Source organism: Carassius auratus, chromosome 47 (assembly GCF_003368295.1).
Source record: "Carassius auratus strain Wakin chromosome 47, ASM336829v1, whole genome shotgun sequence".
Classification (NCBI taxonomy): domain Eukaryota; kingdom Metazoa; phylum Chordata; class Actinopteri; order Cypriniformes; family Cyprinidae; genus Carassius; species Carassius auratus.
In genome coordinates this window covers 207,083-278,806 of record NC_039289.1, presented here as the reverse complement: position 1 = coordinate 278,806, position 71,724 = coordinate 207,083, and the positions used below count along the sequence as shown (strand labels likewise).

At 35.9% G+C, this 71,724-nt stretch overlaps 2 protein-coding genes and 2 gene segments (V, D, J or C); 1 reads left to right on the top strand and 3 right to left on the bottom strand.

Annotated features, from left to right (window-relative positions):
* Nucleotides 1-4,417: 4,417 nt before the first annotated feature.
* On the bottom strand, nucleotides 4,418-8,435 carry LOC113064521 (immunoglobulin lambda constant 1-like). The segment is given in 4 exon segments: nucleotides 4,418-4,426; nucleotides 4,490-4,569; nucleotides 7,863-8,111; nucleotides 8,363-8,435. Coding segments are annotated over 4 exon segments (396 nt in total).
* Nucleotides 8,436-27,263: 18,828 nt separating this feature from the next.
* On the bottom strand, nucleotides 27,264-36,830 carry LOC113064647 (major histocompatibility complex class I-related gene protein-like). The gene is made up of 6 exons (XM_026235470.1): nucleotides 36,695-36,830; nucleotides 36,024-36,290; nucleotides 32,299-32,577; nucleotides 31,810-32,100; nucleotides 29,111-29,220; nucleotides 27,264-27,832 (listed from the first exon to the last, which is right to left on the bottom strand). Exons 1-6 carry the CDS (start codon nucleotides 36,786-36,788, stop codon nucleotides 27,746-27,748), a joined length of 1,128 nt encoding a protein of 375 aa, XP_026091255.1. The 5' UTR covers nucleotides 36,789-36,830; the 3' UTR covers nucleotides 27,264-27,745.
* A 219-nt stretch (nucleotides 36,831-37,049) lies between these two features.
* On the top strand, nucleotides 37,050-46,813 carry LOC113064520 (class I histocompatibility antigen, F10 alpha chain-like). Its single transcript, XM_026235381.1, has 4 exons — nucleotides 37,050-37,095; nucleotides 37,605-37,871; nucleotides 45,756-46,100; nucleotides 46,671-46,813. The coding sequence occupies exons 1-4, from the start codon at nucleotides 37,050-37,052 to the stop codon at nucleotides 46,811-46,813; spliced, it is 801 nt and encodes a 266-aa protein (XP_026091166.1).
* A 6,658-nt stretch (nucleotides 46,814-53,471) lies between these two features.
* Nucleotides 53,472-56,889, bottom strand: LOC113064645 (immunoglobulin lambda constant 1-like). The segment is given in 3 exon segments: nucleotides 53,472-53,990; nucleotides 56,137-56,427; nucleotides 56,645-56,889. Coding segments are annotated over 3 exon segments (387 nt in total).
* Nucleotides 56,890-71,724: the final 14,835 nt, after the last annotated feature.

Sequence of the window (71,724 nt, the reverse complement as noted above, 5' to 3'; positions counted from 1 at the left end):
GGCCAAGAGGGTCAAATACACGTGAATTTTAACGCGGCAACTCAAGAATGTTGGGCACACAAGTACTGTGGCTCTTTTGCCCCCATGGCCAAGATGGCCAAGCCAACATCAAAGTTAGTTCACTAACTTTTAATTCTAGTTGATTCTATTCTTTTTAGAGACTTTTGAATAGCTAGCATTGAATATTTACCTTTTTTAAAATTCAGTGCTAAACTGAAGAAATAACCCTCATGGTAACAAAAACAGAAAATCTAGTTTTTAGCAAGCTAAAGGGGAAATAAATAGGAAAAACTGGGAAAAACAAAACAAAACATAAAAGACAGAGAAATAAGTCATCGCTAAACTATAACATCAGATTTGACTGCGTTCTCACAAAAGCTAAAAGCTATGTATGATATGTTTATTATACTTTTTCCTGATGTTTTAAAGGCTTTAAAAGAAGCTAGCAATCAACTACTTTCTTTTATCAGTGGAGGCTTTTTGGATAATGCTAAAGCTAAAATACATAGTGCTAAAGACTACGCTAAACCAAGAAACACCATCATGTTTACAAAAACAGAAAAGCTAGTTTTTTTTAAAGAGACTAACTACTAAATAAATTGAAATACAGAGATAAATCTTGGATAATGTCACATTATCTGAAGACAGAGAATGAAAAGTCAATGCTAAACTATGAATCAGAATCAGATTTAACCACACTCTTGGAAAAGCTAAAAGCTATGTTTAAATATTTATTTTAGTTTTTTTCAGATAGATTTGACATTTGTAGGCTTTGCAAGAAGCTAGCTTTTTTTATCTGTTGAGGACTTTTGGCTAATGCTAATGCTAAAAAACACCATGTGAAACTGTGCTAAAATCAATAAAAAAACACCATGCTAATAAAAACAGAAAATATAGCTTTTTAGCAAGCTAATAGGGAATTAAAGAGAAATGCCACATGTTAGACATTGCTAAATGAACAAACCATGTTCACACTAGCATAAAAAAACAAATTCAGACTTTGAAAGCTAACAGGCTAAAGAGGAAATAAAAAGAAATACTGAGATAAATCATGGGTAATGTCACAATATTTGAAGACAGAGAATAGAAAATGTCTCTGCTAAACTATAACGAGAAAGAGAAACGAGATTGTTAGCAAACTAGCTTTAAACTAGCTTTTTTTCTAGATTTCTGAGTTGAGGCATCAAAAGTAAAGTAACAAGCTATTTTATGAATGGTAACTGTAATATTAATACTGAAATATCATTAGTTATTAGTTACATTGCTAGTTACTGCAAAACGTAATATTATTATTGTAACTAGTCACTGCCCAACACTGGCCCTGATCTTCAGCTAATTTTATCGATATAATTATTGTCTGTTTATTGCTGTAAATGACAAATGTGAAGCAATTTTCTCTCCTTAAAGGTATGAAGAAAATAACGAATTCAATTACAGACGAATAACATTAACTTTTTAAGTGTAGTTTAAGTGAAGAGTATGGTGGAAACTTTGACGAATCTGAATCGAGCAGAACATCTTCCAGAAAGAACACACTTCCTGTTTGAAAGCTTTCGACCCTTGAAGCTGCGGTGACGTAGGCTACTAGACCAGCGGTGCAAAAACTTTTTTTGACTCGAGGGGCATACGCATAACAAATGAAGTTTTTTATTTTTTATTTTACATTTTATACAATATTTATACGTGGAAGTATACTTGGAACTGTTCTCCACCCATCTCTACTTTTTAATGAGCATAAAATAAGCATATATAATAAAGTAAAACATATGAATAGACAAAAGGAATGGAAAATCTAAAACAAGCAGAAATTATAGTGTCATTCATTAAAAACAACATTTATTATAGACGCCACGCCAAACCGAATTTACATAAAGCGAAAGTAAAACTAGAGGACTTGTGGAAATGCATCAATCCAAATTTTTTACTTTGTTGCTGTACATAAATGAACAGCTTTCAAATATAATTTCAGATGATAAAAAAAAGGATTTTATTATTCATAAAACAGCACAACCAACACCCAAATACATACTTTACTAAGCAAATAAATATATAGCTAGTCCCCACTATATTATACCAATCTCACATGCATCTTGTTGTCTTTCTCCCATCTATGGGTTACTGATGTGAAGTGTTTATAACAGGTGCTGGTCATATAAATAGAATATCATCAAAAAGTTGATTTATTTCACTAATTCCATTCAGAAAGTGGAACTTGTATATTATATATATAATATAATATAATATATAATATTATGTATATTATATTACTTGCATATTATTTTCTTTCATTTCACACAGACTGATATATTTCAAATGTTTATTTCTTTTATATTTTTATTTTGATGATTATAACTGACAACTAAGGAAAATCCCAAATTCAGTCTGTGGCACTGCTCAGGTGTTATGAGAGCCCAGGTTGCTCTGATAGTGGCCTTCAGCTCTTCTGCATTCTTGGGTCTGGCATATCGCATCTTCCTCTTCACAATACCCATAGATTTTCTATGGGGTTAAGGTCAGGAGAGTTTGCTGGCCAATTAAGATCAGGGATACCATGGTCCTTAAACCAGGTACTGGAAGCTTTGGCACTGTGTGCAGGAGCCAAGTCCTGTTGGGAAATGAAATCTGCATCTCCATAAAGTTGGTCAGCAGCGGGAAGCATGAAGTGCTCTAAAACTTCCTGGTATACGGCTGTGTTGACCTTGGACCTCAGGAAACACAGTGGACCAACACCAACAGATGACATGGCACCCCAAACCATCACTGACTGTGGAAACTTTACACTGGACCTCAAGCAACGTGGACTGTGTGCCTCTCCTCTCTTCCTCCAGACTCTGGGACCCTGATTTCCAAAGGAAATGCTAAATTTACTTTCATCAGAGAACATAACTGTGGACCACTCAGCAGCAGTCCAGTCCTGTTTGAAGCGAGACGCTTCTGATGCTGTCTGTTGTTCAAGAGTGGCTTGACACAAGGAATGCAAAGCTGAAACCCATGTCTTCAATATTGAACCTTTTCACAATATTCTAATTTTCTGAGATACTGAATTTGAGATTTTCCTAAGTTGTCAGTTATAATCATCAAAATTAAAAGAAATAAACATTTGAAATAAATCAGTCTGTGTGTAATGAATTATTATAATATAATTTTTGAATGGAATTAGTGAAATAAATCAACTTAATTATATGACTTTTAATTATATGACCAGCACCTGTATGTATATATATATATATATATATATATATATATATATATATATATATATATATATATATATATATAGTAGTCAACATTTGAAGTGGATCAAAACTTTTCATCACATTTACTAAATTTTTTTTTTGCCATTCTTTTGCATATTTTTCCTATTTTATTGAAGAAAAAAAGAGAACTGCATGTGCTATTAAAAGTTTTTGTTTATTTTTTCCCATTTAAGTAGCTGTCAAATGATTCTTATCCAGTGAACTGTATATGTACAAAAAAGGGTTCCTTTGATTCAAACTATATACAAATACCAGTGTTAAAAGACAGGATAACAAACAGTAGTACATTCAAAGCTCCCATTACACCTGATATTAATATAAGTTTAATAACCAGACAGTATCTGGGTGCTCTTTAGCTGACTGGCATTTGCACCTCATATCGATGTGTCTCCAGTCTGCTTTTATAGATGAAACGCCACACAGATGATATAAAGTGTTCTTTTTCTGTGTTTCTTTGGTCATGTGGTCATCTTGTTTGGGAAAACAGGTCCATGACATCCATACTCATGCATCTTTTATTGATTTAACATGTCTTGGTCACACACGCATGCTGGAAATCATCTGATCTCCACATCCTGAAGACTGATAACCTCACCAAAATCTGGGAGACTTGATTGGAGGAAACCCTTTAAAGACTCATCATTATCATTACTGTCTGAAATTCTTATTAACCAACTCTGTTTTATCTGCAAAGAAATGTAATAAATATTAGTTAAATTAAGATATTTTTAATTACACAAATTATGCTCTGAAATTACACAAACAGCAAATCCTGCAAATCTTTCTCTAATGTTGTTTGAACACAAACATTTAAATATATTGAAATACATATTTTTATAGATACAGAAAATAGTTTTAATCCAAATTAAATCAAATTAGGTCCAGTTTTTCCAAAATAAATGGTTAGATGAGACAGTTTTCATTTTGACTAAACTATTGTGGTCCATGTAAAGGAAATTACTGAAAACTGGATTCATTTCTCAACATTTGAAGATGTTTTGGAGTCAGTTTACACTAGCATTCAAAGGTTTATCACATGTGAATTTAACTGAATTTAAATCCACTTTACTGGAATTACAATCAAACACATTAAAATGTGTGTAAATCCAAATGTTTGAAAGCTTGAGTAATTGCTGAGGACATTCCCATTAATCCTACAACTAACGAAACTGGAAATAAGAGAGATGTAAACATATACTTACTCTCCAAACAATCAATGCAGTACAAATAACCAGGACTATGAGGACTACGAGGATGACAGTGAACACGTCTGTCAAACCCACAAGTATTGTGAAGTATTTTTTTGTAGGTCCTTAAACACATATAAAAAACACATAATAAATAAATAAATTAACCCCTTACTAGTAACCCCCCTTTTTTGGCATGGAGACAGAAATGACATACCCAAAATAAAAAGGTTTCTGCTCATGATTCTTTCTGACTAGATACATAATCAACCTTTGTTCACAAAGCTGACACTTTAAAGTTTACTGTTCAGGAATCAGAATCACTCAGAGTGTTATGATAATAGAGATATATAAGCTCAAACATAAAAACAAAAATAAAAATATTAAAAACATATGTTTTAAATGTATTTAAAAAATTGTTGATGTAGGATATGAGTTTGAAAACACAGTGTAGCTAAGGCCACAAGTCTTCCAAGACTTCATAAAAAATGTCATAATCGAATCTGTAAAACTGTGAATTTTATGAAATATTTTCTAAGGCCATGTCATGTGTGTTTTTAGAGAAGGCTAATCAGATTGATTTATGGCCCTTGTCATCTCTGTAAGATCTCACATGTAAACACTGATGTGTGTTTTATATGTGTGTTTGGCTGTGAAAACTGCCCGTTTCATGATTGTATTGTTCTCACCAAACGAGTCTTTCACACCTCCGCCAGGTATGACACATTATCCGCATTATTCTTTTATCATTATTCTTTTGTTTTTATTCCACCTTTATTAGCCTTGATTGTGGTTTTTCAGGCTTTACAAAGCAACAAAGCAGCGATCTCACTTCAGTCTCTCTTTGCATTTAGCCCTTATTTATCAAAAGTCTTCCTATAAAAATACAACAAAACATTTTCCTACGACCTTACGTGAATTATTGAGACAAAAATGCATTATGAAGAAGAAAAGCACCTGCTATTAGTAGCATTGTAGCTAACGTTAGCATCTAGCTACAGCAGACAATTTATGAAATTATTAATACACTTTTACTCAAAACTCACTTTAAACCCCGATCGAGTGTTTATAATAACTTCATTTAGCGATCAGGGATGGAATTTGGTCGTTTACTGTTGTAAAAATATATTATATGTAGCCTTTTTCATCGCTGCACAAGTTAGCATTTCCCATGTACATTTTCGATTTTTTTTTTTATAAAAACGCCCCAGATCTCAAGAAATTCTCATACCAAGCTTTACTATCGTAATCGCGGGGTTATTATTTGGATATTTCGTGTGTACAGAGGTGTTTCAGTGTTGTTTTGGCCAGATAACTACCAGGAAGTGTGCAGGAAGCATGTGACACGATGTGGCGGTGTCCATATATGACACTGTAAGATTGACACTTGCAAGGCCCAATCAGAGTCTGAGTCACACACCGCACGAGCTGTGACTACTGCACGCACACACAGATCGCTGGGAGAGGCTGTTTATCATCAGATCGCGTAAATCCGTGGAAAATGAATAGAAATGACGATTCTGTCTGAAGAAATATGAAGTAAACATCAGTAAATATATCCATATATCTCCGCAGATATGCATCTTTGTTCTAAAAATCCTTATTGACGCTGTTCAGTGAGTCTATGTGAACACAAATAAACCGCTGCTGACCTGACTGAATATGAGTGAGTGATTAATTTCTATTCAAAATGTGGCATAATACGGATTTATTATTTTGCACTTCTGACATAAATCACTAAATATCTGTCATTGCAACAATGTTTTATCAAAATATTGGTCAAATATCGAAACTAGAGTCTTTAAACTTTCAATTGATGCACAGTTTGTCCAGATGAAGTAAGACAATGATGTTTAATGTGCTGTGAAAGTGAAACAATAATAAACTGGGGCCGTCAGCGATGTTTGCACGTAAAGGGGTTAAAATACAAAATACACAGAAACAGCAAAATAAGGTTGGAACAACTTGGTGATAAAATATAAACCAATACTAATAATAAAAAGCTATTATTAGTTAGGTCCAGGGTTTTTATCATTAACAAAATAAAATAGTTGGAAATAAAGCTAAAATCAAATGAAATATAAATAGTTGATTAAAAAATGTAGATAACTAAATGAAATTTAGCTATGCTTCCTTAGTCTACTGCAATGAATAACAACAAACAAACAAAGCTATCATATGACTTTGGAAGACTTGAAATATGGACAATGTCATATGGACTAATTTCATAATGTGTCTAACTCTTTACTTAGTCACTTTTATTGTATGAAAGATCATACTAGACATTGTGCTGTATGTTGTCTTTATGTTCTGCAGATGAGAGTCGTGCAGGTTTGAACAACGAGAAATAATTATGACAGTGATCATTTTCACACTGCAAAAGATGATTGTGATTTTGACAGTAAAAGACTGTAAAAATGCAACAGTAGAAACCTTTAACAATATGTTTCCATACTATATACAGTGAATAAATGTAATTACATTTATTTTAATACATTTCATACATTTAAAATACTGTTAAAAATAAAAAATTTTGGAAGTGAAAAAGAAAAAGTAATTGTATAATTTAAAGTGAAAAAACCGTACGCATGAAACTTTATATATGATGTTTTTTGTTGAAATAGAGTTTTTAGTTTTTTTTCTTATAAGATGTGTACATTAGGGTTTAGTTTTGCACGTAATGTTGTTAAATTAGTGTTTATTGCATTATTTTTCATGTGTGTCACCGTGATGGTGATTAGTGTTTTGTGAATGACACTGTGTGCACCTTCTATATAAGTATTGTCCTCCTCAGTTTTTGGAAAAGCGGATTGTGAAGAGCTTTGGTTCATTATGTGACTTTCTCATCACACCAGTTTTTGGTTAATCAGTGCATTACAATGGTTTAAAACAGATATTAACACTTCAATATGTTTGTTTATTAACATTACATCAGTTAATGAAATACGGTATTTTATTGTGAATTTAAGTTAAGCTTGTAAAACCTAAAATATTGGTACCATCTTTTTTTACGATAAAGTTCTGGCTGCTGGTATATTACCATAAAAGTCACATAATTGTTTTTCTTTTTCTTTTTTTTTACAGTGCGGGTGAACTATACCCTTCTTCATATCTGATTTCGGTTTACAAAATCTATTTGATAAGTTTGTCCAGTGTGATCTTGCAGGGTAGGTTCAGCCGAAACGGATAATTCTGTCATCATTAACTCATCCTCGTGCTGTTCAAACCTCTAAGACTTTCATTCACCTTTAAAACACGGTATAAAACATACTGTATTGTAAATGAACGCTGAGAGATTTCTGTCCCTCCATTAAGATCAAATGACCTATTAGCCAAATGTGTTGAGGGTAGGATAAAATTCATAGCGAGTACTAAAAAACAACAACCATAACACTATACCGCACAATTAGTAACTTACCGTAGTTACTCTTGATCTCGTCCTCAGTCAGATTCCTCAGTATAGTCCCTGTCTCGTGCTCCACCACACAAACATACTGGTGCTTCTCCCATTCATCTGGAGTAACACGGAGGGAAACAGTCTTCTGGAAGGACCCATCTTCATTTGGTAGTAGCTCTCCAAGCTCCACATCCTCATCGTGCTCTTCTCCATTTCTTAACCAGGTGATATTCACTGCTGATGGGTAGAAATCTGTGGCATGACACACTACTGGAGAGAAGGGGTCCTTATGTAACAGAGACACTTCAGGAGCTGCAAAAGATTGAGATCAATGTGAGGAAAATACCTAATTCTCAGATACGTTTATTAACATTTATCCATATGATCAACTATGGACTACTATCGATCTACTATCAGACCAAATTAAACACATCTCGTGATTTTCTGTCTGTTCAACACATGGAAGTAGCTGAAGGAGTTGCTGACAGAGAAAGTCATAGTTTAAATGAATCAAATCTCACCTGAATTAACCAAAGGTATGCAGATGAAGAAAAGGAAGATTTTTAGATGAAAATCCATTGATTTGACACACAATTCTTTATGCAGTCATCGAAGAGCGCTGCTAAAACTCTGTAGGATTTGCAACACCTGAATCGTCAGGAAAAACTGGCTAGCATTTCTCTGTCAGCAAAGCTTTCAGCTACTTCCGTGTGTTGAACAGACAGAAGATCACGAAATGTTTTTAATCTGAAAATGCCGTGTTAGCTGATCTGAGTTGAAAAGCAGGTTATTGTTTTGGTGAAGCTTCACTGAAATCGTCTCATGCAGGCAGAGCTATCTAAAAGGCTAAATGAGACAAGCCTGAGAATTGCTCAATGTAAATGACTGAATCTACTGTATGCACATTTTAATGTAAATTAAAGAACAGACTTGCTTTCAAGGGGTGTCTATGTGCCACAGCTCCGTGAAAGATGATTTAAACTATAGTCAACATGAAACAAGAAATGGAAATTTTCTACAGTCAGCTGAACGGATCTAGGAATGGTAAGAAATGGTGTACATTTAAAGTATTATATATATATATATATATTACTGTCGTACTTAACCTGAAAGAGAAAACAGACCAAATATATGCAATCAACTTATTTACAAACATTTGCATTCCTGCATTAGCATACAGTTTCAACATTTAAGTGTAAAACACACTTGTACCTCTATAATTTCCTCTAAACCCCTCAGTCTAACACTCACGTCAGGTGAAGTCCAAGTAGAGCGTGGCTTTAGCGTTGACTGATGACTTGTTTTGCTCACACTGGCCTCAGGCGTCTGGAGTCGCTGCACTCAACAGACCTGCTAGCGAGCTAGCATGAGGCTAACCAGACAAATCCAGACTTGATTAATGACACGACAGAAGCAGAAGTGCATAAAGAGTTGCACGAGAGACAACAGAAATTGTTAGGAAACTAGCTTTAGCATGTAGCTCAGTTTGAAATAAATCTATTTTAGATACAGATATAACATCACTTTAGACAACTTTCCCTTCATTTAAGATCTTTAGCTATTTTCACATCCTGAAAACAAGTCTGTGTTATTCTGCTCATACACTGTGACTGAATCAGACATGGAAATGCTTGTTTTCATAATCTTTCATCAAATGTAATCACTTTCACTGACACTTTATTGAGTCTCTTCTCACCAGCTCAGCCGGGAAACTTACATGTTGGCCAAAGTAATATGTATTTATTGCTTTTTCATTTACTAAAAAGCCTTTTTTAGCTTTTGTTTTTGTGGTGCAGCAAAATGAGCCAAGAAAGACATGCAGTTTTATACAAAAGAATTAAAGGAAAAGCCATGTTTCTTGCACATGCCTGTTGCCTCATAAACCAGTTAGATAAGTTTTTTTTTTTAATCACTGTTCATACAAAAATAAATAAATAAGCTAACTGGGTAGGGAAAGTAATCATCAATAGTACTGTTGGTTAAATTTTTTACCAAACTTTAAAATGTCATATATATATATATATATATATATATATATATATATATATATATATATATATATATATATATATATATATATATATATATATAATATGTCATACATAAAAAGTTTATAAAAACCGCAACATTATACTGAAATCTTGAAAGAATTTCTGTAAATGACAAACGTAACGTGGTGTCCCCAAACTTCTGATGTTTGATTCAATCTAGTTTCACCACATGCTGGCCTGGATAATAATAAAGATGTTTGAGAAAAAACGACAAATGTGAAGCGATTTTCTGTCCTTAAAGGTATGAAGAAAATTACAAACTCCATTACGGACGAAAAACATGAACTCTTTAAGTGTGGTTTAAATGAAGACTTACCACAGGTAACTTACCAACGGCCCTAGCAACCATCATGGGGACCCTAGCAACCACCCTGGGTACCCTAGCAACCATCATGGTTACCCTAGCAATGGCCCTAGCAACCACCCAAAGTACCCTAGAAACCACCCCGATTACCCTAGCAACCAAATAGCAACGCCCTAGCAACCACCCTGATTACCCTAGCAAGCATATAGAAATACCCTAGCAACAGCCTAGAAACACATCAGCAACCGAGGGACAGAGTTTTGCCACTGCAAACACTACTCACATTTTCTTCAGGAAATGTACATTCTAGTTTTTAATAACATTTTTTAAATGTTCCACTAACAATGCAAGGATAACATTTTTATGCTACTGTTTTTAGAATGTTTATCGATGGCAGCAAGAACGTATTTGAAAACTCTGAGAGAGACTTTAGAAAATGTTACGAGAATGTTCCCTGTTAGCTGTATTATTCAACTATTAGACATGTTTCATCACACATGCATGCTGGGAATCATCAGATCTTCAACATCCTGAAGATTCCTGACTGGAAAGAAATCTGGAGCGAGTGCAGATGACTGGAGGAAACTCTTCAAATACGTTTGTTGATGTAAATCACGCTTTCAGAGGATGAAACTAGCTGATACCCACTTCTCATCTGCAAACAAATGTCATAAATATCAATTAAATGAGAATATTTTTAATTACACAATTTGTATGACCACTGAAACAGCATGTGGCCAATTCCAAACCTCAGATTTTTGCAATTACATGCTTAACTTGAATTATAAAAACAGCAAATCCTGCAAATTTATATCTCTAAAATGTTGCTTTAAGACAAACATTTGGCTTGGATTGTTTTTATAAATATAGCTTGTAAATATATTTTTGACATTTGAAGATGTTTTGGAGTCAGTTTAAACTAACATTCAAAAGTTTATCACATTTGAATTTAGATGGTGAAGATGAGGCTGTGCATATTGTACAGTAATTCAAAAATAATATTAATTTTCTACATTAGTGAAGCATTGGCTCTATATAATCCCACCTTACTGGATGTCAAAAATAAAAAAAACTTTAGTAATTGCTCATCCTACAACTAATGAAACCACTTGAATGAGAAATAAGAGCAGAAAAAAAGACATGACAGTCAGTGCATCACATCAACAAGTACTGTGAAGTATCTTTTGGTAGGTCCTTAAATATAAAATACAATTAAAACACACTTAATAAATAAATAAATAAATAAAAATACACAGAAACTGGAAAATAAGGTTAATACAACTTACTGATAATCAATACTGATAATAACAAGTTATTAATTATTTAGGTCCAGGGTCATTAACAAGATAAAATTGTTTATTGGAAATAAATATTAAATTAAATTAAATATAGATATTTGATTAAAAAAATGTAAACTAAATGAAAATTACCAGTGTTTTCTGCAATGAATAGCAACAAACAAACAAAACAAAACTATCACATAATTTTGGAAGACTTGAAATATGGCCCACAATTCATATGGGCTAATTTCATAATGTTTCTATCACTTTTTTATTCTAATTGTATGAAAGAAGATTACACTACACATTGTGCTGTATGATGTCTTTTATGCTACGCAGAAGAGAGTTGTGAAGGTTTGAATGACGAGAGGGCCAGTAAATGATGATGAGTGATCCTTTTCAGGTGAACCATACCCTTCTTCATATCTTATTTTGATTTCAAAAATCTATTTGATAAGTTTGCCCAGTGTGATCTTAGATTAGATTCAACTTTATTGTCACTGCACATGTAGGTACAAGGCAACGAAATGCAGTTAGTATATAACCAGAAGTTCAATAAGCAGTAAGTACAGAATATACAAGGTCTATATGTACAATAAATATACAGATAAGTATTATGGACATAATTTACAGATTTTAAATACTATTAGCATGATATACAGATGTACTGTGGTGTACTATGAACATACTATACAGATGGATTATGTAAAGGTGTACAGGGTGTCAGAGGGCAGAGTTCAGCAAGGAGACAGCTGTAGGGAAAAAGCTGTTCCTGAATCTTGTGGTCGTTTCCTCTGGATGTCCTCAAGAGCAGGAAGTGGTGTCCCTGTGATTCGTTGGGCAGTTTTCACCACCCTCTGCAGTGCCTTGCGGTCAGCCACTGAGCAGTTCCCATACCAGACTGTGTTGCAACTGGTCAGGATGCTCTCGATCGCACACCGGTAGAAGTTCACCAGGATGGCTGAAGACAGCTGGTTCTTCTTCAGTGTCCTGAGGAAGAAGAGGTGCTGGTGAGACTTCATGACCAGGCTGGAGGTGTTTGTTCCTCTGAGATGGTCGTTCCAGGAACTTGAAGCTGGAGACACGTTCAACAGCCATCCCGTTAATGTGGATGGGGTCATGCGTGCTTCCTTTCTTCTTCCTGAAGTCCACAATGAGCTCCTTGGTCTTATTGGTGTTAAGGAGCAGGTTATTGTCAGCGCACCATGTGGCCAGGTGCTGTACCTCTTCCCTGTAGGCAGTCTCATCGTTGTCACTGATGAGGCCAATCACCGTGGTGTCGTCTGCAAACTTAATGATGGAGTTGGATCCATGCACAGGCTTGCAGTCGTGGGTGTAAAGGGAGTAGAGGAATGGGCTCAGCACACAGCCCTGTGGTACGCCAGTGTTAAGTGTGATGGTGGTGGAGTGGGTGTGGCCTGACCGAACATGCTGAGGCCGGTTGGTCAGAAAATCCATAATCCAGTTGCAGAGGGAGGTGTTAATGTCCGGGTCTTCAAGTTTTGTGGTCAGCTTGGAGGGAATGATGAAGTTTAATGCTGAACTGAAGTCAACAAACAACATCCTAACATACGTTTTGTTATGGTCCAGGTGCGTGAGTGCAGAGTGCAGCACTGTGCATACTGCATCCTATGTGCTCCTATTTCTGCGGTAGGCAAATTGGTGTGGGTCCAGTGTGGGTGAGAGGCATTATTAACATTTATCCTTATGATAAACGTATTTAATTGTGCTAAGTTTTATTTTATTTTATTTTTTTAATGAAGAAATCCATGATAAAAGAAAGAGACGTTAATGACCTATTATGATAACAATAATTATAAAAAAAGATCTACTTGCACAAAGTGAAGTCCTCAAAAACAAGCTACCTCTTCTCTCGAAATCCACTTTCCTCGATTACTGCGCCACTGACAGGGACAGGGGCAGATTGAAGATGATTCAGAAGAGCCAGATGTTGATTCATCAATTGCCCTTTTGACAGTTGTCCAAGAACCCCCAGATATTGCTCTTCAGTACAATCCAGAAAAGATTTTGTTCATCCTTGAGAATTAAGTTGTCCTAACAAACCTGGGGTGCGTTTTCCAAAAGCATCGTTAGCCAACTATGGTTGCAAGTTCCGTCGTTACCAAAGTAGTTCAACAATTCGGTGTTTCCATAGTCTTCGGTTGAAACCATAGTTGAAACGAACATTCGCAAACTGCATCATAAACTTGTGTCATTGGAACGACAGCTTTCCACCTGTGGTTAGAGACATACTTTGTCGTTAGTTTGCTGTGTCAACGTCATTGATTGCGCCGGACCTGGGATGTGTTCTATCCAGAGTTATCGACCCTATGCGCTATTCCTTTAAAAGATTTTAACCATCCATTTTGAATGATTTGGAAGAAAGTTGTGGTGTCTAGATCTTACCTAATTCACCTTTAAATATTTTTTTTAAATCACAAATTCAGTTTGAAACTATATGGCAGCGTGGCCCTCATCTCCCTTCGAAGTGCCCTCTGAAGGCATTAATCATGCCGATTTGAACGCAGCCTTCATTTAGTTTGTGCGAAGAAAAGTTGAGTTTATCAAGTATTTTAAAACCTACATAAACGCATATTTCTCATATAACAATATTGGTAAAACATTATGTTAAACGTTTTCACTTATATTAAATGTTAACACTTAAATCACAGTATTTTAAATGAAAGTACCCAAATAAAGTAACACAAATGAACCTAAATAAGTAAGTGATTTTGTTGTTATTACAATTAGAATATAGAATATTCTCTACAAATGAGTGTGTGTGTGTGTGTATACACTCACACGCACACACACACACACACACACACACACACATACACAGTATATACACTGTTTGCAAAAGTATTTTTTTATGTTTGTTCATTTAAGTCTGTGGGGCAGGGGGCATATTGGCAAATAAACAGAATATTTAACAGATGTTGTCAGATTAAACAAATGGTTTAAACTGGAATGGTGGCCGGATTCTGCACAGGTGTCAGGACGTATGGGTGAAGAAGATATCCTCTGTCTCCAGCAGCCAGCTATAACCAAACAAATGATTGGCCAGCTGGATTTCTTCAGGAGTTTGGGGGGAAATCAGGATGTTCTTCATAAGCTGTAACAGCAAAGGTGTTACTGCGGTCACAGTTTTTCTCTACTGAAGATTTGCTGAGCCCCAGGCCATCACCCACCACCTCCATAAAACTTCCAACAGCATAATAATGCAGTGTAGCTAACAACTGAACTTATGGCGTTGTTTCTTCTTATTGCCCTCTGAAAATGTGAAGCCTGATGTTAGAGTCCAGACTGGAGAGGGCCTGATGTTGAAGGCCTGAACTTTGAAGGCAAAGGTTGATGGTTGATGCACATGTATTTATACCTCCAAGGATTCTTCAATTGCAACAGGCACCAGGATGGCCAAACTTTCTCTTCCTCTTCCTCTTCCTCTTTAGGGAGAGGAGGAACTTGGAAAATAAAACCAAATTACTGTATATGCTCATAGCTCCAGTCAACCATTAGATGGAAGAAGAAGAAGCTCGACGTCGCAAACCAACGTAGTTTGACCGATGGATCTGCGACACAGGTACCATGGTTTCGGGAAACAGTCGTGACTAGCTAGTTCTTTTCCATAACGATGCATCGTACTATGGTGGTTAATCAACGAGTCACATGATGATGGCAAACTTAAAGGTGTAGGGAACTTTTGTAAAAAAATATTTTTTACATATTTATTAAACCTGTCATTATGTCCTGACAGTAGAATATGAGACAGATAATCTGTGAAAAAATCAAGCTCCTCTGGCTCCTCCCAGTGTCCTATTGCCATTTGCAGAAAGTGATGCGCTCCCGGTAAAAAACAACCAATCAGAGCTGCGGTCCGTAACTTTGTTTGTGTTCAAAATGTAGAAAAATTAACATAATAAGCGAGTACACCATGAATCCATTTTCCAAACCGTGTTTTTAGCTTGTCCTGAATCACTAGGGTGCACCTATAATAAGTGTTTATATTCAGACTATTTTAGATTGCTTCGGGGATACCGCGGCGGAGTGACCCAGTACCTTTGTGATTCTTCATAGACATAAACAGAGAGAAGTAGTTCCGGCTATGATGTTCTTCCACAAGACGCAAGCAGTTCTGTTTATTAACCGCTAGAGCGTCAAAAGTTCCCTACCGCAGCTTTAAGCCAAGGGTGCTGGCTCTAAAGAATGACTTGCTGATTAATGCACAGTAATTTTATACAGTGTGCCTGTTTTGTGTTGTTTTCCTTGATGTCAGGCATCTGTGCAAGATTTCAACAAGAGTTCTCATAAAAAATGTTGCTCTGCCTAAAATATATACAAAAATAAAAATAGCAAATTCTTCTGTCACAGTTCAAAGAAATTTTGGAGACAGCAGATCACGAAAGCTTAATCCTGTTTTGTATTCATTAAGGTAGTATTTTAATTGATTTTCTTTGACCACATGTGCCTTTTTTGTTGTTTTAATGTCTCATGTTTTATAATAAAACTCTCTACTTTGTTTAATTATTTCAGATTTGCAATTTGTACTGTTAAGTTGTAAAATGTAGATATTTGAGTACAGGAAACAAGCAATCAGTTGCCACAAAATATGTAAGTAACATTACAACTACAATTTAAGTTACATAAATTATATAATTTAATTCAATAACACTTAAACTAAGTTTTGATAAATAAAAAATTTAGATTTATATATATGAGGGATATTTTAATTAAGTGGAGTAATTTAAGATGTCAGTACTCAAATCTTTGAGTTGACCTAAAATAAAGATGAACAAAACACTAAATATATATTTTGATTTAAATTAATGTTTATTTATAATTTACAGTTACTCAAAATAACTAGCTATATGCTTACTGATGATATTTAAGTTTGCAAACTTAAAAAAATAAAAAAATAGCAATCAGTTGCCTCAATTTTGTTTGAGTTAGTAGAACTTTTCTGGGCTTAAAGTGTGTCTATGGTTACATACTTGTTAGCCTGGATATTATTATAGCCATGGATGCAGTGAGGTTTTAACAAAGTGGCTATGAAATTAATCTCATCCGAGTAAACAAAATGTATGAAGAAAATGACGAAACCAAATACGGACATAAAAGAAAAAAAGAAAGAAAAATTGTATTCTGTAAGTGTAGTTTAGTATCATGAAAACCTAGGCAGATCTGAATCGAGCACAACATTTTCCTGAGGGGACACACTTCCTGTTTGAGACAGCTTTCGAAACTTAGAGCTGGGGTGACACAATAAACCAGGGGTGGGCAAACTTTTTTGACTATAGGGCCATATAGGATAGTGTGCGCATAGCAAATGATCGAAGTTTAGAATTTTTTTCTCCTAGACGTATTTTTTTGTGGAAGTATACATGGCACTGATCTTAGCCCACCTCTACCTCTTTTTTGTTTTATAATTTTTATTTTTTTATGAGTATAAAATAAGCTTATATAAGGGGAATATATATATATATATATATATATATATATATATATATATATATATATATATATATATATATATATATAAGAGGAATTATATTGTCATTCATTATAAACAATATTTATTATAAACGCCAAGCCAAAACGAATTTACATAAAGCGAAAGTGAAACTAGAGTCATGTGGAAATGCAACGATCCAAATGTGCGCATGTTACGCTCGACTTTTGCTTCATATAAATCGCTTTGGAATAGTGTTGACACAATACCAAAATTATTGTTTCGATACCGTTACCTAGTCAAGAATTGCGATTTCGATACTTTTTAGATACTTTTCCTGAAAAGGGAAAATACACTCTCAAATACAGAGATGTATAGTAACGAAGTAGAACTACTTCACTACTGTACTTAAGTACTAAAAGGCGGTATCTGTACTTTACTAGAGTATTATCTTTTTCTCCTACTTCCACTTTTACTTCGGTACATATTTTCGCTGAGTTTAATACTTTTACTCCGATATTTTTTTTATGTGCTGCATCGTTACTCGTTACAATTATAATAATGTTACGAATCATTCCATTACAAACCAATGCCAGAACTGTAGATGGCAGGTTTGATGAAGCTGGCACATCATTGAGCGAATCAAGCGAGACTGCGCGTGCTGACTGAACTGCTGTGAAGAGAGAACTGAAGATGAACACCGAGCTGAGCCAGATAATGACTCGTTCACGAGTCAAGAACCGGTTGCATCGGTTTTCGGATGACCAGTAACGTTAGTTCTTTCTGACAGTTCGATTCAATAAACCAGTTGAAGAAAACAGTTCACCGATTCTTTTGCGCTCGATGCAATGGCGTCATTGGCGTTGACTGCACATGGGCTCATAACATTAACACAGAATCAGTTCAGAAATCAATCACCAAAAGAATCAGTTCGGTTCAGACGCTCTGTGTTTCGGTTTGCTTCACGCTAAATCACACATGTGCAGTATCATCAGCTCCTCGGTTCACGAATCGGACGCGTCTGACAGAAACGGTTCTTGACTCGTGAACGAGTCATTATCTGGCTCGGCTCGGTGTTCATCTTCAGTTCTCTCTTCACAGCAGTTCAGTCAGTGTACTGTTTGAGTCAATGAATTACTCCGGGATATTGGTTTGTTTTAACTCAGAGGGAGTGTCAGAAACATTAAACAAGTTAACAGCTTAATTCATCTGTGGATTAATGCGCATTGGAGACGCGAACTGTTTAAAACGATTCAGTTCGATTTGGTGGACTGTTTCAAAAAGATCCTGTTACATCAAACGATTCGTTCGCGAACCAGATATCACAAAACTGCTTTGTTTTGAACTGTCTTACAACAGACACGGAAGAGAAGACAATGCTGAATAAAGTCGTAGTTTTTGCTCTTTTTGGACCAAAATGTATTTTCGATACTTCAAAAAATTCTAAATGACCCTCTGATGTCTTACGTGTTTGAAACAACATGAGGGTAAGTTATTAATGACATCATTTTGCAAATTGGGCTAACTAACCCTAGTAACCATTTTTTGTTTACAAGAAGTTACAGTCAAAGGAATTGTGATTGTCCTTTAGGTTAATCATTTGAAATAGTAAAAACAATATAGAAAAAGATTTTGGAAAAAAATCCAAGTCCAGGCACTCAATAGGATGCAAAAGTTAAAAAGCCTTTAATGGTTGGGCTAAAGCATTAAAACACCAACGCGTATCGGCCCATTGGCCTTCATCAGGGTGTTGGTAACAAACAGACAGAATCACGCAGTACTTATAGTTGCATTGGTTTCAGGTGTGCCACTCTGGCACTTGTAACACAATTTTTTGGCCACTAGAGGCAATAGTTCAGATAATGGCTAATACCAAAGATCAAACCATACAAATACAAGATAAAGGATCTCCAAGTGGAAGAAAAAAAAAAAAAAACGGGAGAGAGTAACACCAATACAAACATCTTGTGTACTCCACACAATTATATCCATAAAGTCAAATAAATGTGTAGAGGCTAGTTACCCATCTTACTTCTGGATTCATTGTCAAGATAGTTCCAAAGCAACAGGAGAAAAATATTATTATGGGCATTACAGTACATTAAAAGAACAGTCAACATTCACGGACAACAATACACTGTCCCTATTGAGACACAACTTTTACAAAAAAGGTGAGAGGTCAAAGTCTTCATTAAGACCTGGATGTGGAGTCCCTATATAGCAATATTGTACATAACGAGGGTTTAGAGGCTTTGAAACACTATCTCTCATCCAGACCTGAACATTTGATGCCTCCCAGTGACTTTATAGTGCAACTTACTGAGTGGACTTTAAAGAACAACATCTTTCTCTTTCAAGACATATTGTATAGACAAGAAAAGGGGACTGCAATGGGTGCTTGTTTTGCTCCCAACTATGCCAATCTGTTTCTAGGCTTATGGGAGGAGCGCTATATATTTTCCCACGTCAACCCTTTTAAAGATAAAATCTTGTGGTGGGGTAGATATATTGACGATGTGATTTTGATGTTCTCAGGTTCAGAAAAAGAACTTGTAGACTTCCATGTATATGTTAATAGCTTAAATGAGAACCTTAAATTTAGTTTGGATTATGATTTACACACTATCAACTTTCTTGATCTACGGATCTCAAAAGATAATGAGGGATTCCTACATACATCTATCTTCAGAAAGTCAACAGATCGTAATACCTTGCTGCATGCTAATAGTTTTCATCCCCCATGGCTTATTGATAACATACCCTTTGGACAGATCCAGAGACTAAGGCGTATATGTGATTCAGATCAGGATTTCCAGTATCAGTCTTTGGATATGCAGCGGCGTTTTCAACAAAGAGGTTACCAAACAAAAACTCTTGTTCAAGCTCATAATCGAGCCCAATCACTTGAAAGGAAGAGCTTGCTTCAGTCTAGACCCAATAGAGTATCAACACAGAAACCCTATTTTGTCACTCATTACAGCAAGGAGGCTGTCCAGATTAAACACATTATAAAGAAAAACTGGAACATTATTGAATGTGACCCGACTTTACGGGAAATATTCACGGAACCCCATGGAATCAGTTTTAGGAGGGCCCCCACACTTAAGGACAGGTTAGTAAGAAGTCACCTCCCTGCTCCTAAACGTGAAACTTGGCTTCGTCAACCCAAGGGTAACTTTCCTTGTGGTAATTGTAATTATTGTGAGAATATTGCTAAAACTGACAAATTTATGGATGTTTTTAGCAATAAGACTTACACTATTAACAGTTTTATAAATTGCAATTCTACCCATGTTGTTTATCGTTTAGAGTGTACTTGTGGCTGTTTTTATAGGCCTTACTAAAAGGAGACTAAGAGACAGGGTAGCTGAACATAGATATGCCATTCGGACTGGAAATATGAACTATCCAATGGCCAAACATTATATAGACGCAAAACATGGGAGTGATTCGACCCTAAGAGTAGTGGGCATTGAGGCTGTTCGCCTGGATGCCAGGGGTGGGGATATCATCAAACGCCTTAAACAAAGGGAGACATATTGGATCTATTCCTTGAGGGCTACTAGTCATCCAGGTCTTAATGAAGACTTTGACCTCTCACCTTTTTTGTAAAAGTTGTGTCTCAATAGGGACAGTGTATTGTTGTCCGTGAATGTTGACTGTTCTTTTAATGTACTGTAATGCCCATAATAATATTTTTCTCCTGTTGCTTTGGAACTATCTTGACAATGAATCCAGAAGTAAGATGGGTAACTAGCCTCTACACATTTATTTGACTTTATGGATATAATTGTGTGGAGTACACAAGATGTTTGTATTGGTGTTACTCTCTCCTGTTTTTTTTTTTTTTTTTTTCTTCCACTTGGAGATCCTTTATCTTGTATTTGTATGGTTTGATCTTTGGTATTAGCCATTATCTGAACTATTGCCTCTAGTGGCCAAAAAATTGTGTTACAAGTGCCAGAGTGGCACACCTGAAACCAATGCAACTATAAGTACTGCGTGATTCTGTCTGTTTGTTACCAACACCCTGATGAAGGCCAATGGGCCGATACGCGTTGGTGTTTTAATGCTTTAGCCCAACCATTAAACACTCTAAAAACTGCTGGGTTGAAAACAACCCAATTTGGGTTATTTTGACAACCCAGCGCTGGGTCAAAAAGGGACGAACCCAGCGCTGGGTTGTTTTAACCCAACCAGTTGGGTTATCACATTTAACCCAGCCTGCTGGGTTGCCTTTTTTATGGTTTAAAATGACTATATTGCAGGGTTTCAAAAACCAGAGCGGGTGTTTTTTATCACTGTATTTCAGAAGGAAAACTACTGTATTTAGAAAATGTTCGATATCATTTCGCATGTGCTTGATAAGGCAGCGTTTGTGAGCTCAGCACCGCTCTGCAGCCGTTACCGGAGAAACCTACCTCTCGCTCTTAGCGCCTCCTGCTGGCAGAAAATAAACTCGCAGAGTGCAGCCATGTGGGGAAACAATGCATTTCTACGTTAAAATTAACCCAAATTGAGCTAGGCATTAAACCTACAAATGTTGTTCATTTTAAATATGACTTTTACACACAAATAATAATTATCAAAAGGAAAATATTTATTAAAAACAAGAGAAAAGTCAAAAAGTAACATGTTAGAAGAAATGCAGAAAAGGAGAGTTCATAAACAAAGCATTGAACATTTGATGAATAGAACTGAATTAGGTTTTTTTTCCAACTATTCTGGCACGACAGTACACAAATAAATCACAACATTAACTTTGATATTATAACATTTAACAGACGCGTGTGTGTGTGTGTGTGTGTGTGTGAAAGAATGTGAGCAGGTGTATGAATGACAGAGTGTAAACTCTTCTACTAAACAACACAGAAAAAGCATTTAACTTTTTTTTTTTTTTAACAAATTATACACTTACAGTTTGTTTCATTGTCCATGAATACAGATCATGCATCACGGTCAATTTTCATGATCTCTTTAGCATAACTGATGTAATCATGAAGAAGCCCCATCAGCACAGCATGTGACATCTTCTACATCATCCAGGGCAGCGTCCTCCTTTAAAACCACCGCTGCATCAGTTTAGGGGAAAGAAGATTCTCCTCTCTGACCAGGATTCATCCCAAACACCGCCTGTTCTTCATCAGTGGCCTAAGAGAAACACATTTGAAAAAATTAAACATTTAATTAAACTATCCATTTTCAGGTAGAGGTGTATTCACATCCGTAAGGATAGGTAAATAATCTGTTTTAAAGTTTCAACACTTTGTGCGGTTGTTTAATGTCTCAGTCCACCACAGCGCTCCAGGAGGCTATAATGGCAGCACTAGTGTGAGGACATGCGATATTGTTTGAATAAATATTGCTTTCAGAAAGCTTCTTTACTGAAACATTAAAACAGTCATGACATTCACATACCTCACAATATTCATGTACATGGAGGGCTGCTCTTCAAACCGTTAGTTCAACAAATAATTAAAATGTTCATAATTTACTCTCCTCATGTTTTTCCAGACTCATACAAAATCTGCTAATTTTTTGGAAAAAATATGAATATATTTAATATTCTCTTTTTGTGTCCTCCATTGCTGGTCTGGGAGACCAGTATTTTATTTTGAACATACATGTTTGCTATCATATAATTTAAGATGTATTCATATATAAATATCAGAATTTACTTCTACAATAACTCTATATTTATGAAGCTTGAAAATACTGATTATCTAAACTATAAATGGATTAACAAATATTATGAGAAAACTAAAAATATATTAATTTATGTTGTAAAGACAGACAAAAGTCTTATAGGTTTGGAATGACATGAGGGCAAGTAAATTATTTTTTGTGTGAACTTTACCTTTAAGAGCGAAGACCAAGAATAATGACTCTCCAAATCAGACAAGACAACTCCAAACTTGGTTTGATTTCTGCAATAAAAAACACAGACATCAATGGTCTTAATGAAATGAGCACGTAATCACACTTTTGTTGCATCAAAATGTGAAGTAAACTGGCAGGAGACAACAGAAACATTTATTTTCTAAAAATAACTTACATAAAATCTCAAAGGAATGATGCTCTCCCATGTCTCTTGCTTTTAACATCTACAAAAACAAATATTATTTTACTCTTAGTAAAACACAACAACAGCTGATAACATGAAATTATGAAGTTTACTTGCCTTAAACGATCTTTCCCTCTCTTCAGAAGAAGCTGAGAAAACCACCTCCTCACACAAGCACTTGTGTGTCCTTAACTCCAGTTAGTTTGAGTTCTGCAAAGAAGGGGCATCAATGGTTTCAATAAAATATTAACATATACATACATATATATATATATATACATACACACACATACAGACATATATATATATATATATATATATATAAAATCACACTGTTTTTGCATCAAAATGTGAAGTTAACAGGCAGGACACAACATAAACATTAATTTTCTAAAAAAAAAAAAAAAGTAATAATAACTTAACTTACATCAGTCTCAAAAGAATGAAGTTATCTTGTCTCTGGATTTCAACATCTAAAAAAACAACATTATTTTAGTCTTAAAAATAAAGTAAAAATAAAGATAACTTGATGTTATTCTGAAGTTTACTCTCCTTAACCCGTCTGTCCCTCTCTTCAGAAGAACACCTCCTCATCCTCACACAGGTCTGTGACTCCTCACACAAACAGCTTCTGTGTCTTTAACTCTCGGCGCGAGGACAATGAAGACAGGAGCTGGACAAGTCTGAAATATTACATGTAAAACATACTTTTAACAGTTACCACTTCAACAGCCTCAAAATAATTATGCTAGTCTTTACTACACAATGCCGTTTCCTTTAGGAGACAAACATACATTCAGTTTAACCGCGAAAAAAAAGACAAATTCACATGAGCGTAACCGTGACCATAACCGTCTGTTAACGCCTCAAAAAGTACAGATAATGTAAAACCTTGTGTAAATATGACAAAATACATTCACAGACGTTATATTAAAAGTACATCCTCTGTTCAGTACCGTTACATGAGGCAGTTAAGACCTCCGTGTCTGAGGCGAAAACCGCGTCCGTTTTATTTTAAAATATATATATATAACGTTAAGCTCCTTTGTTTCCGCCTTTCATAAAACCTTCCGCCTTTCATACAACCGGGTAAACAATAAAAGATAACTTTACATTTTGAATATTTACTTACCATAGTCTTTCACTCGCTTCTCGCTTCTATCACGCTGAGAAAATGGCGGCTGCTCGCACTGGAGACGACGTACGATCTTGACGTGACGTGCGTGCTCTCCTTCACGTCCGCGTCCTCAACCCAGACCGCTGGGTTACATTTTTTTTTTTTTAAACCTTATTTTCAACCCAAACTTGGGTTAAAACATCCCAAAGTCCTATCCAACGGCCTCAACCCAGCAGTTGGGTTGAAAAAACAACCCAGCGTTTTTTAGAGTGAAGGCTTTTTAACTTTTGCATCCTATTGAGTGCCTGGACTTGGATTTTTTTCCAAAATCTTTCTCTATATTTAACCCTTCCAAGAGCACCAGAGGATACAAGGGATTCCAGCAGCGCTCCAGTTCTCTTTTGTTTATTAAAAACAATATGTTCAAACTTTTGACTACTTTCTTTAAAGGGGGGGGGGGGGGTGAAATGCTAGTTCATGCATACTGAGTTTTTTACACTGCTAAAGAGTTGGATTCCCATGCTAAACATGGACAAAGTTTCAAAAATTAAGTTGTACGTTTGAAGGAGTATTTTTGTTCCAAAAAAACCTCTTCCGGTTTGTCACAAGTTTCGGAAAGTTTTTTTCGAGTATGGCTCTGTGTGACATTAGATGGAGCGGAATTTCCTTATATGGGTCCTAAGTGCGCGCTCTTCTACCAAGTAACCGAGTTACTTCTATCAAGTAAACAACATGCGATGTTGTCATCAAACTGCAGTTTCCACATGTACAGCTTAAAAAAAAAAAAAAGACGACAAAGTGGAACTTAGTCATTTTCCAAAACCGCTAAGCAAATATATACAGTTTCAGTACATACCACATAGCATACCGCCTTTGCTGATGCTGCTCTTGTTAAATTTCAGCCTCTGGATCTGTGTCACAGCTTCCAGACGCTCTCAACTCAAAAGCCTACTGGCGCTCGTGATTCTTTAGCTCTGCCCACACGTCACACCTCTAGGCGCTCGTGTTTTTCCGGGAAAAATCGGTACAGACTATCTTTCTCTTATGAATATAATAAAACTAAAGACTTTTTGGAGTTATGAAGGATGCAGTACCACTCTATAGGTACTCAAGATTAACAGGATATTGAGTGAAAACGAGCATTTCACCCCCTCTTTAATAGCTACATAACACAATACTTCTACTTTTACTTTCAGTACTTGAGTAGTAAATTTTAAAATAGACTACTTGCAATACTTAAGTACAAAAAATGTTGAATACTTTAGTACTTCTACTTAAGTGTGGTGCTTAAAGAGCACTTCTACTTCTACTCAAGTCACTTTTTTGATAGAGCACTTGTACTTTTACTCAAGTATGGTTCTCTAGTACTTTATACATCTCTGCTCAAATATCATTATTGTGCAAAACTGGGACAACATTCTAATCATATAACACACTAATAAATGAACATATGAACAGTAGATATATTAAACATTTGAACAAAATATAAAATATAAAATTAAAAAATAATAAATTAGAGCAATGAAATTCAAGGTAAAGAAAGAATAAATTTAGCAGCATTATCTCAGTTATCACAAGAAACATGAGTAATAAATGTATCTTGTCTCTGAATTTGAATAAAATAATATAAACAGCGATTATATTAAACAATGTTTCTGAACTCAGAACATTAAATGTCAAAAGATAAATATCAATTTAAGCAATGGCATTCAAGTAAAAAAAAAAGGTAATAAAATTTAGCAGCAATATCTCGGAAATTGTAACTTATTCTGTCAGTTGTGCAACCTTTTCTTTCAGAGGAGAAAACTCAGCCAGTGAGCTTTAATGAGCGTCATCTTTATTGAGCGTCATCTTTTTCTACCAGTCGTGGAGCGGTGACCACAGTAGCTATCACTTGTGCTCGCACGTGCAGCCTAGTGATGCGCGGGTCCGGTTTTTTTCCAACCCGCGGGTCCCGACTCCCGCTTAATGAAATTATTTGGCCCGTCCCAGCTCGCAAATAAAGTAATATTTCTTTTCTCATTTCTCGTTCACTGAAGTTCCTCCATCCACGGCAGCGCGCGAGCACGGCGCTATTAGCAGCGCATGCGCAGCTCATGAACAGCTCTGTGAACTGTTTCATCCTGTCAAAGAGTTACTCAAGATGTGACGGAGCATGTGATTTGTTGAACGAGATCGAGAGATCTTCTCATTCGTGGACGAGTTTAATGAACTGATACATCTCGTTTATGAACGAAATGAATGAGTATACAGGGTCAGTGAGTTAAGCATGTAAATCTCGATCAGGAATCAGCAGATACAAAGTGCAGTTAAAGGAGCTGTGCAGATACGCTCGTTTTCATATTTAGCATACAGAACATAACTCCACATTTAATCCCCGATTAATGTGAATATTATAGGCTATATGAACTGTCTGACCAAACAATTAAAATGTTAATTATGCAAGAAAACCTCGTGCTTTGTTCATCTGAACAACTTATTTAAACTATTTAATGCGATTATGCACACATTTTAGTAAAGCTAAATCAGTTTAGTAAAGCCACTAATGCAGCCATCTCGATGTAGTGCTTTTTTGCTGCTTTCGTGAGGAGAAAAAAACACAGACGTCCATAGGGAAGCACTAGAAGCGTGCGTTGCACACACCAACATGAAATAGCCTACATCTCTTACAAATCTGGAACGCAGTCATTCTTTGAAGTATCGATACTAATAAATTTAGGAATCGTGACGTTTTCAATTTCCGAGAATTGCGATACTTTTGAATTATCGGTGCACCGTGGAACACTACTTTGGAATATAAATCGCAGTGTGTTTCAAACGATAGAAATCCGATTTATAATCCTGAGAACAGCAGAACCAAAACACAAATACACACCGACTATGCAAATAAATATAGCTCATCCCACAGTATCCCCGCTTCTACCACGCATCTTGTTTTCCTTCTCCCATCCTCTATCATATTTTTTGGCTTGTTGCTGTGAAGTTTCTCTCTCTCTGTTTGTGTTGTGTGTGTGTGTGTGTGTGTGTGTGTGTGTGTATTCCAATTTTACCCATACTTTACATATTGTTCCTATTTGCAGTTTTACATTTTCTTATGTACACGTTTTATTGAAGAAAAGAAGACAAATGCATATGTTAATAAAAGTTTCTCTTTATTATTTTTCCATTTAAAACTAACAAAGCTAGCTGTCAAACTAGTCTTATTCAGTGAACAGTATATTTACAAAAAAAGGTTATTTTACTTTAAAATATATACAAATTTGAGTGATGAAAGACAATATCACAATAGTACATTCAAATCTCTCATGACACCTGAAATTAACATAATTGTAATATTCAGACAGTATCTGGGTGCTCTTTAGCTGATATGCATTTGAATTTATACATTGATGCATATCCAGTATTTTTATAGACTCAACCTCACAAATATGTTAGAAAGTGTTCTTTTCCTTTTTTTCTTTTTTCTTTTTATTTGGTCATGTGATCATTGTGTTTGGTACAAAAGATCAGCGTTCATACTTGAGTGCCCATACTCAAGAATATTATTCAGCAATAAACACGTTTTGGTCTCAGGTGCATGCTGGAAATCATCTGATCTCCCACATTCTGGGGAAAGTGCAGATGACTGGAGAAAACCATTCAAAGAGCTTTGTTGACAGTTTCAATGCTATCACTGGATGGGCTATGCAATAGACTATCTTCCTGGTTACTGGTTGCATTACTTTCCTGCAAAGTAATGTCATAAATATTAATTAAATTAGGATGTTATAGACACTGGAATTGTAAAAACAGCAAATTCTGCAAATCTCTTTTTTTTTTTAAATGCTTCTTGAAGACAAACATTTGGTTTTGACTGTTTTTGTAAACAGCTATTGAAGCTTACACTCAACTTTTCTTGAAGGGTTAGTTCACCGAAATATTAAAATTATGTCATTAATAACTCAATCTCATGTCGTTCCAAACCAGCGAGACCTCTGTTCATCTTCAGAACACAGTTTAAGATATTTTAGATTTAGTCCGAGAGCTCTCAGTCCCTCCATTGAAGCTGTGTGTACGGTCTACTGTCCATGTCCAGAAAGGTAAGAAAAACATCATCAAAGTAGTCCATGTGACATCAGAGGGTCAGTTAGAATATTCTGAAGCATCGAAAATACATTTTGGTCCAAAAATAGCAAAAACAACGACTTTATTCAGCATTGTCTTCTCTTCCGTGTCTGTTGTGAGAGAGAGTTCAAAACAAAGCAGCTGGATATGCGGTTCGCGAACGAATCATTCAGTTCAACAAATTGAACTGAATCATTTTAAACGGTTCGCATCTCTAATACACATTAATCCACAAATGACTTAAGCTGTTAACTTTTTTAATCAGGGACTGAGAGCTCTCGGACTAAATCTAAAATATCTTAAACTGTGTTCTGAAGATGAACGGAGGTCTCACGGGTTTGGAACGACATGAGGGTGAGTCATTAATGACATAATTTTGATTTTTCGGTAAACTAACCCTTTAACTGTTGCCAGTTGAATCAAATCAATACATGTGTGTATTTAACAAAACAATAACCAAATATAAAATCACATTTTGAAATACATCCTTTTTATAGACACAGAAACCATTTAAATCCAAATGAAATGGTTAGATGAGACCGTTTTCATTTAGACTGGACTATTGTGGTCCATGTAAAGGAAATTACTGAAAACTGGATTCATTTCTTAACATTTGAAGATGTTTTTACACTAGCATTTAAAAGTTTATCACATGTGAATTAACTGAAGTGAGGGCTGTTTAAGGTGAGGCTGTGTACAGTACATAATGTAAAGTATTTAAAAAATAATAGCGATATAAAGAATTATAATCAAACACAATAAAATGTGTGTAAATCCAAACATTTGAAAGCTTGAGTAATTGCTGAGGACATTCCCATTAATCCTACAGCTAATGAAACCACTTGAATTGGGAAATAAGAGCAGAAAAAAACATATACTTGTGTGTAAACATATACTTACTTTCTGAATAAGGAATGCAGTACCAACATACAGGACTAGAAGGACTACGAGGATGAAAGTCAGTGCGTACATCACACTCATAAGTATTGTGAAGTACCTTTTTGTAGGTCCTTAAATATAAAATACATTTAAAACACAGCAAAATAAGGCTGAAACAAATTACTGATTAAATAATAATATGATAATAACAAGTCATTACTTATTTAGGTCCAGGGTTATTATCATTACCAAAATAAAACCTTTAATTAGAAAAAAAGTTAAATCAAAATATAATATAAATATTTGATAAAAGTAAACTAAATGAAAATTATTTAAATGAGAAACAACTTTTTTTGTTATTTTTATTTTTAATAAACAAACAAACAAACAAAGCTATCGTATGACTTTGAAAGACTTGAAATATGTGTCTAACTCTTTTCCTAGTAACTTTCATTGTATGAAAGAAGATCACGCTAGACATTGTGCTGGGTTGCTTTTATGTTTCGCAGATGAGAGTTGCACAGGCTTGAACAACATCAGTAAATGATGACAGAAAGATTATTTTCAGGTGAACTATCCCTTCTTAACTCTTCCCCGCCAAACATGGAATTTTCCAAGTTTCCGTGTCCTCACTGTGCCTTCTATTACACATCTCCTGAAAGAGTCTAGAATGTGCTGATCAAACACACATCGCAGAAACAAGGAATCTCATATGTACGCAGCTGCATATGAAAAACAACGCAATCTGCCCAATGTTACTGAGTGAAACGTCAATGGCAAAGGACTGTGAAGCTTTGCTGCATCTTTGCTTTAAGCATCCTACTGAATATAATATAAAATATATTATTTGATTAAAACTTGATTTTCTCAGCTTTTTGCTCTAAATTATTTTGTTTTTGTTTTTTAGAAAATTTACCAACATTTAAGTGTTGATAAAGCAGTAATGTTTGAAACTTGAATAAAACAAAGTTGTTTAAAAGTAGAGTTCTTTATTGCAATGACAGATATTCAATAAAATATTTTGGAGGCCAAGAAAGTTTAGTAAAAATCATAAAAAATGTCTGGCAACTTTTTTTTTCAAAAACACTAGCGAGGAAAGAGTTTAGGGATGCATCGATCCGATGCTCAGGAATCAGGATCGGTATCGGCTCCGAGACTGTCCTTTTCTGTGCGAGACCGATCCAAATCTGATACTGTACTATTATGTGTTATTGTTGAGCCCCGCGAAAGGCACAACAACATTATTAGGCACCAAAATGTTTTCGTGCACATATTTTAAGTGTACTGAATCTGTTCCATGTGAGGTACAGATTAATCCTTAAGTAATTAAATTCAGTTCACATAAACTCTTTTCTCCGCTGTGGCTGTCTGTCATCCTCCATTCAGCAATCAAACTGTGTGTTGTTCCGTTACTACAGTCAAAACCGTGAAACTCTCTTCTAGAGTGCACAGTAACTGAGGTTTAAAACTGTTCAAAGAAAAGGCTCATTAAACTAACGCACAGATTTAATACACAATGTATCAATATATCTTTCCTTTGTCCCAGTGATGTCCGGTTTATGAACAAATTGTTGATTTAACCGATTCTTCTTAGTGAACCGGTTGAACCAGTTCACCCGATCAGACTGAATCGTTTTAAACGGTTCGCGTCTCCAATACGCATTAATCCACAAATGACTTAAGCTGTAAACTTTTTAATGTGGCTGACACTCCCTCTGAGTTAAAACAAACCAATATCCCGGAGTAATTAATTTACTCAAATGTACACTGACTGAACTGCTGTGAAGAGAGAACTGAAGATGAACACGAAAAGAGCAGCTTGTGTGTTGTACTAACTGTTCTCTGTGGACTCGGAGGACTGCGCAGCTGCACACTGTGACTCCGTGTTGTTTCAATCTCATCATTTTGAGCACGGGATACGCATAAGCGCTCTCTGCCGTTCTGGCGCCTTTAGTATTATAATACATTTCTGCGCATATATATAAATGTATATACTTGTTTTTTTTTCATGAATGTACTATTTTACCAAAATACAAAGAGCAACGTGTAATAACATGTTACCAGATTTTAGACTTATTCACTTTTATTGGTAAATAAAATATTTCATTAGATTTTATATAATTATTGTGCACCTTTGATTTTTCTGGAGTATCTTTTGTTGCTGAATTATCCACTAACCTAGTTTATTATTGTCATAGATAAGGATAATATTTTTTAATTTGTTATTTTTTTATTAAAATGAAGCTGTCTATAAGCAGTAGATTGTGATTAATACACAAAAGAATGATGATCAGGTCAACACAGAGAAGTATGGAAATTCTACATTAAATAAAAAACTGTGCTGGTAGCAGATTGGATCAGTATTAGCAGATACTCAGAATTTTTGGTATCACATGAGTTAAAAAAAAATGGTACTTTTGCATTCCTAGAGTTAACATCTTATTTTGATTCAAAAAATCTATTTGATAAGTTTGCACAGTGTGATCTTAAAGGGTAGGTTCAGGTCTAACTGATCAATTCTGTCGTCATTTACTCACCCTGGTGTTGTTCAAACCTGACTTTGAAACACGAATACAGATATTGAAATTGAACTCAGAGAGATTTCTGTCTCTCCATTAAGATCAAATGACCTATTAGCCAAATGTGGTGAGGATAGTGTAAACTTTAGCAAGTATTTAAAAAAAAAACATAAACACTATACCGCACTATTAGCAACTTACCGTAGTTACTCTTGATCTCGTCCTCAGTCAGATTCCTCAGTATAGTCCCTGTCTCGTGCTCCACCACACAAACATACTGGTGCTTCTCCCATTCATCTGGAGTAACACGGAGGGAAACAGTCTTCTGGAAGGTCCCATCTTCATTTGGTAGTAACTCTCCAAGATCTACATCCTCATCGTGATCTTCTCCATTTCTTAACCAGGTGATATTCACTGCTGATGGGTAGAAACCTGAGGCATGACACTTCACTTGAGAGGAGGAAGTTTTCTGTAACAGAGACACTTCAGGAGCTACAAAAGATTGAGATCAGTGTGAGGAAAATATTTAATAATTAGATACGTTTATTAACATTTATCCATACAATAAACTTAATTTTGCTAAGTTTATGTTTATTGAAGCAATGCATGAGAAAATAGACATTAAAGACTCATTATAATAATAAAAAAATCTGCTTGTTGGACAAAGTGAAGTTCTCAAAAACAAGGTACCTCTTCTCTCAAAATCCACTTTCCTTGATGTCAAGAAATATGTCATCCAGTCAGTGCACTTATATCTAAAATATCGTTTTAGATAGACAAGTCGTTCTCTGTCATTGTTCCACTTCATCACTGTAGGTATTCCCTGCGCTACAGCTGTGATGTATCTGAGCTCCTTCAGGTCCAGAAAGATGAAATCTTCTCCATCATAACCGTGCTGATCAAACCCATGTGATTTTCCAGTCTCATCATCCCAATCACATCCATAAATCCTCTGATATGTATGAACACCTGAAGAAGAAACAGTGGGAACCATAAGATCTGCTCTTTTATTGTTGTATAACTTACAAACCCGATTCCAAAAAAGTTGGGACACTGTACAAATTGTGAGTAAAAAAGAGACTCCAGAGGAGGAGATGGTGGGCGAGTTGGGACAGGTGACGTGTTCATAGACCGCCCTGTCAGTTGATGTACGAAACAGCTGCAGTGTTGTCCGTGCGGACCACAAGTTAGATGCACTGCCAGCAACTCCAGACAGTTGATGTGCCAAAGCAGTTGAGGTCCTGTCCAGGACCCTGAAGCTGCCTGCCCATTGCATGTTGCACCCCAGCCCATGTTGGAGGCATCTGTTGTGACAACAACATGCCGGGACACATGTTCTCAGGGCACGCCGGCCCGTAAAAAGGCAAGGTCCGACCAGGGGCTGAATTGGCGGTGACACAACGGTGTGATGGTGACACGATGTGTACCGCAGCGCCATGCCCATCTCGGAACTAGGGAGTGCAACCAGTGCTGAAATAGTCTCATATGGAGCAACCCGAGTGGCAGGAATGCGGCTGCGGATGCCATATGCCCCAGGAGCCTCTGAAAGTGTTTCAGTGGTACCACTGTCCTGCCTCTGAAGGAACTCAGGCAGTTCAGTACTGACTGGGCACGCTCGCTGGTGAGCCATGCAATCATACTAACCAAGTCTAACTCTATACCGAGGTGAGAGATTCTCTGCACAGGGGAGAGCTTGCTCTTCTCTCGGTTGACCTGAAGCCACAACTGACTGAGGTACCAGAGCACCAAGTCCCTGTGATCGCACAAGTGGTCTCGGGGCCGGGCCGTAATGAGCCAGTTGTCAAGATAGTTGAGGATCCTGATGCCCACTTCCCAGAGTGGGGCTAGGGCGCCCTCCGCGACCTTTGTGAAGACACGGGGACAGGGAGAGCCTGAAGGGGAGGATCTTGTACTGCCATGCAAACCGCAGAAACAGTCTGTGGCGAGGGAGGATCGAGACATGAAAGTATGTGTCTTTCAGGTCGATCGCTGCAAACCAGTCCTGGGGCTGAACGCATTTGATAATACGTTTCTGCGTCAGCATCTTGAACGGGAGCTTGTGCAGGGCCCGATTCAAGACTTGCAGATCCAGGATAGGCCCAATGCCACCACTTTTCTTGGGTACGAGGAAGTAAGGGCTGTAAAACCCTGTCCTCATCTTGGCTGGAGAGACTGGCTCGATTGCATCCTTCGCCAGCAGGACAGCAATCTCCTCGCGCAAGACAGAGGTGTCCCGGACTGCCACTGAAGTCTCGCATCGCGTTCCGAGTCATCTCGGCCACACTCCTCGTGTTCCCAGAGAAACTGGCAAGAGACGTGTGGAGAGGAATTGCGTCTCTGAACCGCGACTTCTTGACCGCTGGCGAAAGGGGGCGTCGTGGGTGAGAATGAGGAGGCAGTGCATCGCTCATTGTCAACCCGTGAGCCTTGCAACTCGGAGGAAAGGGAAAATGCTCTTTTATGAAAAAGTGAGTGCCGTCGGCCATTGGACCAGCAGCGGAACAGAAGAAACAAAAACTGTGGATTATCCACCCGGCCCTCCTCTGAGGGAAGGAGTGGCACTGTCTCCGCCAGCTCCTGAAGAGCAGTCTCCCACATCTCAGAGTTGCCCGTGTCAGGGCCGCTTAGTCGTCTTCCTAGAGGACTTCGCAGCTGGAAGTGACACGGGGGGCGCGCTCTCCTGCGCAGGGCTCGACGCACCGGCCTCGAAGAACTCTCAGCACAGGGTGGAGCTGGTGTGGAGGATGCAGGGGGGCGCCCACGGCGACGAGCAGGCTGAGGCACTGTCCGCGACGTAATGGTGGCAACCGGAGGATCACGTCGTGGCGAGATGTGCTGTATGGCCTCAGTCTGCTGTTGTTCTGTCAGGAACTGCTGGGCACAGCCCCTGACAGCATCACCACACAGGACAGCCTGGGAGATGGGAGCGTCGAGAAAGTGCACTTTGTCAACGTCTCTAATACCATTAGGCTGAACCAGAAACGGCATTACTGGACCACCAGAGTGGACATCGCCTTCCCGAGGGACTGCGTCGTGATTTTCATCGCCCAGAAGAGTGAGGTCAGTCGCCGTGCGCAGCTCCTGCATCAACATCGGGTTGGGTCTACCCTCGTGCATTTGTTAAAGCCTTGGCTTGGTGAGTTTCCAGGATAGCCATGGCATGCAGGGCAGAGGCAGCTTGGCCTGCAGCACTGTAAGCCTTGGCAGCGAGAGCGGCCAACAGCTTACAGGCCTTGGGTGAGAGGCGCAGGCTATTCCTCCCAGTAGTGGCGTTTTGCGGACACAAGTGCACCGCAGTCGCACCCCTAGCTGCCCCGCCATCGAGGGTAGTGAGGACGGAGGAACGAAATGAGCTGCTTCCAGTCGTAAAAAGGGGCCGTCCACGACTACATCACTTCTCCATGCAAAACCGGGAAGAAAAGAACCAGAGCAAAACGCGGTTGTGAGTCGCGCTCTACACCGAGAAACAATTAACAGCCATGAGCACTTCACCTCCATCCTGATGCTCACAGGTGCCCGGGCAAGCATGGCTGTCAACTCTGGGTCAATTCAGCAGTGGCGACAACACTCAAAGTGGGCAGCCCCACCGAATCTTCATCAACAGAGGTCAATAGCCCATCCCTGATGCTGCAATCGACATCTGATCCCTGGTGGTAAACTAAATGACCCATTGGGACTGCCATAAGACAGCACAGCAAAATCACTCAGCAGCCGCACAGGACAAACACTGCGGAAGGGGTAAGAGGTCCGTGGTGCGTGGCCCGGCGGAGAAGCTCTCACTGTCACCTTCAAATCTCCGAGAGCACTAGCCGGTGGTCCTCTGCTCGTGGCAGAGAAACCGGAACGGGTAGTGACAGAGGGGACAAAGAAGTGACGCGATCACAGCGTTGCCATGGTGACACACGCAGTGCGTGCATGAACCATCCACGAACGCGCCTTCAGCGTGCTGAATGCCCAGACACGGAAGACAACACTCGTGCCCGTTGTCAGAGAACAGGAAACGACCGCATCCAGAAGGACGGGACGAAATGGCGTCCTTAAAAAGACGCAAATCATCCGTGATTTGCTCTTTTAGGAAATCTGCTCTCTTAGTAGAAGCGCCCAGGGGAATTGCTGAAAGGGACACCGCTGTTTGCACCGTAGCACCAACCAGAACAGCTTCCCGACACAGATGAATGGCTTTGTGGAGAATAACAGCTTTAAAACAACCACTTGGCTCCGAAGCAAAAATCTAATGAGTGGATGCACCTGTTGCCCTTTATACCCATTGGCACGGGGAGTGGCTCAGGTATGTTAAATCCACTAGCCAATTTTCATTGGCGTTTTCTCTTAAACTCAGAGATGATTGGCCTCCCAAGTGAGACGCCATATGTCGTTCGACATAACTCGTAGTGACCGACAGATAGGGAACTCACCATGTGGCTGACTGAATTGCTCCATTAGAGCAGTAATGTTGATTTTGTTGATCTGCTGCACTTGTTCTCTGATCTTAGTGTATTCTTTCCATATTTCTGTAGCAGCAAACTCCTTCATCCAGTCCTGTTTGGGAATCAGCTTCTTTATAACACTGTCATAATAATCAATCTGTTGTCCATCCAGTGTAGATACAGAAGAAACTTCTGGAGTTTCTGCAACTGTCTGTCCATTTACTCCGGTGTATGTAGTGATGAGCGTGTGAGACGCTGAGAAAATATTCAACAAACAAAGAAAAATTTCTCAGGCATGATTAAACACCACATACAGTGCCAAAAACCACAATACAGAGACATAAGTCTTACTGAAAACTGTTCTTAGCTTCTTGTTTATTATTATCAGTATAATTAATATTCATGTTCTTTGGAGTGGCTGGGTTTTATTTATTTATTTTTATATTTTGGCCACAGTTCTACTTGTTTCATGCATTCAAGCACATTTCTGACTGTGAATCCACTTCTGATATTTAACTTAACAACCAAACGAAATCTATTCTAATTAAACACATCTCATGATTTTCTGTCTGTTAATTAAACACACAACACACAGAAGTATCTGAAGGCCTTTCTGACAGAGAAATCATAGTTTAAACGACTTTACAAATGAATCTTACCTGAATGAACAAAAGGTATGCAGATTAAGAAAATTATGAAGATCATTTCAGATGAAAATCCATTAATTTGACACACAATTCTTTGCGTAGTCATCGAAGAGCGCTGCTAAAACTCTGTAGCATTTGCAACACCTGAATTAACAGGAAAAACTGGTTACTGAGCACAGCCACAGAAGATGTCTTTACAACTCTGGATAAACAATCTTAATAAGGACGTTTAAGGCGGAAGCTTTTAGTCACAAGTTCATGTAACTCACTCAGTAACTGGTTTTATCCTGTCGATTCAGGTTTGGCAAATGCTACAGAGTTTTAGCAGCGCTCTTCAATGACAAATTAAAGGATTTTTCATCTAAAAATGATCTTCATAATTTTCTCCATCTGCATACCTTTAGTTCATTCAGGTGAGATTTGTTTCGTAAAGTCGTTTAAACAATGATTTATCTTTTGGAAACTACTTCCGTGTGTTGAACAGACAGAAAATTATGAGATGTTCTTAACATAATAAGTAATTATTATTATTATTATTTTTTTTTTTAATAAAATAAATAAATAAATAAATTTAGAATATTCTTCATGATAACAGAACTAGTTAGTAATGAATTATTTTTTTTATTTAAATTAAAGAACAGACTTGCTTTCAAGGGGTGTCTATGTGCCATAGCTTTGTGATAGATAATTTTAAATTATAGTCAACAGGAAACAAAAGAAATGGCTTTTGTAACAAGAAGAAATATGAAGCAAGGCTTAAGTTTGTCTGTGTGGGATTGATTGGATGGTTGTGGTTTGCTATTGTTGGATCTTATGTGTGACAGGCTTCCCAGTCCTCATCATCAGTGGCATTAACCATGTTTAAGAGCCTTATGGTGGTGTGTTTATTGTGATGTTGATTGTTTATTGAATATTTTCTCAGCGTCTCACATCTTCATCACTACATACACTGGAGTAAATGGACAGATGTTTGAAGAAACTCCAGAGTTTTCTGCTGTAACTACACTAGATGGACAGCAGATTGATTATTATGACAGTGAGATAAAGAAACTGATTCCCAAACAGGACTGGATGGAAGATTATGCATCTAAAGACCTGTGGAAAGCAGATACTGAGATCAGAGAAAATGTTCAGCAGATCTACAAAAATAATATTCCTCGTTTAATGCAGCGATTCAATCAGACACACGGTGAGTTACAATACTTCATTACTTGGCTCTCTGAAATGCTTGATTCTAATTGGTCAGTCTTGACATTCGGAGGTCTGTTATTCACCATACTTTCAATAGAAACGCTGTGTAATGATGCTTCATAAATGTCTCTCAGATCATGATGCAGATAGCCTATACTCCGTCTCATTTAATCTAAACAGTCTCAGTTGTCGACTGTATTTACTGTAAAATGAAAGCACTATAATAATACTGTTGAAGAGTTTGTCTTGATGATAGAATTATTGTTATGCACTCTGTCATGGATTATAAGATAATAAACAGGTAAAATATTAAAATGCTTCTCATGTGCTTGTTATTTATGTGGTGAAAAGTTGTATAATTAGTGATTTGACTATTAGAGGGTGACACAGGAGTGGATTTTCAATCTCTCTCATCCCCAGCAAAAAATAAAATAAAAAGGTCCGGAATCTGTCAATTACAGTAAAAAAAAAAAAAAAAAAAAATAGAAAAAAAAAATAAAAATAAAAATACTTTAGATACATTCAAATTCAAAGTGTAGTTTTTATTTTTTATTTTATTGAACTGAAAGACACCTAAACAATGTTCATTGTGAATTGCACACACATTACATTTCATGTAAATCCCCCATTCTAACACAACGTTTTTATTCTTTCTTTTTTATTCTCTCTATAGATTTATTTTTCATACAGAGTTTCGAAGTTTCTTGCTCAAGTTCACGTGACCGAGACGGCAGAATCCACATCTTGTTTTTTTTTTATTATTTTAAAGAAGCACAGCGTTTCGTTGTTATTCTGAGTGCACACAAATAAAGGTATATTGATTATATATATTTTATCTGTAGGACCAGTGCTTTAAGTGGGCCAGTACGCACCGGTACTCAGTACCACCAGCTCGTGAGCGTACCACCACCTCTCCGTGCGCCCAGAACGTGCTTTTAGCGTACCGGTACGCTCATTTGGACATCTGTTTTAATAGAGGTTTTAATCTTTTACCTGCACTGCCGCTTTAATGCAAGCTTCCTAATTCATCCCACCGAGTATGGGAGGCCGTTTCAGCAAAAAAACGTTCCAGCGTTACTCGTCGTAATTATATTTTTACTAGTAACAATTCAATTATAGAGCTCTATAACTACATTTTTACTAGTAACATTTATGATTGTAGAGCTCTCTAATTGAATTATAGAGCTCTGCAATTGTATTCTTACTAGTAACAATTGAATTAAAGAGCTCTATAATTCAATTTTTACTAGTAACAATTCCAATTAGAGAGCTCTACAATTCATTTATTACTAGTATCAATTCAATTGCAGAGCTCTACAATTCCACTAGAGAGCTCTCTAATTGTAATTGTTACTAGTAAAACTGAATTAGAGAGCTCTTTAATTCAATTCTTACTAGTAACAATTCTAATTACAGAGCTCTATAATTGTATTATTACTAGTAGAAACTCCTATTCATGAGATGCAAAACAGATTGCAGATATCCCGCCTACAAAAGTGCGTTTCAAAATAAAAGCCCTGTAGCGTGGTTCTAAAGTATCCTGAAATATTTTACAGACTTAGGTAACATTAATCATGTTCACATTAAAGCAAATTAAGATGATGCCTGAGATGAATATTTACAGTGTTTAGAATTGATATGCAATAATTGAATGATTGTGTTTGTTGTTTAGTAAAATAGAAAACATTAGGCCAAATAGTCTTAAACTTTTTATAAATTGTGACTCGAGGTTAAATCTAGCCTAAAGTTTTTTCACGTTTTTTTTTTTCTTCTTCTTTTTTTTCTCCAGGTTGCAAGATTTTTTTTTATTTTGCCTTCAAATAAGCTTATGCCTGTTGTGGTTGCATGTGTTTGTTGTTAAGTAAAATGAACAAGAGAACACTGAGGAATTCTGACTGTGCATTTAACTCTTTTATATATATAAATAGGCTATATATTATCGTTAGCCTCATATCATAATCGCCTAAGTCATATTTCAATGTTTTTGGTAAACAAGAAAAAACTAATTTTTTAGAAATCACATTGTTATTTTTTATTGATATTATAACAGTACATTCAACCAGATGTGTGAACAAGTATGCAAAAAGAAAAAGATCCATCATCAATTGCCTAACCAATAAAAGTGACTTAGGCAGAATATGCCATGACTTTCTCTTACATATAAAATGCAAACATAACAAAACTTGTTTTACTCTCCTAAATGTAACCAAGATGTGTAACTTGTGAACCCTAACCAAGTTATTAATGTCTAACCTTAACCACTGTTTTCCTTTTCTACCCTTAATCAAAGTTCCACTTAGGTGCTGTGCAAACATAACCAAAGTTTTTTTATTCTCCTAAATATAACCAAGATGTGTAATTTGTCCTGACGGCAGTAATGGGATGGGACTGTAGGCAGTCCAGAGAGCCAGGTCTGGTCAACATTTGATATGGGCACACATGGGCCAGTCTTGTTGATCTCGGGTTTACACGGATCAGTTTTGGATCAGTTTTAACCATGATCCAATGGTTCTGGGGGCGATGCAAAGTGTTGAACAGAAAAGATTCATACACACAGGTAGTTTACGTCTATCTGCCAGTTGCAGGTGGTATAATAGGGACGTTGTTCTCCTAGATGCAACACCACCTTTCTTCTGTTTTATGTGCACATTTTGGACTAGAGTCTGGATATACAGCTTGTGTGTCTCCCAGAAAGGCATGGACCAGAAATTGTTGAAGATATCTGTTCTATGCTCTTCAGTCAGTTTCTCTGACTTCAAGCAGTGATGTGATGTGCAGGGTGGGCCCATGGTCTTTGGTGGTCTCTCCTGTCCCATTGGATTCTTTTAATTCTCCCCCTTAAGACGCTTCTCCTTTATCAGCTCTCTCGTCCACATATCTGGCCTTGGGCGCCTATGACGTTGAACGGCAGAAGTTTCAAGAAGTACATCTCCTGCATCTCCTTCACTGACAGCTCCTTGAGCTGTGTCTGTATCACTACCATTATCTGGGCTGTCATCTTACTCAGGTGTATAGTCCTCATTCAAAACAGTGTCATCGATTTCACTATTTGACGATAAATCAGGATCTGATTCTGCTCTGGAGGCTTTACTGAATGTTTCCTCTTCTATTTGTTGCCCCATGTCTACGCCATTACCTTCTTTCTCAGGTCTGCTTTCATCTAAATCCTCTAACTCCACTACATGGGTATCAACTTTATTTCCTGACATTAAAACAGAAAATGGAGTGCTGTTGAGTATTTTAACTCAGTAAATCATGTTAAATTCATAGGTCCACTGCAAAAAAAAAAAAAAATCTAAATCTTACCAAATACTTCTTATGTCTAGTCAAAATGTCTAATTTATATATTAGGCATGTCAAAAATAGCGCGTTAACGGCGTTAATTAGTTGGTTATCGTTAATTACGTCAAATTTTTTAACGCATTTCACGCATGCGCAGTGTGACAAATTATTCAGGTTAGGAAAGTCTCGTCGATCTCTGAATTCTCAAGATAGTAAAAAACAGCCGAAGAAGCTTAAGGTTTTACCCCAGTTACTCTCAAATACATTCATGACAAGCTCGATAAACAGAGATGACTTTGGTAGTTGATACGCTGGAGCTTCTTCTTCCTGTTATAGCAGTGATCCTCAAATCTGGCTCGCGAGTTTCCTGCAGAGTTTAGCGCAGACTCCAATTAAACACACCTGCCTGTGATTTACTAATGATCCTAAAGACACTGATTAGCAAACTCATGCGTGTTTGATTAGGGTTAGAGCTAAACTTCGCAGGAAAGTGGATCTCACGAGCCAGATTTGAGGATCACTGTGTTATAGCGTCCTGTGTTTCACACTGCGCATGCGCAGAAAGCCTACATTCAATGCAGCGAAAATTACAGCTGTTTGGGAAAGCATATGCATTTTTACTTGGTTTTACTGGCACTTGAAGGCTTCAGAACGTGAAAATATCGATCCTAAAGTATTGTGGCAGAGCAAATGAACAGCTCCCAAAAACAAGAGTGCCCAGAGTGCTGCTTATGTGATTGTGGCGCATGTTTGTTTTTCTGAGTTCATTCTTTCGAGTTTCTCTATGCATAATTTCATAGATATGTGGCTATATTTAATCACTGGTTCACCTAAAACTCTTACACTATCTGTAGTTAAATGGCATGGTTTGATATAGTGCTCAGGTAAATTTGATCTAAGTAAATGTTAAACTTTTGAAATTCAGAAAAAAAGAACCACATATTGATGAATCAATACATGAAAATTATGTATCTGTGTCCTGTTATTTATCTTTTGGTATGCATTTCAGAAAAAAAAATGGTTAGGATTCAGGTGTAATTGCAAATAATGATTAATCATGATTAATCAACTAAAAATTCTGATTAATTTGATTAAAAATGTTAATCATTTGACAGCCCTATTATATATATATATATATATATATATATATATATATATATATATATATATATATATATATATAAACTATTTTACTTTTTTATTTTACTATTTTTACTTTTATTTGCACTTGAAATAAAAAGTAAATGCTTGAAAAATTACTTCACGTTCCTAAAATTGCCTAAATGTCTTTTTATGGTGATGTTTCTTAACTGTAAAGATTTGTTCTGACCAGAAATGAGGTTATATTTTGCTAGTGTTGGCTAGCTACTTCATCATATCTTGTAGCAAAAAAAAAAAAATCAAGTTTAAATACACAGTTTATAATTCCTTTGATTGACTGAAATTACATTTAGTGTCTTGAAAATTTAAGAAATATGAACTCTTAACAGATGAAAACGAATCAAACAGAAGAGCGAATACATCACTTCTGGACATCTGTCTTCCCATGTTTTCTGCCATTTTGTTTGTATCAAAACTGCCTAGTTCATTTTACAGTAAACTTAAATTAACAAACCTTAGTAGAATCAACAAACAACAATTCAGTTCATTGTACATGAAAGTTGTGATTAATGATGACAAAGAAAAATAAATGATTCCACTTGATAAACAACGCCCCCTTCAATAAGGATTTTGTAAGACTATAACACGAATCAGTAAATAAGAGTGCAGTCGCCCGATACAATTCAACACCACCATCGCTTCTTAATTAAGGTTCATCAAACATATCACAAAACATACGTTTCAAATGCAACGTTACATTTCCAACCTCTTATTTATATGTTTTGCTCTAAATAATATTAGAACAAGTTCATGAACCCAACCATGCTCTATCATTACTCTGGTACCTATCTAATGGTGCTACACTTCTGCAAGAGGGTGACAGAACAACAATTACCCATAATACACTGCAAAATCCTCAGCCAATGAGATTCAAGTCTGTATTGGTTTTATTAATCTGTTACTTTTATGCAACAGTTATGTTGGCTGAACAAATAATTTAAGTAAAGCTGACAATACACACTTTTTTGTTGAATGAACTAGACTAAATTAAGTTCACATTGTTAAAGTAAATTGGCAAAAGTGAAAGTACATTTTTTTGAGTGTAGGAAGCACCAGATTGTTTTTAGACAACTTGCACTAAGAGCACTAATATGTCTATAATTTCTTTTATGAATGTGTTACCTGCATTTTCTCTTTTTATTTTGTTAGGAGACGTCCTGGGGATTTAAAATGGTATTGTGTTTGAATTTAATGTTTTGGCTACAAATGCAGAAATTGCAGACTGCTCAGCCCCGCCTCTCCACTTCGTCCATGTCAGCTGGGGGCGCCAAAGTTTCCCGTCTGCCTGTTTATATACCCCAGTTGAATATGCATAAGGCACGATTAGCATAATGATATGTCACCGATTACAGAGCTCTGTAATGCAATTGTTACTAGTAAGATTGCAATTACAGAGCTCTCTAATTCTAATTGTTACTAGTAAGAACTGAATTATGGAGCTCTGTAACTTAATTCTTACTAGTAACAATTCAATTAGAGAGCTCTGTAATTTAATTGTTACTAGTAAAAATATAATTACGACGAGTAACGCTGGAACGTTTTTATGCTGAAACCGCCTCCCATACACCGAGAGCAGAAAGTACATTACCCAATTACCCATTCACCCTCAAGTTATACAAGATTAAAACGCATGCGTCGCTTTTCCCACTGTTAAGTGTCATCAACTAACTCAACGTAGTCGGAGAAAGAGTGTGAAACTCGCTGACTGACGCCTCACCAAGTCTGTATTCTATCATTGCAGGTCAGAGTCAAGCTAATGAAGTAATGCAGCAGCTCTTTCAGGAAGGGTGACCAGACGTCCCGAAAAATTCGGGACAGCCCCGAAATCTACACTGTTGTCCCGACTCCCGAATCTGCCCCTAATTGTCCCGAAAATTATACTAAAGCAAAATCTTGAGTATTTATTGTCTGATAAACATTAAAAACTGTCTGCGGAGGTTGAGTCGTCCTGCAGCCCCCGCTGGCTGTTCATTGGCTGCAGCATCTTTTTTCTAAGTTCTAAAAAAATACCGTAGACGGCAAGGCACAAATTTAGATATTAATTTATCTAATTAATCAATAGCCTATGCACAAAGACAATATGATATTTTTGTTCCCTTTTTGTTTTAAAGCTCGAGGAAGACAGTGATGCACGCGTACAGGAGTGATTGACAGTTCGGGCACTGTGTACAAAAAATACTCCGCTACACAATTATTTCGTTATTTTCGTTTAAGCTTATTAACGTTAAGTGTTACAGAAAGGTCTGATTTACGCACTGTTACAACAGTCATTGTTTTTTTTTTTTTTTTTTTACAATGACATTTGAGTTCATGATTTTAATGTTGCTGTTTCTTGTTCCAGACTAAAGAGTAATGACAGACGGTTGATCTTTGAATAAAAATTTGTTTTGTTAAGGTTTGAAATTCATTATCTTTTATTATAGGCTACGAAGTCTAATATCATAAGCCCCCCATCCTGTCACCCAAGACCACAGACACCCCCAACCCCCCCATACCCCCCCCCCCCCCCTTTATAAAATAGGCTATAATAGAGTACCGGCACCTCTTTTGGGCCACTTAAAGCACTGTGTAGGACCAATAACTACAGAATATTTTAAGAGCAAGTGAGAGCACCATGCCTCCATCTGTCCTGCTGTCAGCGCGCTGCTGTTCAGTTTCCACACACACTTTCCTTACAACATTTCTGTGCGCTAACATTAGATTGCGGACATGTAAAGTTGTTACTACATAAATCTTTTAGATGAAAAGCTATATTTGAGGTCTAACATGAATGACAGGTGGGCTTTTGGATGTCCTGCACGATGTAGGCTACCACATAGACCAGCCGTTAACAATCTGTCCGTCACACGAAGGTCATTTACTGAACCAGCCGCACCAAAGCAGACAGGAGGAAAGCATAAAGAGACAGGGGAAGTAGAATTGAGTTCACAATTAAAATATAAGCCTAAAGTTTATACTTTATTTAAAAGGTAGGATATATTTGTGTATAAAGTTGGGGATCAAAGTGTAATTATGATTCCCAGTCCCGCCCACTCCCGCTGACATTTTTTCCTGTGTCCCGTCCCAATCCCATGATTAAAAAATGTCAGCCTCTAGTGACTAACCCTTAATTGTCTATCTTATTCAAAGCTGCTTGCTAGGAATGATTTTTCTTCATGTATTATTTTTGTTTAATGAGCTTATAATATAATATAATATAATATATAATAAATTATATATAATAAATAATATATACTCATACCAATATCTTATTATACATATGTATACTTACAGTCAGTTATCACAAAACAAACCCAGACAGCGTGGTCAGGAGAGTCTTGTATCTCACTGAAGAGCTTTATTAGTTCATTATCCTTTACTTATACTACACTTAGAAACATCAAAGAATTATTTTGTACATTAAAAAGATAAAAAATAGTATTATCTCTCGCTCTTTCAGGTGTTCACACGTATCAGAGGATGTATGGATGTGATTGGGATGATGAGACTGGAGTCTCACGTGGGTTTGATGAGTACAGTTACGATGGAGAGCGTTTCATCTCATTGGACCTGAAGGAGAACAGATACACTGCATATGTACCACAAGCAATACCCACAGTGATGAAGTGGAACCATGACAGAGAACAACTTGTCTATCTAAAACGATACTACAGATATGAGTGTGTTTACTGGCTGAAAGAGCTCTTACATTACTCTAAAGCTTCTTCTGAGAAAACAGGTAAAGTACCAGAGTCAACAGGACGGAGTTTGACAAAGCCAGCTGTCAATGACAACAAGAGTGATGGTAAGTTGAAACCTGGTTCACTTGTCTCTATGTGCTGTGCATTTGACATATTTTAGGGGCAAAACACATCAGAATGTTGCCATTTGCTTTTAGGTTTATTTGCTTTGTTTTTGTTTATGTTTTTCTGTCATATTATTCATTGCTTATTGTGTTTATGTTTCACTGTGTGTTCTAGGATCTGCTTCATATATCATGCCTACAGTTGTTATTGTCATCCTAATTATTTTAATATTGATTGTACTGTATGCACTTCAGAACAACTGGAATCAAATCAAACAGTGTAAGTATTAATGAGCTGTTATGAGATATATTTCCCATCATAAGTGCACATGTTTTCACATGTGTTTCTGTGTGTGGTGGTACAATGAAGAAGAGTGCAGTGAATCTGAACCCGATGCTGTTTTATCAGTTACACCTGGATTATTTTTTTAAATAAAATGATTAAACTCTAAGAATCTAAGAATCTAAGAATTCTGTTGGTGGTGTGTGTGAAATGACATGTGAATCACTTGATAATGTTCTTTAAGTTTAATTACAGCATGTTATACTTCTGTTTATCTCTCTTCACAGACTTCAAAAATAGATATTACAAAGATGTTCACAGTGATGAATGTAATGATGAAACCTCCGTAACCAACGGAAAAAGGAGGCGGGACCGGGAACACAATCAAATAAAGCTTCGGCCCACCTCACTCATCAAAATTAACATTTGAGCATTTCCGATTGCTCAGTTACTCTCGAGAGGAATGATCTTCACAGCCCTCCCCCAATAATCATTTTACAAAAAGACTTTTGAATGAATGAATTCTGTGAGCAGGGTTTCTGAGCTGAGAACGGTTTCTAGTTGTGCAAAGTCAGAGGAAATATAACCAAAATAATCCGTTCAGCTAACCATAGAAAAGCGGATTTTTTTTTGTATTCCTCATTTGTTGCACTGAATTTTGTTAAACGAGAAACTTTGAATTTGCTGAAATTTGCCTCTAAATAATTTTCAGTAAAGATGCGACACACTACCACTTGTACTATCTTTAGAAATTAGTATGAATTTTCCTAAACAGATGTGAATATATTTATGTACATATTTTATGTGTGTAATCATGTGTACTAGTGCTATATTTGTGTCTTATCTCTTCTTCTTTCTGTGTTCTGGAGTCAATGATCAGTTTAAGTTTGGTCTGTCTGAGGGTTTCTCATTGGAAAGTACTTGTTGAGCTTGTGCTTAACAAAACAGAAACAAAAAATGATGATGATATGACGTTCACAACACATGGGGGTAATACAAGCTACTGACTTACAGATGCCATGATGAAATTCATGCAAGTTGGATCTGCCTGTAATTTCAATTTTTACTTCAGTGTGTGATTAAAGTTTTCTCTTTCCAGCAGTGCATTTAATTTGTATCATTCTAAATATAATATTATCATCTTTATAACACAGGGCAACCTCCGTAGTTATTGGAGGCCTAATAAATAATGTGACCCATCCATCTCTAGTGACATGTGATAGTGCTGCCAGTGTATGTTCTCGCAGAACCTGATTTTACCAAGTGAGACATGTTCCTGGGACAACATCGTTGTTGACCCTGGAACAACATTGTGATTAACCAATCAGATTTGAAGAACCAGTTTTTAGATTTTGTGAAATTTACGCTTAAAATCAGTGTTTGGTGCTTGTACATCAGTGTCATTCATCTATCATTTCCTCTGATTTTAGGGATTACTCATGGTTAAGGTTAGGTTTAGGTGTAGGGATATGGTTAAGAATATATTTTTGGAGTAAAATGTTGTTCCAGGGTCAACAAAATATGTTGACCTAGGAACACATCGGACTTGGCAAAATCAGGACGTGCGTATGTTCTCAGCATGTTTTGGAGTTTTTGCATTTTGTTTTAGTGAATTTCTCCGAGACCTCAAATGTCACAGTTTTAAGTCTGGATGTTCAGGGCTTTTCAGAGATACCAAATGATTTGGATGTTTCACCATAACCACTCCCTCTCCTTGGATTTTAAAAATGGCGGACAAGAATTTAGTGAAACATTTGTACATCCTTATAGTAATATGATAATATTTTGTATTTAGAATTTAAATCTGATTAGGATATTAATCATTAATGGATATTGTGAATAACCATATAATGAATTCATCCAAATCACAAATCATACAAATTAAATATATACGCATTTTTCATGAAGTAAAAAGATCATGTAAATTATATAAAATTAAATATAAGTGTATTTATTAAATGTAAATAAAATATAAAACAAATGGTAGTCATATAATGTAAACAACGACTATTTGAGTCAAATATATTATTTGTGTTATTACATTAGAATTTAATAACTAAATATAATAATTAAAGGGGTAACATTATATATGGTAAATATTAATAATATATAAAAGAAATGTGTTTAATATATTAATGTAAATAATAATATAATAATAATACAAAAAATATTTAATAAAAAAAGTGTTTCATAGTCATAAAAAGTCATATACACCTAGGGTGACTTGAGGGTGAGGAATTTATGAGCTAATTAACTTTAATTATTTTTGGGCAAACTAACCATTTTAGTATAAAACACACTTGTAGAGATATAATTTCCTCTAAACCCCTCTGTCTCACACTAGGTGTAGTCCAAATACTGTGTGGCTCTAGCAGTGACTGATGTTTTGTTTTGCTCCAACTCCCCATTTAAGATTCCGCCATGCTAATTGATTCTATTCTTTTTAGAGGCTTTTGAATAGCTAGCATTGAATATTTACCTTTTTTAAATTCTGTGCTAAACTGAAGAAATAACCCTCAAGATAACAAAAACTGAAAATCTAGCTTCTAGCAATCTAAAGGGGAAATAAATAGAAAAACTGGGGAAAACAAAACAAAACATAAAAGACAGAGAAATAAGTAATCGCTAAACTATAACATCAGATTTGACTGCGCTCTCACGAAAGCTAAAAGCTATGTATGATATGTTTATTATACTTTTTCCTGATGTTTTAAAGGCTTTAAAAGAAGCTAGCAATCAACTACTTTCTTTTATCAGTGGAGGCTTTTTGGATAATGCTAAAGCTAAAATACCTAATGCTAAAGACTATGCTAAACCAAGAAACACCATCATATTTACAAAAACAGAAAAGCTTTTTTTTTTTTTTAAAGAGACAAACTACTAAGTAAATAGAAATACAGAGATACATCTTGGATAATGTCACATTATCTGAAGACAGAGAATGAAAAGTCAATGCTAAACTATGAATCAGAATCAGATTTAATCACACTCTTGGAAAAGCTAAAAGCTATGTTTAAATATTTATTTTAGTTTTTTCAGATGGATTTTACATTTGTAGGCTTTGCAAGAAGCTAGCTTTTTTATCTTTTTTTTTTTTTTTTATCTGTGGAGACCTTTTGGCTAATGCTAATGCTTAAAAACACCATGTGAAACTGCGCTAAAATCAAGAAAAAAAAACCCATGCTAATAAAAACAGAAAATATAGCTTTTTAGCAAGCTAATGGTGAATTAAAGAGAAATGCCACATGTTAGACATTGCTAAATGAACAAACCATGTTCACACTAGCATAAAAAAACAAACTCAGACTTTGAAAGCTAACAGGCTAAGGAGGAATTAAAGAGAAATACTGAGATAAATCATGGGTAATGTCACAATATTTGAAGGCAGAAAATAGAAAATGTCTCTGCTAAACTATAACGGGAGAGAGAACGAGATTGTTAGCAAACTAGCTTTAAACTAGCTTTCTTTCTAGATTTCTGAGTTGAGGCATCAAAAGTAAAGTAACAAGCTATTTTATGAATGGTAACTGTAATATTAATACTGAAATATCATTAGTTATTAGTTACATTGCTAGTTACTGCAAAACGTAATATTATTATTGTAACTAGTCACTGCACAACACTGGCCCTGATCTTCAGCTAATTTTATCAATAGAATTATTGTCTGTTTATTGCTGTAAATGACAAATGTGAAGCAATTTTCTGTCCTTAAATGTATGAAGAAAATAACGAATTCAACTACAGATGAATAACATGAATTCTTTAAGTATAGTGTAAGTGAAGAGTATGGTGGAAACTTCGACAGATCTGAATCGAGCAGAACGTCTTCCTGAGAGAAAACACTTCCTGTTTGAAAGCTTTCGACTCTTGAAGCTGCGGTGACAGAGGCTACTAGACCAGGGGTGCACAAACTTTTGTGACTCGAGGGGCAAATGCATAACAAATGAAGTTTTTTTTAATTTTATTTTACATTTTATACAATATTTATACATAGAAGTATACTTCAAACTGTTCTCCACCCATCTCTACTTTTTTATGAGCATAAAATAAGCATATATAATAAAGTAAAACATATGAATAGACAAAAGGAATGGAAATCTATGTATAAAACAAGCAGAAATTATAGTGTCATTCATTATAAACAACATTTATTATAGACGCCACGCCAAACCGAATTTACATAAAGCGAAAGTGAAACTAGAGGCATATGGAAATGCATCAATCCAAATTTTTTACTTTGTTGCTGTATATAAACGAACAGCTTTCAAATATAATTTCAGATGATAAAAAAAAGGATTTTTATAATTCATAAAACAGCACAACCAACACCCAAATACATACTTTACTAAGCAAATAAATATATAGCTAATCCCCACTATATTACACCAATCTCACATGCATCTTGTTTTCTTTCTCCCATCTATGGGTTATTGATGTGAAGTATATATAACAGGTGCTGGTCATATACAGTATTGTTCAAAATAATAATGTGACTAACCAGAATAATCAAGGTTTTTCGTATATTTTTTTATTGCTACGTGGCAAACAAGTTACCAGTAGGTCCAGTAGATTCTCAGAAAACAAATGAGACCCAGCATTCATGATATGCACGCTCTTAAGACTGTGCAATTGGGCAATTAGTTGAATTAGTTGAAGGGGGTGTGTTCAAAAAAATAGCAGTGTGGCATTCAATCACTGAGGTCATCAATTTTGTGAAGAAACAGGTGTGAATCAGGTGGCCCCTATTTAAGGATGAAGCCAACACTTGTTTAACATGCATTTGAAAGCTGAGGAAAATGGGTCGTTCAAGACATTGTTCAGAAGAACAGCGTACTTTGATTAAAAAGTTGATTAGAGAGGGGAAAACCTATAAAGAGGTGCAAAAAATGATAGGCTGTTCAGCTAAAATGATCTCCAATGCCTTAAAATGGAGAGCAAAACCAGAGAGACGTGGAAGAAAACGGAAGACAACCATCAAAATGGATAGAAGAATAACCAGAATGGCAAAGGCTCAGCCAATGATCACCTCCAGGATGATCAAAGACAGTCTGGAGTTACCTGTAAGTACTGTGACAGTTAGAAGACGTCTGTGTGAAGCTAATCTATTTTCAAGAATCACCCGCAAAGTCCCTCTGTTAAAAAAAAGGCATGTGCAGAAGAGGTTACAATTTGCCAAAGAACACATCAACTGGCCTAAAGAGAAATGGAGGAACATTTTGTGGACTGATGAGAGTAAAATTGTTCTTTTTGGGTCCAAGGGCCACAGGCAGTTTGTGAGACGACCCCCAAACTCTGAATTCAAGCCACAGTACACAGTGAAGACAGTGAAGCATGGAGGTGCAAGCATCATGATATGGGCATGTTTCTCCTACTATGGTGTTGGGCCTATTTATCGCATACCAGGGATCATGAATCAGTTTGCATATGTTAAAATACTTGAAGAGGTCATGTTGCCCTATGCTGAAGAGGACATGCCCTTGAAATGGTTGTTTCAACAAGACAATGACCCAAAACACACTAGTAAACGGGCAAAGTCTTGGTTCCAAACCAACAAAATTAATGTTATGGAGTGGCCAGCCCAATCTCCAGACCTTAATCCAATTGAGAACTTGTGGGGTGATATCAAAAATGCTGTTTCTGAAGCAAAACCAAGAAATGTGAATGAATTGTGGAATGTTGTTAAAGAATCATGGAGTGGAATAACAGCTGAGAGGTGCCACAAGTTGGTTGACTCCATGCCACACAGATGTCAAGCAGTTTTAAAAAACTGTGGTCATACAACTAAATATTAGTTTAGTGATTCCCAGGATTGCTAAATCCCAGAAAAAAAAAAAATGTTTGTTCAAAATAGTTTTGAGTTTGTACAGTCAAAGGTAGACACTGCTATTTTTTTGAACACACCCCTTTCAACTAATTGCCCAATTGCACAGCCTTAAGAGCGTGCATATCATGAATGCTGGGTCTTGATTGTTTTCTGACAATCTACTGAACCTACTGGTAACTTGTTTGCCACGTAGCAATAAAAAATATACTAAAAACCTTGATTATTCTGGTTAGTCACATTGTACTGCTATTATGTTGAACAATACTGTAAATACAATATCATCAACAAGTTGATTTATTTCACTAATTCTATTCAGAAAGTGGAACTTGTATATTATATTCATTCATTACACACAGACTGATATATTTAAAATGTTTATTTATTTTATATTTTTATTTTTATGATTATAACTGACAACTAAGGAAAATCCCAAATTCAGTCTGTGGAACTGCTCAGGTGTTATGAGAGCCCAGGTTGCTCTGATAGTGGCCTTCAGCTCTTCTGCATTCTTGGGTCTGACATATCACATCTTCCTCTTCACAATACACCATATATTTTCTATGGGGTGAAGGTCAGGCGAGTTTGCTGGCCAATTAAGAACAGGGATACCATGGTCCTTAAACCAGGTACTGGAAGCTTTGGCACTGTGTGCAGGAGCCAAGTCCTGTTGGAAAATGAAATCTGCATCTCCATAAAGTTGGTCAGCAGCAGGAAGCATGAAGTGCTCTAATACTTCCTGGTATACGGCTGTGTTGACCTTGGACCTCAGGAAACACAGTGGACCAACACCAGCAGATGACATGGCACCACAAACCATCACTGACTGTGGAAACTTTACACTGGACCTCAAGCAACGTGGACTGTGTGCCTCTCCTCTCTTCCTCCAGACTCTGGGACCCTGATTTCCAAAGGAAATGCAACATTTACTTTCATCAGAGAACATAACTATGGACCACTCAGCAGCAGTCCAGTCCTTTTTGAAGAGAGACGCTTCTGATGCTGTCTGTTGTTCAAGAGTGTCTTGACCCATGTCTTCAATATTGAACCTTTTCACAATATTCTAATTTTCTGAGATACTGAATTTGAGATTTTCCTAAGTTTTCAGTTATAAAAATTTGAAATATATCAGTCTGTGTGTAATGAATTAATATATATATACAGTGTGTGTGTGTACATATTTACTAACATTTTTTGCCAGACTTTACATATTTTTCCTATTTTATTGAAGAAAAAGATGTAACAGATGTTTATTTTTTTCCCATTTAAGATAGCTGTCAAATTATTCTTATTCAGTGAACTTTATATGTACAAAACAAGGTTTCATTTGATTTAAACAATATACAAATATCAGTGTTAAAAGACAGGATAACAAACAGTAGTACATTCAAAGCTCTCATTACACCTGATATTAACATAAGTTTAATAACCAGACAGTATCTGGGAGCTCTTTAGCTAACTGGCATTTGCATCTCATATCGATGTGTCTCCAGTCTGCTTTTATAGATGAAATGCCACACAGATTATATAAAGTGTTCTTTTTCTGTGTTTCTTTTAGTCATGTGGTCATCTTGTTTGGGAAAACAGGTCCATGACGTCCATACTCATGCATCTTTTATTGATTTAACATGTTTTGTTCAAACATGCATGCTGGAAATCATCTGATCTCCACATCCTGAAGACTGATAACCTCACCAAAATCTGGGAGACTTGACTGGAGGAAACCCTTTAAAGACTCATCATTATCATTACTGTCTGAAATTCTTATTAACCCACTTCGTTTTATCTGCAAAGAAATGTAATAAAAATTAGTTAAATTACTATACGTTTAATTACACCAATTACGCACTGAAATTATACAAACAGCAAATCCTGCAAATCTCTAATGTTGCTTGAACACAAACGTTTAAATATATTGAAATACATATTTTTATAGATACAGAAAATAGTTTTAATCCAAATTAAATAATATTATGTCCATTTATTCCAAATGAAATGGTTAGATGAGACCGTTTTCATTTAGACTAAACTATTGTGGTCCATGTAAAGCAAATTACTGAAAAGTGAATTCATTTCTCAACATTTGAAGATGTTTTGGAGTCAGTTTAAACTAGCATTCATAAGTTTATCACATGTGAATTTAACTGAATTTAAATCCACTTTACTGGAAATACAATCAAACACATTAAAATGTGTGTAAACCCAAATGTTTGAAAGCTTGAAAGCTTATTTGTTGAGGACATTAATCCTACAGCTAACGAAACTGGAAATAAGAGCAAAAAAAGAGAGATGTAAACATATACTTACTTTCCAAACAATCAATGCAGTAACAATAACCAGGACTACGAGGACTACGAGGATGACAGTGAACACGTCTGTCAAACCCACAAGTATTGTGAAGTATTTTTTTGTAGGTCCTTAAACACATATACAAAAAAACACGTAATAAATAAATAAATGAAAATAAAAAATACACAGAAACAGCAAAATAAGGTTGAAACATTTTAGTGATACAATAAAAACCAATACTACTAATAAAAAGCTATTAATTAGTTAGGTCCAGGGTTATTATCATTAACAAAATGAAATTGTTAGTTGGAAATAAAGCTAAAATCAAATGAAATACAAATATATGAGAAAAATTTTTAGATAACTAAATGAAATTTAGCTATGTTTCCTTTGTCTACTGCGATGAATAACAACAAACAAACAAAGCTATAATATGACTTTGGAAGACTTGAAATATGGACAACGGCATATGGACTCATTTCATAATGTGTCTAACTCTTTAGCTAGTCACTTTTATTGTATGAAAGAAGATCATACTAGAAATTGTGCTGTATGTTGTCTTTAATGTTCTGCAGATGAGAGTCGTGTAGGTTTGAACAACGAGAAATAACTATGACAGAGTGATCTTTTTCACACTGTAAAAAATTATTGTGATTTTGACAGTAAAACACTGTAAAAATGCTGGATAACAATATGTTTCTATACTATATACAGTGAATAAATGTAATTAAATACATTTAATACATTTAAAATACTGTTAAAAATAAATTTTTTGGAAGTGAAAAAGAAAAAGTAATTGTATAATTTAAAGTGAAAAACCATACGCATGAAACTTCATATATGATGTTTTTTTGTTGAAATAGCGTTTTTAGTTTTTTCGTATAAGATGTGTAAATTAGGGTTTAATCTTGCATGTAATTTTGGTAAAATTAATGTTAATTGCATTATTTCTGTTTCATGTGTGTCACCGTGATGGGGATTAGTGTTTTGTGAATGACACTGTGTGCATCTTCTATATATAAGTATTGTCCTCCTCAGTTTTTGGAAAAGCGGTTTGTGATGAGCTTTGGTTCATAATGTGACTTTCTCATCACAGCAGTTTTTGGTTAATCAGTGCATTACAATGGTTTAAAACAGATATTAACACTTCAATATGTTTGTTTATTAACATTACATCAGTTAATGAAATACGGTATTTTATTGTGAATTTAAGTTAAGTTTTTAAAACCTAAAATATTGGTACCATCTTTTTTTACGATAAAGTTCTGGCTGCCAGTTTATTACCATAAAAGTCACAGAATTGTTTTTCTTTTTCTTTTTTTTTACTGTGCGGATGAACTATACCCTTCTTCATATCTGATTTCGGTTTACAAAATCTATTTGATAAGTTTTCCCAGTGTGATCTTAAAAAGTAGTTTCATCCAAAACGGATAATTATGTCATCATTAACTCACCCTCGTGCTGTTCAAACCTGTAAGACTTTCATTGCTCTATAAAACACGGTATAAAACATACTGTATTGTAAATGAACGCTAAGAGATATCTGTCTCTCCTCCAAATGTTGTGAGGGTAGGATAAACGTTATACCGAGTACTAAAAAACAACAACAACCATAACACCATACCGCACTATTAGCTACTTACTGTAGTTACTCTTGATCTCGTCCTCAGTCAGATTCCTCCGGATAGTCCCTGTCTCGTGCTCCACCACACAAACATACTGGTGCTTCTCCCATTCATCTGGAGTAACACGGAGGGAAACAGTCTTCTGGAAGGTCCCATCTTCATTTGGTAGTAGCTCTCCAAGCTCCACATCCTCTTTGTGATCTTCTCCATTTCTTAACCAGGTGATATTCACTGCTGATGGGTAGAAATCTGTGGCATGACACACTACTGGAGAGAAGGGGTCCTTATGTAACAGAGACACTTCAGGAGCTACAAAAGATTGAGATCAATGTGAGGAAAATACCTAATTCTCAGATACGTTTATTAACATTTATCCATATGATCAACTATGGTCTACTATCGATCTACTATCAGACCAAATTAAACACATCTCGTGATTTTCTGTCTGTTCAACACATGGAAGTAGCTGAAGGAGTTGCTGACAGAGAAAGTCACAGTTTAAATGAATTTACGAATCAAATCTCACCTGAATGAACCAAAGGTATGCAGATGAAGAAAAGGAAGATTTTTAGATGAAAATCCATTGATTTGACACACAATTCTTTATGCAGTCATCGAAGAGCACTGCTAAAACTCTGTAGGATTTGCAACACCTGAATCGTCAGGAAAAACTGGCTAGCATTTCTCTGTCAGCAAAGCTTTCAGCTACTTCCGTGTGTTGAACAGACAGAAGATCACGAAATGTTTTTAATCTGATAATGCAGTTAGCTGATCTGAGTTGAAAAGCAGGTTATTGTTTTGGTGAAGCTTCACTGAAATTGTCTCATGCAGGCAGAGCTATCTAAAAGGCTAAATGAGAGAAGCCTGAGAACTGCTCAATGTAAATGACTGAATCTAATGTATGCACATTTTAATGTAAATTAAAGAACAGACTTGCTTTCAAGGGGTGTCTATGTGCCACAGCTCTGTGAAAGATGATTTACACTATAGTCAACATGAAACACAAGAAATTTACATTTTCTACAGTCAGCTGAACGGATCTAGGAATGGTAAGAAATGGTGTAAATTTAAAGTATTATATATATATATATATATATATATATATATATATATATATATATATATATATATATTACTGTCGTACTTAACCTGAAAGAGAAAATAGACCAAATATATGCAATCAACTTATTTACAAGCATTTGCATTCCTGTATTAGCATACAGTTTCAGCATTTAAGTTTAAAACACACTTGTACCTCTATAATTCCCTCTAAACCCCTCAGTCTAACACTCACATCAGGTGAAGTCCAAGTAGAGCGTGGCTTTAGCGTTGACTGATGACTTGTTTTGCTCACACTGGCCTCAGGCGTCTGGAGTCGCTGCACTCAACAAACCTGCTAGCGAGCTAGCATGAGGCTAACCAGACAAATCCAGACTTGATTAATGACACGACAGAAGCAGAATTGCATAAAGAGTTGCGCGATAGAAAACTGAGATTGTTAGCAAACTAGCTTTAGCATGTAGCTCAGTTTGAAAGAAATCTATTTTAGATACAGATATTACATCACTTTAGACAACGTAGCTTTATTTAAGATCTTTAGCTATTTTCACCTCCTGAACACAAGTCTGTGTTATTCTGCTCATACACTGTGACTGAATCATGGATGTAATTCTGAAGGAAATGCTTGTTTTCATAATCTTTCATCAAATGTAATCACTTTCACTGACACTTTACTAAGTCTCTTCTCACCAGCTCAGCCGGGAAACTTACACATTGGCCAAAGTAATATGTATTTATTGCTTTTTCATTTACTAAAAAGCCTTTTTTTTAGCTGTTGTTGTTGTGTGCAGCAAAATGAGCCAAAAAAGACATGCAGTTTTATACAAAAGAATTAAAGGAAAAGCCATTTTTCTTGCACATGCCTGTTGCCTCATAAACCAGTTAAATTAGGTTTTTTTAAATCACTGTTCATTCAAAAATAAATAAGCTAACTGGGTATGGAAAATAATCATCAATAGTACTGTTGGTTAAACCAATTTATTGTATTTTTTCTTTTTTTACCAAACTTTAAAATGTCACATATGAATGGATTCCAAGCTTTAATTATTACTATTTTATTTTTATGTAAATAAATATGAAAAATGTATCATATAAATTATAAAATCAATACCAATAATTATAATTTAGACTATATATATATATAGCAGGTTATATATATATATATATATATATATATATATATATATATATATATATATATATATATATATAATAAAATGTCACACATAAAACGTTTTTACAGTGAGTTAAACAAAAATAAATATGCATTTCTAAATAAACAAACTAATTTTATATAAATTGTTTGATACTTAAATATAATAATTGTGTATATTTTTAATTTAACAATTTTATAGTGTTAAAACATGTATGAATGAATGCTTTTCCATATTCCAAGCTTTCCTGATGCACTGGTGACTTAGGGTGTACTCACACTGCCAGTTTGAACCGTGCCCGAGTGCGTTTGACCACCAAAGCGCGGTTCGTTTGACTAGTGTGAGTGCTCCGAATCGTGCCCGGGCGCGGCTCGATTGGCCGGCCCTGGCCCGCTTGGAAGAGGTGGGCCAGGGCACGGTTCAGTTGGACTCGGGCGCGGTTCGCATGCAGTGTGAGCGCTAACCGTGCCTGAGCACGGAAAAGGACGCTTTGCATCACGGTTTTGCGACGCTCCAAAACCAACATGGCAGGGAAAGGGTCGCTTTGGTCTACGGCAGAGGTGCAAAACGCATAAAAACTAAAAACTGCAAAGTCCTTGCTGCACTTCAGCTGGTACCTTGCAAACATCCTCATACGAGCAGCACAATTACGTGAAAATGTTCGCGCCACTAAGGCGACACATCTGTTTAACAACAGGCTGTGGACCAAACAACACGAAATTATCCACAAAGAAAACAGGGCGATGCACTCAATTGTGTTCAGAGAGTGCCGCTCTTCCTGTTTATACCGAAACCGTCGCACCATAATGACGTAAGCGTGCTCCGGCACGAATGCTGAAACCCTATATGTGAGTGCAGGCCAGAGGGGGAGTGGGGAGGGGGGACAATCGTACTCGGGCCCGGTTCATGGCAACCGTGCCTAGTGTGAGTACACCCTTAATGTCACTTCATGTGCGAGAAAATTATTATTAGATTGTTGGATTTCAAATCAGAGTTTAAGCATCAAAAGTAAAGTAACAAGCTATATTATGCACGGTAACTGCAACATTATTCCTGAAATCTTGAAAGAATTGTTGTAAATGACCAACGTCACGTGGTGTCCCCGAACTTCTGATGTTTGATTCAACCTAGTTTCACCACGTGCTGGCCTGGATAATAATAAAGATGTTTAAGAAAATATGACAAATGTCAAGCAATTTTCTGTCCTCAAAGGTATGAAGAAAATTACAAACTCCATTACGGACGAAAAACATGAACTCTTTAAGTGTGGTTTAAATGAAGAGTATGGTGGAAACTTTGACAGATCTGAATCGAGCAGAACGTCTTCCTGAGAGAACACCCTTCCTGTTATTTTTTTTTTTTTTTTTTTTTTTTTTTTTTAACACCCTTCCTGTTAGCATTCCACCCTCGAGCTGCGGTGACGTAGGCGACTAGACCAGGGGAGCGACAACTTTTGTGACTCGAGGGGCATAGTTTAGTGTAGTATACGCATAACAAACTAAGGTTTTTTATTTTTATTTTATTTTATTCTTTACATTTTATACCGTATTTGTTCGTGGAAGTATACTTGACACTGTTCTTCACCCATTTCTACTTTTTATTTTTTTATGAGCATAAAATAAGCATATATAATAAATGGAAAACATATGAATAGACAAAAGGAACATAAAATATACGTATAAAACAAACAGAAATTAGTGTCATTCATTATAAACAACATTTATTACAAACGCCGAGCCAATCCGAATTTACATAAAGCGAAAGTGAAACTAGAGTCGTGTGGAAATGCGTAGATCCAAATGTGCGATGATAAAATTTCAGATTATAAAAAATACACACTAAGCAAAAGATATTTTTAAGTTATATTGAAGTAAAAACAGAGAACTGCATGTGTTATTATTTTTTTATTATTTCGTTTGAAACTCACAAAAGCTAGGTGTCAAACTCTTAATTCAGTGAAGTGTATATTTACAAAAAAGTGTTATTTTAATTTCAAATATATTCAAATGTGAGTGGTGAAACACAAGATCACAAACAGTAGTACATGTAAGGTGCCCATTACAAATGATATAGACAAGTTTAATATCAAGACAGCATCTGGATGCTCTTTAGATTATTTGATGTGCACTTATACATCGATGTGTCTCCAGTGTGTTTTTATAAACTCAACACCACGCAGATGTTAGAAAGTGTTCATTTCCTGTGTTTGTTTAAACGTTTGGTCGTCTTGTTTGGGAAAACAGGTCAAATAATGTGTACCCTTTGCATTCTAGTGCATTTATTCCTTCACATTGCAAATGTCAAAAAAAAAAAAAAAAAAAAAAAAATACAACAACAATAAAAAATAATAATAAATAAATTGTCTTCTGACAATTAAGCACAAATGCAAAAAATTAAAGATTTGAATTGCATTTCATTAAATTCATTGATGAAACTCAATGATATAATTGTGTTAAGTATTTGAAATATTATTTAAAACAAGATATCTACACTGAGCATTTAAACTTTTCTACAGAGGCCCTAAAAATCATTTATTTACACATTTTACATCCATTACACATTTGTTTGCTAAAACATCTTTAAGAACAATTAGTTCTATAATTAAGTGAGAATACTTTTAATTACACGCTTTGTATGACCATTGAAACAGCATGTGGCCAATTCCAAACCTCAGATTTTTGCAATTACACACTTAACTTGAATTATAAAAACAGCAAATCCTGCAAATTTATTTCTATAAAATGTTCAAGACAAACATTTGGTTTTGACTGATTTTGTAAATATAGCTTGTAAATATATTTATTGACATTTAAAAATGTTCTGAAGTCAGTTTACACTAGCATTCAAAAGTTTCACATGTGAATTTAACTGAAGTGATGGCTGTAGAAGATGAGGCTATGTATAATGTGCAGTATTACATTATAAATAATATAGTGCAAAAATAATAGTGATTTTTACATTAGTGATGTATTGGCTCCATATAATTCTACTTTACTGGAATTACAATCAAACACATTAATATGTGTGTAAATCCAGCTATTTAAAAGCTTGAGTAATTGCTGAGGACATTCCCATCATCCTTCAGCAGACAAAACCACTTGGATGAGAAATAAGAGCAGAAAACATGTACTTACTTTCCAAACAAGGAATGCAGTACCAATAACCAGGACCAGGAGGACTACGAGGATGAATATCAGTGCGTATATCACATCCACAAGTACTGTGAAGTATGTTTTTGTAGGTCCTTAAATATAAAATACAATTAAAACACACTTAATAAATAAATAAATAAAAATACAGTAATACACAGAAACAGCCACATAAGGCTGAAACAACTTACTGATGAAATAAAAATCAATGCTATTAATAACAAGTTATTAATTAGTTAGGTTCAGGGTCATTAACAAGATAATATTGTTAATTGGAAATAAAGCTAAAATCAAATAAAATATAGATACTTGATTAGAATTTTTTTTAATGAAGCAATCTATGAGAAAAAGATTGAGACATTAATGACGTTTTATATATATATATATTAGAGGTGGGCATAGATTAATTTTTTTTAATCTAGATTAATCTCACTGTGATCTTGAAATTAATCTAGATTAAAATGGCTCATTCAAATTCTGCCGAAGGCATTCAGAATATGTGTGTTACCCAAATAAAATTGACAAACAGTAAGTCTTTGAGAAGGGGTTTATCAAGCTAGATGGTGCATTAGAAAAGGGACTCATCTCATGTTTCCAAAATGCATCACAAAGTGCTTGAAAAAGCTGTAAACTAATTCCACATTGCACAAGGTGCAAACAACCTTACGCCTGTTTCACACCAATGTTTGTATGTGTCAAGGTACAGAAACTAAATAATTAAATGTAAAATAACATTGGATAGTCTTCAATGTAAAAATGAAATATACAATCAAACCTACATTTATTCAGACACCTTCAACATTTCTCACATTATTACAGTTTTGCTATATATATCAAAAATTATATCTGGTGTTTGAATAATTTTTGGTTTGACTGTTAAAACTACAAAGTAATTCAGTCAAGAGCAGTGAGTGATTTTCATTTTCTTGGATTAACATTACAGCAGCCAGTAGCTAAATTAGGCGCGGTCCCTTTAAGAGATGATGAACGCATCAAATATAATACACATCCCATTTTTCCTGAACTGTTTACTTTCACTTAAGAAATAACTGACAGTTTTTTCGAGCATAATTTCCAAGGTGGATATTTTGACATATTTCGTATGTATTTGTCGGCACAAGAGCAAAAATAAGCAAATTCGATGTTCAAGGGTTTTGAGACGCCTTTCTCTTCACAGATGAGAGCTCGGTTCAGTGTCACTGTCCGAGATAGCGGCTCCCTCTCTCTCTCTCTCTCCGCACCGAACACTGCAAGCGAGTAACCAGTTCCTCTGTTCAGCTTTTCCGCGTCTTGTGTTTGGATTCTTTAATGTTTAAATCAACAAGCGGTAAGGCTTAAAAAAACATGTGAAAAAGATAAGCTTTCGTGACGATGCGCAGCAGTGGCCCGTCAACTGTCCTGAGCATCTTTTTAGGCTGTCCTCAGTCAGTCGGTTATATGAAATATCAAGGTGAAAGTCATCATAGCTTGCTTAGTATAGACACAGATCTCAACCCAACTTTGAGAATAGATTAACGGCGATTTTTTTTTTATCGCCCGATAAGAGTTTCGTGTTAACGCAGCACGTTAACGGCGATAACGGCCCACCACTAATATATATATACGTATCTATATATATATATATATATATATATATATATATATATATATATATATATATATATATATATATATATATATATATACGGTATATAAATATCAGGGATCAGGCACTTCCAGTCCATGCCAATCAACAATGATTCCAGTCACCTGAGTATTAACCAGTCACACCTGCCACGCATTACGTAATCCAATCACCGACAGTCAGGGCCGGATTGGGACTCCTTTTCAGCCCTGGAGTTTCATGCCTTAGACCGGCCCACTTCAGTACACAACTGACTATATTAAAATAATGTAATTAAAACATCAGAATATAATTCCCTACAGCCTTGTAATTCACTGTACTTTTAAAAACATCATCATTTCCCATTCAGTGCAATAACAATAGCCTAACTTTTGCTTCAAAGTGAAGATTTATTAGAACAGTAAATAACAGGATAGTGTAAGAATCTCTTTTCTTTAAGAGTTAGTAATATCCAAACATTAAAATAAAGAAAAAAATCTAATAAAAACAATAAATAAGTATAATATATATATATATATATATATGAATATAAATATATTTTTTAGGAAGAATGTGCTCAGTTTAGAACATTTGTCCGCGTCAGTTTCCAAAGCTTTCTTCTTATTTATTCTGGACTTTTCGCGCTTTCTGTTATCCATTTTTATCTCACTTTTTTATTTTATTTTGAGCAACTTGCAAGGTGACGTGTTGGGGGCGGGGCCAGGGAGTCAACAGATAATCACGTCATCATTATCTGCAGGATGCACTCTGCGAGAAAATATTAAATATTAAATAAGATAATAATAATAATAATAAAACGTATCGAACCGAACCGAACCGAACCGTGACATCAGTGTATCGTATCGAACCGAACCGTGAATTTTGTGAACCGTTACACCCCTAATATATATATATATATATATATATATATATTACTGTCGTACTTAACCTGAAAGAGAAAACAGACCAAATATATGCAATCAACTTATTTACAGGCATTTGCATTCTTGTATTAGCATACAGTTTCAACATTTAAGTGTAAAACACACTTGTACCTCTATAATTCCCTCTAAACCCCTCGGTCCCACACTCACATCAGGTGAAGTCCAAGTAGAGCGTGGCTTTAGCGTTGACTGATGAGTTGTTTTGCTCACACTGGCCTCAGGCGTCTGGAGTCGCTGCACCCAACAGACCTGCTAGCGAACTAGCATGAGGCTAACCAGACAAATCCAGACATGATTAATGACATGAAAGAAGCAGAAGTGCACAAAGAGTTGTGCGAAAGACAACAGAGATTGTTAGCAAACTAGCTTTAGCATGTAGCTCAGTTTGAAAGAAATCTATTTTAGATACAGATATAACATCACTTTAGACAACTTTCCCTTCATTTAAGATCTTTAGCTATTTTCACCTCCTGAACACAAGTCTGTGTTATTCTGCTCATACACTGTGACTGAATCATGGATGTAATTCTGAAGGAAATGCTTGTTTTCATAATCTTTCATCAAATGTAATCACTTTCACTGACACTTTACTAAGTCTCTTCTCACCAGCTCAGCCGGGAAACTTACACATTGGCCAAAGTAATATGTATTTATTGCTTTTTCATTTACTAAAAAGCCTTTTTTTTAGCTGTTGTTGTTGTGTGCAGCAAAATGAGCCAAAAAAGACATGCAGTTTTATACAAAAGAATTAAAGGAAAAGCCATTTTTCTTGCACATGCCTGTTGCCTCATAAACCAGTTAAATTAGGTTTTTTTAAATCACTGTTCATTCAAAAATAAATAAGCTAACTGGGTATGGAAAATAATCATCAATAGTACTGTTGGTTAAACCAATTTATTGTATTTTTTCTTTTTTTACCAAACTTTAAAATGTCACATATGAATGGATTCCAAGCTTTAATTATTACTATTTTATTTTTATGTAAATAAATATGAAAAATTTATCATATAAATTATAAAATCAATACCAATAATTATAATTTAGACTATATATATATATAGCAGGTTATATATATATTTATATATATATATATATATATATATATATATATATATATATATATATAAATAATAAAATGTCACACATAAAACGTTTTTACAGTGAGTTAAACAAAAATAAATATGCATTTCTAAATAAACAAACTAATTTTATATAAATTGTTTGATACTTAAATATAATAATTGTGTATATTTTTAATTTAACAATTTTATAGTGTTAAAACATGTATGAATGAATGCTTTTCCATATTCCAAGCTTTCCTGATGCACTGGTGACTTAGGGTGTACTCACACTGCCAGTTTGAACCGTGCCCGAGTGCGTTTGACCACCAAAGCGCGGTTCGTTTGACTAGTGTGAGTGCTCCGAATCGTGCCCGGGCGCGGCTCGATTGGCCGGCCCTGGCCCGCTTGGAAGAGGTGGGCCAGGGCACGGTTCAGTTGGACTCGGGCGCGGTTCGCATGCAGTGTGAGCGCTAACCGTGCCTGAGCACGGAAAAGGACGCTTTGCATCACGGTTTTGCGACGCTCCAAAACCAACATGGCAGGGAAAGGGTCGCTTTGGTCTACGGCAGAGGTGCAAAACGCATAAAAACTAAAAACTGCAAAGTCCTTGCTGCACTTCAGCTGGTACCTTGCAAACATCCTCATACGAGCAGCACAATTACGTGAAAATGTTCGCGCCACTAAGGCGACACATCTGTTTAACAACAGGCTGTGGACCAAACAACACGAAATTATCCACAAAGAAAACAGAGCGATGCACTCAATTGTGTTCAGAGAGTGCCGCTCTTCCTGTTTATACCGAAACCGTCGCACCATAATGACGTAAGCGTGCTCCGGCACGAACGCTGAAACCCTATATGTGAGTGCAGGCCAGAGGGGGAGTGGGGAGGGGGGACAATCGTACTCGGGCCCGGTTCATGGCAACCGTGCCTAGTGTGAGTACACCCTTAATGTCACTTCATGTGCGAGAAAATTATTATTAGATTGTTGGATTTCAAATCAGTAAAGTAAAGTAACAAGCTATATTATGCACGGTAACTGCAACATTATTCCTGAAATCTTGAAAGAATTGTTGTAAATGACCAACGTCACGTGGTGTCCCCGAACTTCTGATGTTTGATTCAACCTAGTTTCACCACGTGCTGGCCTGGATAATAATAAAGATGTTTAAGAAAATATGACAAATGTCAAGCAATTTTCTGTCCTCAAAGGTATGAAGAAAATTACAAACTCCATTACGGACGAAAAACATGAACTCTTTAAGTGTGGTTTAAATGAAGAGTATGGTGGAAACTTTGACAGATCTGAATCGAGCAGAACGTCTTCCTGAGAGAACACCCTTCCTGTTATTTTTTTTTTTTGTTTGTTTGTTTGTTTTAACACCCTTCCTGTTAGCATTCCACCCTCGAGCTGCGGTGACGTAGGCGACTAGACCAGGGGAGCGACAACTTTTGTGACTCGAGGGGCATAGTTTAGTGTAGTATACGCATAACAAATTAAGGTTTTTTATTTTTATTTTATTTTATTTTTTACATTTTATACCGTATTTGTTCGTGGAAGTATACTTGACACTGTTCTTCACCCATTTCTACTTTTTATTTTTTTATGAGCATAAAATAAGCATATATAATAAATGGAAAACATATGAATAGACAAAAGGAACATAAAATATACGTATAAAACAAACAGAAATTATAGTGTCATTCATTATAAACAACATTTATTACAAACGCCGATCCAATCCGAATTTACATAAAGCGAAAGTGAAACTAGAGTCGTGTGGAAATGCGTAGATCCAAATGTGCGATGATAAAATTTCAGATTATAAAAAATACACACTAAGCAAAAAATATTTTTAAGTTATATTGAAGTAAAAACAGAGAACTGCATGTGTTATTATTTTTTTATTATTTCGTTTGAAACTCACAAAAGCTAGGTGTCAAACTCTTAATTCAGTGAAGTGTATATTTACAAAAAAGTGTTCTTTTAATTTCAAATATATTCAAATGTGAGTGGTGAAACACAAGATCACAAACAGTAGTACATGTAAGGTGCCCACTACAAATGATATAGACAAGTTTAATATCTAGACAGTATCTGGATGCTCTTTAGATGATTTGATTTGCACTTATACATCGATGTGTCTCCAGTGTGTTTTTATAAACTCAACACCATGCAGATGTTAGAAAGTGTTCATTTCCTGTGTTTGTTTAAACGTTTGGTCATCTTGTTTGGGAAAACAGGTTAAATAATGTGTACCCTTTGCATTCTAGTGCATTTATTCCTTCACATTGCAAATGTCAAAAAAAAAAAAAAAAAAAAATACAACAACAATAAAAAATAATAATAAATAAATTGTCTTCTGACAATTAAGCACAAATGCAAAAAATTAAAGATTTGAATTGCATTTCATTAAATTCATTGATGAAACTCGATATAATTGTGTTAAGTATTTGAAATATTATTTAAAACAAGATATCTACACTGAGCATTTAAACTTTTCTACAGAGGCCCTAAAAATCATTTATTTACACATTTTACATCCATTACACATATGTTTGCTAAAACATCTTTAAGAACAATTAGTTCTATAATTAAGTGAGAATACTTTTAATTACACGCTTTGTATGACCATTGAAACAGCATGTGGCCAATTCCAAACCTCAGATTTTTGCAATTACACACTTAACTTGAATTATAAAAACAGCAAATCCTGCAAATTTATTTCTATAAAATGTTCAAGACAAACATTTGGTTTTGACTGATTTTGTAAATATAGCTTGTAAATATATTTCTTGACATTTAAAAATGTTCTGAAGTCAGTTTACACTAGCATTCAAAAGTTTCACATGTGAATTTAACTGAAGTAATGGCTGTAGAAGATGAGGCTATGCATAATGTGCAGTATTACATTATAAATAATATAGTGCAAAAATAATAGTGATTTTTACATTAGTGATGTATTGGCTCCATATAATTCTACTTTACTGGAGTTACAATCAAACACATTAATATGTGTGTAAATCCAGCTATTTAAAAGCTTGAGTAATTGCTGAGGAAATTCCCATCATCCTACAGCAGACAAAACCACTTGGATGAGAAATAAGAGCAGAAAACATGTACTTACTTTCTAAACAAGGAATGCAGTACCAATAACCAGGACCAGGAGGACTACGAGGATGAATATCAGTGCATATATCACATCCACAAGTACTGTGAAGTATGTTTTTGTAGGTCCTTAAATATAAAATACAATTAAAACACACTTAATAAATAAATGAATAAAAATACACAGAAACAGCCACATAAGGCTGAAACAAATTACTGATGAAATAAAAATCAATGCTATTAATAACAAGTTATTAATTAGTTCGGTTCAGGGTCATCAATAAGATAAAATTGTTAATTGGAAATCAGCTCAAATCAAATAAAATATAGATACTTGATTAGAATTTTTTTTTTAAATGAAGCAATCCATGAGAAAAAGAAAGAGACTTTAATGACGTTTTATATTATAAAAAAAAAAGAAAGAATATATATATATATATATATATATATATATATATATATATATATATATATATATATATATATATATATATATATATATTAGAGGTGGGCATAAATTATTTTTTTTAATCTAGATTAATCTCACTGTGATCTTGAAATTAATATAGATTAATATATATATATATATATATATCAGGGATCAGGCACTTCCAGTCCCTGCCAATCCAATCACCGACAGTCAGGGCCGGATTGGGACTCCTTTTCAGCCCTGGAGTTTCATGCCTTAGACCGGCCCACTTCAGTACACAACTGACTATATTAAAATAATGTAATTAAAACAACAGAATATAATTCCCTACAGCCTTGTAATTCACTGTACTTTTAAAAACATCATCATTTCCAATTCAGTCCAAAAACAATAACAAAAGTTTTGCTTCAAAGTGAAGATTTATTAGAACAGTAAATAACAGGATAGTGTAAGAATCTCTTTTCTTTAGGAGTTAGTATTCATAAATATCCAAGCATTAAAATAAATAAATAAATATATATATATATATATATATATATATATATATATATATATATATATATATATATATATATATATATATATATATATATATATATATATATATAATATAAATAAAACAAAACAAAATGTATTGCACTTTTTTTTTTTTTTCGACAGTATCATCTCAGTTTCATTAATGTATTGCTGAATCATCAGGTATCATTAATTATCTCAGGATTTTTCACTGAGCAGGGCTCCTTATTACTATTAGTTCTTCTGAATGACAGTCCTACCTGCCCATTCTGATGTGTTGGGCTCAAGACTGGAGCTTGGTAACGTTACTGGGCCTTGCTCTTCACTGTTAGCAGCAAACTGGACTAGAGGCAGCTGCTGCTGAAGAGCTACAAGAAAAAGTTTGATACATGAGCGGTGGTTTGCAAACAACGTTGTTTTGCAATGTCGCTAGCATCTTGAACTGCTCCTAACTACCTTAACGTTAGCTTACTTACCGGCCTCGTCATCTCTGTTTTTTTTTTTTTTTTTTTTTTTTTTAGAAAGAATGTGCTCAGTTTAGAACATTTGTCCGCGTCAGTTTCCAAAGCTTTCTTCTTATTTATTCTGGACTTTTCAGCACCGCATTTGCGCTTTCTGTTATCCATTTTTATCTCACTTTTTTATTTTATTTTGAGCAACTTGCAAGGTGATGTGTTGGGGGCAGGGCCAGGGAGTCAACAGATAATTACGTCATCATTATCTGCAGGATGCACTCTGCGAGAAAATATTAAATAAAAAAATAGTGGGACGGTGGTAAAATAATAAATAAAAAGAGTGGGGCTGCAGTAAAATAATAATAATAATAATAATAATAATAAATATTTCAACCCAGTGCCGTGACAACAACGGCCCTCGCAACCAAAAAAGGATACCGGCCCACCGGAAATTTTCCCGGTGCTCCCGATTAGCCAATCCGGGCCTGCCGACAGTATAAGAGCACTCAACCGCACCACAGATTGTAAATGCCAGAACACCCAAGTAAGTCATTCCCTGTCTCAAGTTGATTCCAAGCCTGTTTCCACGCCTTTCAATTCCACTTCCATTGATGAAGGAGTACATTGACGGAGCCCTTAAACAGGGATACATCTGACCATCCACTTCTCCAGCAGTGGCTAGCTTCTTCTTCGTTCCAAAGAAGGACGGTGTATTAAAACCCTGCATTGACTATAGAGCTCTAAACAAGATCACGGTAAAATTCAGCTATCCTCTTCCACTAATTCCATCTTTTCTTGAACAGCTCAGAGATGCCCGTATGTTCACAAAACTGGATCTGCGGAGATCATACAACCTGGTCTGAATTAAGGAGGGAGATGAGTGGAAGACTGCGTTCATCACCCCTGCTGGACACGACGAGTATCTAGTGATGCTGTCTGGTCTCGTAAATGCCCCGTCAGTCTTCCAAAGTTTCATGGATGAGGTCCTCTGTGAGTACCTGAACCATTTTGCTCGTCTACATAGATGATATCTTGATTTACTCACCTAATGAAAAGGATCACCAATGTCATGTCACCCAAGTGCTCCAACGATTAAGAGAATTCTCTCTCTATGTAAAGGCTGAAATGTGAGTGTTTCACCAGCAATCCATGGAATTCCTCGGATACACAATCACCCGGGAAGGAGTAAAGATGGATGACAGAAAAACACAAGCAATAACATCATGGCCTAGCCCTACAGAATGATAACTGCACCTCTCACTTCTCTCTTTAAAGGAAAATCCAAGACCTTACAGTGGAATCACGAAGCTGAAAAAGGTTTCCAAGTACTAAAGACTGCCTCTACCACAGCCCCGCTCCTTCAACACCCAGATCCGGAAATTTTTTTTAAACGGTTTTCCTGCTTCCAATGAGAAAGATTGCATTCTAGTAGCTACTGACTGATTCTCTAAAGCCTGTAAATTAATCCCTTTATGAGCTCTTCCCACAGCCTTTGAGACTGAAATGCTGTTCGAGCATGTCTTCCGGAACTTCGGAATCCCAGAGGATATAGTATCGGCCCGAGGACCCAAGTTCATCTCTAGAGTATGGCGGGCATTCTTCTCTCTACTCAATGTCACAATTAGTCTCACTTCCGGATATCACCCCCGAAAACAAACGGACAAACTGAGCATAAGATACAGGACATTAGACATTTCCTCTGAACCTTTTGTCATCAAAACCAGAATCTTTGGAACCGTTATCTTATTTGGGCAGAATATGTTCAGAATTTGCTCCGTCAGTCCTCCACTAACCTTACACCATTCCAACGTGTCCTAGGCTACCAACCCCCATTGTTTCCTTGGTCGGATGAACCTTCAGAGGTCCTTACAGTGAATACCTGGTTTGAGAACGGCGAAAGGGTTTGGGACCAGATCACTAGTGTCAGTGATCAGGCTCTTCTGGTCCCTACCAATCAACAACGATCCCAGTCAGTATAAGAGTATAAGAACACTCACCTGCACCACAGATCCCTGTCAAGCCTCCAACAGGAACAGTCTCTTCTCTCTCGTCTCCTGAAGCTCTCTTGCCAGACATAACGTATACTCACCTTTTGGTGTTACACTAACCTGTTTCTTTGTTCTGCTG

Coding starts and splice junctions, on each gene's coding strand:
- LOC113064647 (XM_026235470.1), bottom strand. CDS start 36,788: ATGACTACGCAAAGAATTGTGTGTCAAATTAATGGATTTTCATCTGAA. Junction 29,221..31,809: donor CGAGATCAAGAGTAACTACG/GTAAGTTGCTAA, acceptor TTTATATTTAAG/GACCTACAAAAAGGTACTTC. Junction 27,833..29,110: donor CTGCATTCCTTATTCAGAAA/GTAAGTATATGT, acceptor ATTACTTTGCAG/GAAAGTAATGCAACCAGTAA.
- LOC113064520 (XM_026235381.1), top strand. CDS start 37,050: ATGATCTTCATAATTTTCTCCATCTGCATACCTTTAGTTCATTCAG. Junction 37,096..37,604: donor CATACCTTTAGTTCATTCAG/GTGAGATTTGTT, acceptor ATATTTTCTCAG/CGTCTCACATCTTCATCACT. Junction 37,872..45,755: donor GCGATTCAATCAGACACACG/GTGAGTTACAAT, acceptor TCGCTCTTTCAG/GTGTTCACACGTATCAGAGG.